The sequence below is a fragment of the Euleptes europaea genome, chromosome 1 (assembly GCF_029931775.1).
Source record: "Euleptes europaea isolate rEulEur1 chromosome 1, rEulEur1.hap1, whole genome shotgun sequence".
Taxonomy (NCBI): Eukaryota; Metazoa; Chordata; class Lepidosauria; order Squamata; family Sphaerodactylidae; genus Euleptes; species Euleptes europaea.
The window spans coordinates 158,043,250-158,104,792 of record NC_079312.1 but is presented as its reverse complement, the minus strand read 5'-3'; the positions used below and the strand labels follow the sequence as shown (position 1 = coordinate 158,104,792).

Below are 61,543 nucleotides of genomic sequence, written 5' to 3'. Positions count from 1 at the left end.
TGTATGAGCTTCATTTCACATTGTGCCCTCTGATATTTCATCCCAGATATGTATCCTTTCAAATTCAAATGTAGCACACACCCATACATATGCAAACCTATGCACATTTGTGTGAATATTTGTGAGTTGGAAAAATCCCAGGAGCATCAACAGAGAAATTTTGGGTTTGGCCCAGGGAATTTGAAACAAGCATTCAGCCCTGAGCAAGGCTGATGCCTCAAATAAGATTCTGGCTCAGAGGAATTTGTTTCTTCCAACCATTCCTGCACATATAACATCCATATTGGTGGCAGCATGTACACCTCTACTAGAGTTACCAAACACTGCTTGGGAACTACACCTTAGCATTAGCTTGGCTTGATCTAGTAGTCCTGAAGTATGCATAGATCTGCAGATATGTGTACACAGAACATGTACCTCATTGTATATCTGAGTTCATGTGCAAAATAGCCATGCACATAGAAGAGAAGAGTATAGATATACATAGGTACAGATATGTGGAATGAAACACCTTTCTTTTCTCATTAGCAGATGAAGGTTGTTGCTAGGCAGACCTGCAATGGGATCCCATCTGTCCCCTACCCTACCCACCCGTATGTTAGGACTCTGGACACTGGTGTAATGGAATGCAAAGGCTTGGATCCAGCGATGCAGAGGCATAAATAGACTTTGTGCAGCTCTTTTTGCGCAAGATCTTATGCAAGGCCTAGCACTTTCCCCCCTATATATTGTAGTGCCCAGAAATTGGTCACACAAGGTCCTGTGCAAGCAGAAACGCAAGTGGGGATACAATAAGTGTGGCTCAGCACAAGGAGCTGCTGTAGTCTTTTTCAAGAGCTGTAGGGCAGATGGAAATTTTGTACTGGCTTCAACCCATGGAGTATCAGTGAGTGAGTTAAGTTGAGGGATTCAGATGTATATATGTGAGTGTGTGTTGGGTGTACTTTGAAGAGAACCTGTGGCTGTGTTCACGTTGCATGGTGGAAATGAAATCTTTAATCGATACGGCTGAAGTCTCAAGTGCATGGTGTTTGAGATGGTATCTGAAGTTGTATCGGCACATTCTGAAGAGCCTGTAGTGTTTTAATAGTGTGCTCGGAGTCTGATTCAAGGGTTTTTGGGATGTTGGGCATATTAATGAGCTCCTAAGGGTGGTGCAATGTTAGGATGTAGCTGTGTTCTACTGGAAAAAACCTATTATAACCAGACTCAGTATATTTTTGGATGGTATATTATTTCGGGGAGAATATGGCTGATATGGACATGGCAGCAGTGGGACTTGAATGGGGTAAATCTGGTTATGATGATACATATTCTACGGGTCTTACAGTTGTGTGAATTGGGGTTAGCTATGGTGGTCTGTTGCAATGCACTTGAATCCTATCAGCTATCCAATCCTCAGCCTTGTCTGACTCTAAAATGGCAGCTCTGAAATGGAGGGGAGGGGGACTGGCCTTGCTGGTAGATGTATGTGTATCAATGTTTGCATTACAAAGGTCTATAACATGTCATGGAACAGAGATACTTACACACAAAGGCTTAGTGGCCCCCATAAATTGCGGTCCTCTTCTGTCCCAGCTGAAAGTCTCTATAATATTGATATCTATATATATTCATGCAATTGAACACTGGATCATCTTATGGGAAGCAGCCTCAATAATACTTGGCTCAGTGTACAAAGGCAGGAGGAACCTGGGGTTGAAAGCCCCTATTTGTACATCAAGGGTTATTTCGCTATAGTGGTGTTTGGAAATTGATTCAGAAGGACAGTTCTCTCCCACTGCTGAAATGGAGCGGGCTCACACTGTGGAACCCAACCCCACACACAATTTTTATTTGAATTCTGTCCCACCGCTGATATTCAGCACCTGAGTCCAGAGTGTTTTCCGAACGTAATTATGGCCTCGGGGGGGGGGGGGGTAGTGCAACCTTCTAACGGGGGACCGGGAGTATGGAAACTGAAGCCTGCTATTTCTACTTTCACCCCACTCCCCCAACGGACCTCCCAACTGGCTTTTTTATTGGATAAATAACAGCCTATGAAGTAACGGCTCCTGCCACAGGCAACCAATCAGTTGGTCTGAGGAATATATACAAGAGGCATCCTTTATTCCTGTGGAAGGGAGCTAATGCAATTGTTCTCTTTCTAAGTCTTTGCTCCTTAGAATTATTTAGGGAGCGGATGATATAGAATCAGAACCCCACAACCATTCAGCAGTGGATTTGGACCCCACGCTGCATTAATAAATCTTTCCTTCAAAGTAAGGATATTACTCCAAACCTAGATTTTGCCTCTCTAGGGGACATGGCTGCTGCTGAACAGGGCCCCACCCAGGATGATACTCTGCTATCCTGTATCTACCCGCCCCCCCACAATTCCCCATGCACCCTAAATCTTTTGCCCACCCTCTAGACAGCATATTGACCCAAGGGGGGAGGGCAGAGTCTCCCCTCTCCAAAGTCTCTGTTCCAATACTCTGTTGATTGGAACTAAGAGAAGGGATACCCCCACCCCTGGGGTCCAGGGAGATGGTAAAGCCAAGAAGAATATTGAGCTGACCCAGAGGGGGAAGGGTTTGGGTAGGCAAAAAGGGTGGGGAAGAAGGAGCCAGGAGGGCTCAATCTGGGTAGATGATGAATCCGGAGAAGGTGCTGTATTTGTTGGTATTGCCCCCGTGGACTTTCCCGCCATCCAGCTTGATGAAGACTTCGTCACCCACGTCCAGGTGTAGGATCACACTGTTGCTGGCGTAATCGTAGTTCTGGTCGGCGTCTTGTGCGATGGCACTGGCACGGACCTGGGAGAAACAAGCTGATGTTAGCAGGTCCTGAGAGGGGACAGGAAGGGACCCTCGTCAGCCTGAAGTAGGCCTTTAAGCTGTTGATGGGCAGGGCTCCGTTTGAGAAGAAATCAAAGGTGCAATCCTCCAAAACGGCCTCCAGAGTTTTGCAACCTGAATCAACAGTAGAACTCTCAAACCGCATGTATTTGCATACTTCAGCTAGCTGAGGGCAAAGTAAAAGATCTATGCGTGGCCCTGAAGCCTCACACTGTTGATTATTATCCAGGCATCCTATATATCAAACAGACAGTGCCTTTTAAGAGAACTGAATGTGGTTTGATAGAGGCTTCATTTCCTCTGGTGTGGGCACACATTAATTTTGTTCTGTTGTCGCCTCGATCGGAACTGGGGCATCCGTGATTGGATCTTCCCAGCAGTCTTTTTTTAAAAGGGCAATTTTAGCCAGTTATGCATTGCAGGAGCCTTAGTCAGATTGGGGCTTCTATGCAGAAGGGTTTAACCCTGCCACCCCTGCACAGTTTTGCTAAACAGAACACATCATCACCCTTGCATGCAGTTTGTAGCCCTTTTAAGGGCAAAAGACAGGTACCCTGTCGTCCCCCACCCCCCGTAAAGAGCTAATAACTGAGTGTGGGGGTGGTGGTTTTGATTAGTGTAACCATGTGACAGAAGAAGGGCTAAATGTTACCTCCACTAGCTGCTTTCCTAATCCAAGTTGGGGCCTTGTATGACTATAGTCACCTAATAAAAAGCCACTTGGAAAATACTGATGTCCCAACTTTTTTCTTTTTGGTTCTCTGGATCAAACAAGTTTTTTGAAACAGTACAAAAACTTGCCAGCTGAAGGTGAAATTGGGATGATAGCACATATATACGATCAGTGACCCCTTGTTCAAGCTGGCTGCATTTGGCTGGGGGAGGGGGGAAAGTTGACAACCTTGAGTTTATTCTGGCTCCTCCCGGGTTCACCTTCTTGCCCATTTGAGCATCCCCAGCTTGTGGCTGGGAGAGAAAAGGGAAAAGAGGCAGAGGCACACTTTCTTTGACTTTCAAATAAACGACACTTCTGTAACATGCATCAGAACCATGCTTGAAGTCTCTGGGGGCTTGATGTGGTGCCAGAGGTTGCCCATGGGCATTAATAATGGCTTGCGTATATTCTGGGTTTAAGAGTTAAAATTAAACATTTGTTTATACTATGCAAAGCTAAATTATGCAATATCAATATATTGGCGTGTTTTTTTTTAAATAAATTAGGCTCATGGGAAGGAGTCTCTAGTGAATCTCTCTTGACCAGTGGAAATGTGATTCAGCCACCTGTCTGACACCAGGCATTAACTAAGCTTTTTCTCATCTATATATCTTCTAGCCATAAGGACTAGAAACATTTTTTGTAAATAGAAGTTCTACAGAAAACTTAATTTGTGCCCAAAATCACATTTTGTAATTTTTAAAAATAATATAAAGGATTGACTCTCCCCATATATCCTTGCGTGTCCTCAGGCTGCCTGCCACCAGCTGGCATTTCCCCCACTTAAGGTAGCAAGCCTGGCATCAGTTAGAGCCCCTGCCTTTTTCATTGTAGCTCCCATTCTGTGGAATGGGCTCCATGAGAAAGTGAGGGGGGCATTTTCAGGACGTTCCACAAGGCCCCCTCATTTGCTAGGGGTTTTAATGGGATATAGACTGCAGGTATATTTTGGGGTAATGAGGACTTCTTTAGACTTTATTTTTTAATTAAAAAAAACTAATTTGTGCTTCACCTTAAGCCTGCATGGTATAGTGGTTAAGAGTGGCGGACTCTAATCTGGAGAACTGGGTTCAGTTCCCCACTCCTCCACATGAAGCCTGCTGAGTGACCTCGGGCTAGTCACAGTTCTCTCAGAACTCTCTCAGCCTCACCTAGCTTACAAGGTGTTTGTTGGGAGAGGAAGGTTTGAGACTCCTTAATGGTAGAGAAAAGCAGGATATAAAAACTAACTTTTCCAACTCATTTTCTTTTTCCCCAAAGGAAACACAAAGCAGCTTGCATTATTATCTCCTCCAACATTTTATCCTACCCTGTGGGGTAGTTTAGGCTGAGAGTGTGCAACTGGTCTGTGGTCACCACAGTGGGGATTTGAACCTAGCTTTCCCAAATTGTATTCTGACACTAACCACTGACACAAAAGAATTTTATTAAATAAATTTTGCTGTGAGTTCATAGCATATACACAGCTCTGGGTTTTGAGGGAAGAGCACACCTGTTGAACTGTTTCAGCCTCGTTTCAAAACACAGTGCGTGCTGCGTCTGTCTTCAAAAAGGGTGTAACTCCATTTAGGATGGCACTGAAATTCTTTCTTGCAGTTCCTGCCCCAAAAGATTTCATGCTGCAATAATGCTTTGCACTGATTAACTCTTTTAGAAGAAGCAGCAGAAGTAATGAAGCCTTCATCTGGCAGATACTTTTGTGAGCTGAATGCATTCGCTCGCATGAGCCAGCCCGCTGGACTCTAAAAGTCATTCTGATTTATAAATAAAGAATGAAGAGAGATTAAAATGGCCAGGACTGTTTGTCTTGGTGAGAATGCAATTAAAAGCACTCTTGATCAAAGTCTATAGAAATTTCACCAAGAAGAGAACAACGAATGCATGTGAAAAGTGATTAAAAACCATGCTAACCTTCCTCAATTGTTTCTTCTGTCTTATCCTCCACAGCAACCCTTGAATGCATCAGGCATCCTGTGTTATTCTAAAACGCATGTTGCCTAAGTCAATGCGCTCTATGAAATAGTTGTGTCCGTATTACTGCTCGCATGTTCTGTCCCAGAGCAGGGCTGTGGTCACATGTGCCTGTGGGATTGGCAGCTCCCGATGTGGGCATGGTATTTCCTATCCTGGTGCTACAGACCTCCCGACAGCCATCTGGATGCTGGAATGAGGTCATGGAGGCTGTGGAGAAGGGTGAGTGATTGTTGGAAAGGTAGGGAACCCTTTACTTCTCCCCTGTCGTAAAGCCCACAGCTAAGGGAGATGTAGCCTCCTGTTCCTGCAGATCCTCTAGCAACCTGCCAACCACAAACCGCACCAGGCAATGGCCTTGCCTGCTTTCCGCTAACATGGGGAGGGTGCCACATCAGGAAACAGTGCTCAGAAGAGTGACAGGGGGCATGTCAAAGACCTACATGTGGCTCCTGAGACACTGGTTTAGAGTGTTGTCCCAGCTCTGCCAGACTCCCTCTTTGAGACTGGTGTAGTAGACGTTATTCGCAGTCATAGACCATCAAGTCTCCGAACAAATCAAAGTTAAATACATACATACTTAATTAGGGAATAATAATATCATAGAAATAATAAAAACGTAGCAGAAATTAAAACTGTGGTAAAAAGATAAAATCCTCCAAAATACACATAGCTTTAAGACTGGCAAAGTCACTTGATTTTTCCGAACTCTCTGTTACATTGGTTCTTGTAGGTTATCCGGGCTGTGTGACCGTGGTCTTGGTATTTTCAGTGTCAAGAGACACTGTCCTTCAGTGTTACTCCTCTGAAGATGCCTGCCACAGCTGCTGGCGAAACGTCAGGAAAGAAAATACTAAGACCACGGTCACACAGCCCGGATAACCTACTAGAACCAATGAACTCTGACCATGAAAGCCTTCGACAATATCTATGTTACATTATTTTCATGTTCTCCCCCAGTCAATTCCATGGTGGGAACTCAGGCCTGGACTATGCAATTTTTTTTAATGATCCAGATTGGAGTCCCTCCAACCTGATTTGCTTTCCCCACAGCCAGCCAGCAGCTGCAGAGAACTTATTTCCCCATGCAGGGCTTGATTTGGATGATGACCATGGCATGGGGGGTGGGGGTGGCTTTTGCCTTCCCTTGCCTGTGCCATTTTCCCAAGCTGAAATGGCCCCTTGTGGGGCTGCACGAGCTGTTTTCAATTTAACAGCCGTACAAGTAACATGAGGATTATGTGGAGGAGGAGTGGGAAATTTCTGGGCTCCTTGGAGAAAGGGGAGAAAAAGATACATTAGATAGGAAGGTCAGAAAGGAGTCTCTGCCCTTCTGAGTGCTTCTGTAACTCAGGACAGAGTTGTGAACTTCAGTCTGCAGTTCAGTTGGTCCCAGGCTGTGTGAGTTGCTGCTGCTGTGCTGGTAGAAGATGGGAAACTGGAAGGTTGAGGAAAAGCATAGCAAAGGGAGAAGAAAATGATGTGACACTGAGAAGAACCTACAGGGGGGATGGGAGAATAACATAGTGATAAAAGGGCTGGAGGTGCTACAAAGAAAGAGTGGAGGCTGCTTGCAGGGGGAGTGAATTATTGGGGGGAATCTATGGTGGCCATGTATAGATAATCAAGCTGTAGTTAACTTGCTTCCCTTGAAGATCTCCAAATCCTTTACTGCACATATCCAAGATGGCATGCCTCCTGCAAAATGATACGTCTCTTCTTCTGGGTTGCAAATCTCCGACCACTAATTGGCTTACAGATGAGGTAAAAGAGCAACTCCTGGTTTCTCACAAAATACACGGAATGATTGTACAGAATGATCTGGGTTTGGATGCCTGGCTTTCCCCCCTCCCCAGCAGAAGCTCTCAAATTAAATCCAATGGGTAGCTTGGGAAATGCTGTGCAGGATCAGCAATTACTCTCCTCCTTTGTTGTTTCATGATTTGAAATGTAATTAAATTAAACAGAATTAACACAACTCACATCAATTACATTTGCCTTATTAATTACTTCATTAACGGGGGCTTATGCCGCTTAGCCCTTTTTTTTAACACCTGTAACACAGCTAAATTCAGTTTGCCAATTTGCTATTATTCAAGTGTGCAACACAAAAAAGGTACATGCAGAAATATGTGTGCAGATACACATATCTGTCTAAACATATTTGTATGCAGCCTAAAGTATGCTGGCCTGTACAAACCAAGAGGAAGATTTTGTTCATATGCATATCTGCCTCCTGTTTCCAGCCCAACACCTTTCTGTGTGCTGGTTCCATTTGTACGCTTATCTTCAAAATGTACACCTGTTGTGTAAATATCCCCAAAGTATACATATATATTTGTGCTTGTTTTAAGAAATGTATGAAGAAATGTATGTACCAGTACTGGTATCAACCTGTCCAAACGCATTTTCAGTATCCTGGGTTGAGGATGCTGTGAATGTGTTTTTCTTTTAACCTTTCTATGGACTTTTCTCATCCAAAAATAGGATAACCTTGAGCTGATTTGGAAATGAAATGGACTAGACAGACGCTGAAATAGATTTGTCGTTTTTGAAGGGCAGAAAGTGGAATCCATGGGACACATGAATTGTTTGCGAGAGATGTTTCAGGTGGCTCTGGAAAGGGAGTGAGGTGGGTTGGTTCTGTATCTATATATCACTATATAGATTTATAACGCTCCCCCTACCTCTCATATCTGTATCTTTCCCTCTTACTACTGCTCGGAAATGTTGTTGATTTGCTACCAAATGCAAACATTTGCATCTGTGATCAAGGACAGGATTGATTGATTGAAGTCAAGGCAATTGAAGTCGCAGAGAAAAAAAGAGACAGCTTTTATAACCATTGATTTAAATCAATTGTCCTGTTCCGTAATCCATATATTTCCAGATAGAGGATGCAAAGTTATTGGTTGCTGTAACAGCTAAAACTTGTTGAGCCTTTATGCTGCCTAAGAGCCTAATGAAAACTGTTGGACATAAAGTCCACATGCATTTTGGGACTGCAGAATTAGGTAGGTAACTGTGAAATGTATGGCTGAAAATATGTCTGTTTTGGTTTTCTCTTTATACCTGTAAAATCACTTATTAAATGTCCAGTTTTTGCAGAAGCAAAGGATGAATTTTTTAAAAATGACATGAAAAGTAAGAGTCAAGCCACGAAAGAATGTTTAACTCATTCTGAGAAAAGCTGAACCCTCTCCCATTGAAGTCAGTGCAGTTTAAAGTTACTTAACTTATTCAGTGCAGTCCTAAACAAAGGAGCAATCCTAAGTAGGTCTACACAAAAGTAAGTCCCATTTTATTCAATGGAGCTTACTTCCAGGAAAGATCTCTTAGGATGGTGCTGAGTGTGATACCCTTCAGTGGATTTAGAAGGCTGTAATTACCTTCTAAAGGTCATTACATGCACAGGGAACCTTTACCTTTTTTTAACACTGTTTAGCCCTGACCTAGATAGCCCAGCCTAGCCTGATCTCGTCAGATCTCAGAAGCCAAGCAGGGTCAACCTGACAAGTATTTGGATGGGGGAGACCTCCAAATTGTGTGACCTGAAGGCAGGCAATGGCAAACCACTTCTGAACATCTCTTGCCTTGAAAACCTCACCAGGAGTTGTCATAAGTCAGACGTGACTTGACAGAAAAAAACAGCACTGTTTAGGATTGCACTGCATGTTGGATTCTGCACTAAATGTCTATGCTATTTGGTCAACAAGTTATAAATATTAATACTTTGACAGAATAACACATTATCATAGTTCTAGATTTTGAGCATCAAAAGTTTATTAATTTAAAACATTTTTATGCCTCCTTTCCACCCATTTCTGGTCCCCAAGGTGACAAATATGAAAACATTTGAACATTAAAATATAACATTTATTCCCTCCCCCCCCCCCCCCGTTATTTTTTCTCAGTGTGTTTGATAGAGGATCTTGCATTCAGGTTTAAATAACGGTATGCTTGGTTTCATTAGTGTTTAATCAGCTTTTTTATAAAGAGGCATTCAAAACAATGTGAAAAAAAATTAAAGATCAGATTTAAACAATATCCAGTTGAAGTAACCAATTTTTATTCACCCTGATGCAGGAAAAAACAAGGGTTTTCTCCCTCAGATACCAGGCATGATAGTGTTCTAATCACCTTACCTGTCTATTCCTACCACCGACTCCCAAAACTGGTGTCTCCGATATACCACTGACTCCTTTGGAAAATGGAGTCATGGTCATTTAGAAAACAAATAAACTTCTTTTTCTTCAAGGGAACTATTGAAGTGACCATGATGCAGGCTGTCTTTGTATTTACTGTTAGCCAAGGTAGGTCAGCCATTTCCATTCATCCCAAGGTGCTATTAGGCTGGGCAGAGGGCATGTGGCACCCTAGAGTGTCAGATACAGAAGGGATCCTAAAACTTAATTTTGTCTGCAAATTGTGTGCTGTAGTGTGACTCAAGCACAGGAGAGCTGCTCTGTGGAAAGTTGTAGCTGGCTCAGTCAGGCTACTGAACCAAGACACAAGAAGTGAAGGAAGACAACCCCTGTCTTCCAGCCAAGCCACTGCTTCCACCCACCTCAGTTTTCCCTCTTCCTATATGTGTGTTTCTTTAGAGGTAAGGCTGAAGCTCATTAGTGGAGCCTATGCTTTGTATGCAGAAGGTCCCAGGTTCAATTCCCATATGAACCCACCCAAGCACTACGGTAACCTTTGGAGCCTCTGCCTTCTGAGATTAGGCAGGGGCGACCTAGGAGGAAGGGCCTTCTCAGTCATGGCACCAACACTCTGGAACTCTCTCCCTGGGTAGACTCATCTGTCCCCTTCTGTTGCCAGCTTTCACCAGCAGGTGAAGACTTTTTGGTGTTTCAGTGATTCCTCCTTCCTGACCAGTGTTTTAATTGCTATTTTTGTGTTTTAGCTCTGTTTTTAATTGTTCTAACGATATGTGTGTATTTTTATTTTTGTTTTACTTTAAGAGTTTTAAAATGTGATTTTATTATATATGTTCTAATTGGTTGGGCGCCTTGGTGGCTCTTGTGAGGGCAGAAAGGCAGGACATAAATTTTGTAAAAGAAAACCTCCTGATCTGGTAGTAGGTGATATGGAAGACCTAAGATCCTACATAGCTGCTGCTGGTCAGAATAGACAACACTGACGAATGATAGCAGATGCTATCATTGCTGTTTTCAGAGGTCATGTTGTGGCACATTCAGGGTGCTTCTGTTCCCTATTTGTACGGGTTCCAGTCTACGTGAAGTAGCAGGATCATCGCAGCTACTGTTGTCAAAAGCAATGGCAACTCTTTCCCTCTGCAGTATAAAGTATTACTTCTTTGAGGTAATTATGGATGGTTTTTCCTAGTTAGATGCTGCCATTACAACTTGGATAAATGTCTGTAAATGTTCATGCAGCTTGATTCTGTGTGTGTTTGCCTGAACGTAACATAGGATTGCAGATTGTTTGGGGTTAACCTTCCTGCTGTGCGACAGATGCCTGGGCTCGCTTTGGGCAAGCCACTGAATCCTACCCTGCTCCTGAGTGTAACAGTTCTCAGGGAGAGCTGTGTGTCAGGTACCCTTCCTCACAGTGTGTGTGTGTGCTGAGGCCAGATGGCCTATGATACAGGGTATTCTGAGGCTATAGTGACAATGTCCAGGTAATAAATTCCTTCGATAGACAGATCAAAAGAGGCCTGCAACAGACCTCTCCAGACAAATCTCTGACAACAGAGTGAGCTCTTACATGGATCAAGCTGTCAACAGGGAAATGAAATACTGCCTGTATCAGCAAAGAGGGGGATAAACTTGCCAAGTGGGGCTTATTCTGGAGCCATAAACATAGGGCAACTACCTAGGGCGATGGACAGGATTTAATGGGGAATTTGCTCCATCCCACAGTTGCTGGTTCAAATTCTGCTTGGGGAATTTGCTGTCTGCTCTGTTGTCTTTGTGAAATTGACTAACTCCCCCCCCCCCCATATTTATTTTTCCTGACTATTTAGTGAGCTGAAATAAAAATATAGCATAAAAGCACTGGCACTTCTCTCTGGAGCCCTGAAAGCCCAACGCTGCCCTGATGATGCTTGAACTTTCCAAATTAAAAATGGATGGAAAGGTATTGATTTTGAGGAGTGGTGATTGGATTTTTTTAAAATCTTCAATACAAAGCAGGCAACAGTAATGTACATAATTTTTAGTTGGGTTGTATGTGTTTGATTAATATGGGCATAAAAGACAACTAATTTAGCACTCTGGTTCTTATCATGACCACTGGAGTTCACATACTAGGATGTACTGCTGGCACAAAAATTTGTTGTTTCACATTGAGCAGTGATGCCAGGAAATGCACTTCACGTGCACTCCTATAATATGGGCATATAACACAGACATGTTGAACAATAAAGCATGTGCTTTCCTCCCAGGGAGATTTGTGACATTCATGTTCCAGTTTAGCAAAATACATTATCTGATGATGGGACTGGTGTGTACCATTTGGGACTAGAGAGAGAGATGTTTGAATTTATTCGCTACTGGTTTATCTAATTTCAGATGGAAGTTTTCTTCATTCCTGAATGATGAGAGCCAAGCTACATGATACATTTGGCCATAAAACAGCCCCCCCAAAAGGAAAAAAAGATGCAAGGTGACTGATGACAGCTTTATTGTCATGTAAAGCCCCTACGCGTTTTGCTGTATAAGCTGCATCAGGTGGATCAGAGTTCTCTTTGCTGATCAAACTCATATAACAAAATGTGTAGGGGTTTTACATGTCAATAAAGCTGCCACCAGTCACCTTGCATCTTTTTTCGTTTTTTGGTTTGCTGGCACGTGCTTTGTGCAGCCCTATTTTTCTTATTTGGCCATGATTCAGGTTGGCATTCCCCTGTTCCAATTTGATGCATCTTCAAGGAACTTATTCCTCAAGTGCCATAGGGCTGGATTTGGATCAGGATTGTGGCATTAAGAGAGGATGGGCTCCAGCCGTCCCCTTCATGCTGCTTTCTTGGACCAAAATGGCTCTGGCGGTGGCATTATTTGCCCAGTTGTGGGGTCACACGCGCACTGAATGCTGCAACAGGACAAAAAGTACAGTTTGGTAGGAGCTGCAACTGAAGAGGAATTGTTGGATTAAATAGGCTAGGGCCTACCCTAAAGCCTATGAACCAAAGATTTAGTATTGCTCTTTATACCGCATAATAGCAGGCATAGCTTGAACTCTATGTTAGAACTCTTAGTATGAGTAAACAACAGCTGGAATCATTTGGAGGAAGAAGGCTCTTCCTCTTGTGGACTAGCTAGCCAAAGAGGGTCAGAGTGATATTCTGTCCTTGGCCAGTAAAATGACCATTCCATGGTTTGGCTCAGAGGAAGGGAAAGGGATGTTTGTTATCAGTATTCTGTGACCATGCTGCAATCATATATGCTAATTAGGAGGGGCTTGTTTATTCCCTATTGCATCCTCTTATAAAAACCATTGATACTTGCGATATTTTGGAGAGAGCGTTCTTTTGTCCTGTAGCCTAGGCACCGCCTCTCCCGTTTGTGCAAACTGTTTCTCTTTTCAATAAAGTATCATTTTTCAGATATTCTCTGCTTCATATTTGAGTTCAGCCTAGGGTTGCCAACTGCCAGGTATCTCCAGCTGATAGAGATCAGATCACCTGGAGAAAAATGGCCGCTTTGGCAATTGAATTCTATGGCATTGAAGTCCCTCCCCTCCCCAAACCGTGCCCTCCTCAGGCTCCACCCCGAAAATCTCCCACCTGTGGCAAAGAAGGACCTGGCAACCCTAGTTCAGCCCATAGTCTGAACCTGTTTGGGTTGGGATTTAGATTTCCCCAACACAACCAGCATCACCTCATCTGCCTTTGCAGACAGTTTAGGCCTTAACACCATAGCCTGACATATCTCCCCACACACACACACACACATCCAACCTGCTGAAGAGTTCTGTAGAACTCAAAGGCTTGCACACTGAAATTTAGTTGGTCCTAATAAAAGGCTTGAATTGACTATCATTTGCATGGGGGGATTTATTTTGCTTTCAGCAATTGATGTGGCTGCAAATCAGATCTGTGAGCTCTCTGTTCTCACTAAGACCGAGCTTCGCTAACAGTGTTCATTGTTCCATATCATGTAGATAATCTCAAATACAAGATGCTGTAATAATAGTGTTCTTTGTACTGCAGCATGCATACACATCTGTGCAACACTGAAATTCCCTCCAACCTCTCAGTTTCCCACTAGGGGGCACTCTGAAAGAGTTTGAATAAATAAACGAAGGGCAGTTGCTGTGTTAATTATCTCTGTGGAGCCAATGGGGAAATTGAACTGACATGTGGTGAAAGGAGAATAGATCTATTCTGTATGGAGGAAGAAATTAGGAATAGGTTTCGCATCTTTAGCAATTCTGCTCCCTAAGATTATTGCCTAGGATTATATTAGTTTAACTAAGGATTATATTAGTTTATAGGATTATATTAGTTTAACTAAGAGACTTCTGTTGGGTTGGTTCTCCCCTTCCCCTCACGCCCCCCTCCAGCCATTCTCCATTCAGAAGCATGGCTCTCCTTTCCTTACAACCATCAACCAGTGAGCATCAACCCTGTGAAAAGAATTAAATTGTATTGAGAATGGTGGTATAAAGGACTTTGTAGGGTGCAGCTGACCACTAGGAAATGCAGTGCTGGAAGCAGTATCAGGCTGCATAAAAATACTTTCCTTTCTTAGTTAGTTCTTAGTATGGTGCTTTGTTTGGAATTGGGTTCAGGGTCTGGGAAGATGGAACACCAGGGTTGGCTTTGTGTGGAGAGAGAACAGAGAGGTGGTCAGTACAGGATGCTGCCTAATGCCTGATTAGGGGGAGGGAGGGGAGAGGAGCATGCAAGAGATGGGGGGGCAGAGGAGCAGCAGAAGCTAAGTAAACAACAGTTTAGGATCTCAAATTATGAGGGGGCCCTAAATAAAAAAAAAGTTAATTTATTAATTAAATTTTGATTTGTTTATACCCTGCCTTTCTCCCCAGCGCAGACCCAAACCAGCTGACATCCTTCTTCTTTCTTCCATTTTATCCTCACAGCAACCCTGTGAGGTGGTTAGGCTGAGAGTGTGTGATTGGCCCAAAGTCCCTCAACAAGCTTCCATGGAGAAGAGGGGATTTAAACTTGAGGCTCCCAGACCCTAGTCTGACACTAATCACTACACCACACTAGCTGTATGCTATGGGGCCTCTTAAACATAATTGAGAGCTTGAGCATGCCTTAATCTGTGTCCCCGCTTTGAAGCAGTGCTGAGGCAGGTTATGGGACATCACTTTTCTAAATTGGGGGAATGGAAGCATTTGAAGGTTTCTTTTTTCCCTGAGATGGCAAGATCTGTCTCTGGGCTGCACCACTGTAGACTCAACTAGGCTAGGGGGACTCACAAAATCCAGTGTTTTCCCATTCATAAAAGTTCCCTGCACACAGAAGATTACCAGAGAGAAGCTCCAACACTTCTCTCTGACTTGCTAGTAGCCTTGTTTACATGTAACAGTGAAGGCATGTACATATGTTTGTGTGAAAGAGCCACCATGTGTCCACTTTACAAATGAAACGGGGGACCAATATCTGGATAAATGTGGGGTTTGTACCACACATTCAGCTGTACATGCATTCACTGTAAAATGAGAATTACTCAATACACATACAAAAAACAATCTAGTGTACACTGTACACAGTTTGTACATGTGTTCACTGTAACTTGCGAACAGGGCTAGTGTTGTATGGAGGAATAATCATGGAGGCCCATAAATAGGGTTGCCAACTGCCAGGTAGTAGCAGGAGATCTCCTGCTAATTCAACTGATCTCCAGCTGATAGAGATCAGATCACCTGGAGAAAAATGGCTGCTTTGGCCATTGGACTCTATGGCATTTAAGTCACTCCCCTCCCCAAAACCCTGCCCTCCTCAGGCTCCGCCCCAAAAACATCCCGCCGGTGGCGAAGAGGGACCTGGCAACCCTACCCATAAACCCCACACGTAGTCTGAGACTCTACAACCCAGACACAGACCTAGCAGAGTGGACTAGGCCTCAATGAATGGATACTGCTAAGGAGGAGGGATCTGTAAAGGTGGGCCATCAAATTGCTAGATCCTTCTTTCTTTTTATGGGAATTGGCCCCTTCGCACATGAAAAATCATTGCTTAGGGACAAACTAGATGTTTGCTTTTTAAAAATTCACACAGTCACACCAAAGCTGTGGGGAATGGCTTTTAAAAAATAAAGGAGAGCCCAAAGGGCCTTGGAAAGCCACCACAGAGGGGGAAGAATACCTGCCTTCCCTCTATGCCATTTTTCCACTTGCGAGGGGAAGCAGAGTCCTCCCACCCCAAGGGCCATTCCCTGCAGCTGTAGTGTAGCTGTAGACCCAATTTGGGTCTGAGGTGCTCTTGATTTCCTTCTTTTACACCTTATCAAGTGCCAAAACGCCTCCCCACACAGCTGTTTTGGCACTTGGGGGGGGACCAAGAATGCCATCCTGTGGCCGCTAACACAATTTAAAAGCAGCTCTAGTTCTATAAAAATCACTGTGAGGCCCCAATCCAGCAGCCCAAAAATCTCTTGCCCCCCCCCTCCACCATGCCTTTTCAAGTGCTGAAACAGCATGACTTGCGTTTCTTATCAGCTGTGCTTTTCCTAGGAAGGGTGTGCAAGCTTGAAGTATCTGAAGATGTTTTACTCTTTGATGGTGATCCTGATGGTCTCTAGTAGGGCTGTTGATTTGGTTCGGCCCGAACTGAAAATCAGCCGAATTTCCCCTGATTCGGTGGTTTTTAGTTCGGGACGAACCGAACTCAAAACTGGCGGGCAACCGGGGAGCCGAATTCAGCAAGTTCGGGAGTTCGCGAATAAATCCGGCAAATTCGGGGCCGTCAGTAAGTACTGGAGGAATCAGCTGATGTGCGGCCCGGCCAGGGAGAGAGAGAGGGAAATCCTCGTGTGTGTGTGTGTGGGGGGGTGCACATTCGCTCCCTTCTGTGGCTGCAGGGGGCGTATTTTTTGGGGTACAGACACAAAACTTTCAGCAGAGATTTAGACAAGCCTTCTTAAGAGACCACCCAAGTTTTGTAAACATTGGGTCAGGGGGTCCCGAGATATGGGCTCCCCCCTTTTTTCTTTTCATGGCTGCAGGGGGCGCATTTTTTGGGGTACAGACCCCAAACTTTCAGTGGAGCTTCAGATGAAGCTTCTTAAGATACCCCCCAAGTTTTGTAAACATTGGGTCAGGGGGTCTCGAGATATGGGCTCCCCCTTTTCCCTCCCCCCTTTTCCCATTTACGTGGCTGCAGGGGGCGCTTTTTTGGGGATACAGCCCCCAAACTTTCAGAATAGCTTCAGACAATCCTTCTTAAGATGCCACCCAAGTTTTGTAAAGATGGGTTCAGTGGGGGCAGAAATATCGGCTCCCCCTTTTCTCTTTCCGTGGCTGCAGGGGGCGCATTTTTGGGGGTGCAGATTCCAAACTTTGAGCGGAGCTTCAGACAAGCCTTTTTAAGAGACCACCCAAGTTTTGTAAACATTGGGTCAGGGGGTCCAGAGATATGGGCTTTCCCCTTTCCCCTTTTCCCTATTGGGATGAATGGATCACCCCAGCCTGGTATGCATCTCCAGAGCAAAACGTCCGTGCCTAAATGGAATCATCTTGGATTACCCAGTCCTCCTCCCACCCCTCCTGATGGAACAGAAGACAGCCACAGTAAGACCCCTTTGGGGGCTTTATCATTTTTCTCCTGTGTGTCTGTGTGTGTGTGTGTGGGAAAGCAGAGTCTGTGTGTGTGGGGAGGGAGCCGTTTCTGTGGGTGGGTGGGGAAGCCAAAGGGGGCTTTTGCCGGTTCTGCCTGGGGTGTGTGTTCTCCCTCGAGTCTCTCTCTCCCTGGTTTGAGGGGGGGTTTCAGTTGTGTGTCTGTTTTCCCTCATTCATAAGAGCGGTTAGGTCTATTTGGATGCTTGCTCAAAACTGGTTTTCAAATGGTGACTTAAAGAATGCATTTGCCTGGTCCCCGGTCCGATGCAAAAGGGGAAATTCCACCCCTCCTGCTCATTATGCATAGCTAGCTGCCTCTGTCTCTTTCCATGGTTTGCAAACTCCCAGGTGTCAGGTTTGCAAAGGTGCTGCTTACAAGGTTGTGTTGCTGTGCAGTTGTGTTGTTTTGCATTACTGTTGCAATGCTTTGCAAACTTAGCTGTTTGTCGGGGCTGGGAGCTTTGTGCATAGGCGGCAAGCTCTGCTCAGACATGCTCATTAAGGGTGGGGTGGACCCCTTTCGGGCCCATATCTCAGCCCCCCCTGACCCAATCTTTACAAAACTTGGGGGATCTTTCAAGAAACGTCCTTTGAAGCTCTGCTGAAAGTTTGGGACCTCTAACCCCAAAAATGCCCGACCCAAAGCCGCAGAAAAGCACGATTGTGTTTTTAATGGCTTTATTCGGCCGAATTTTTTCCCCGAACTTTGAATTCCCGCCGAATTGAACGGACCCGAAGTGGGGGAGTTCAGACTTCGGCATATCCCGAATCTAAACGGGCCGAATTCGGCCGAATCCGAACTATACCGAATTTTTTTTAATTCAACAGCCCTAGTCTCTAGCAGCTCTTTGATCCAAAGTGAAGGCCCACTGACTTTTTACCAAGGGTTGACTCATTGGGGGTGGGATATAAACACCCTGGGGAATTACTATCAGCCCACATCTGCACCCAGTCAGAACTCTGGGGGGCGGTGAGGCTGACCCTGTTTAGTGTTTCTGCCTTGTCTTGCCCTAGTTGATCTAGCTATGGAGAGTGAGTGTGGTGTAATGGATCATCTAACTAAGAATAGGGTGAGCAGGGTTCAAACCCCTAATTCACGAAAGTCACTGGGCCAGCCAGACTCTCTTAGCCTAACCTGCTTCACAGGGGTGAGGATAAATTGTGGAAGGAGGAACCAGGTATGCCTCTCTTCTGTTCCTTTCAGGAAGGGTAAGATTTAAAAAGTACGAATGTAGTAAAATATGTAAAGGGATATTCTTCCTGTGACGCTTTTATGAATGATGGAGAACAGAGAAGGAATTGTAAGAGGTTAGGGTGTGTGTGTGTGTGAGAGAGAGAGAGTGTGGTGTAGTGGTTAGAGGAGGAGAAGGAGAAGAAGAGGAAGAGTTGGTTTTTATATGCCGACTTTCTCTACAACTTAAGGGAGACTCAAACCGGCTTATGGTCACCTTCCCTTCCCCACAACAGACACCCTGTGAGGTAGGTGAGGCTGAGAGAGTGTGACTAGCCCAAGGTCACCCAGCTGGCTTTGTGTGTAGGAGTGGGGAAACAAATCCAGTTCACCAGATTAGCCTCGTGGAGGATCAGGAAATCAAACTTGGTTCTCCAGATCAGACTCCACTGCTCCAAACCATCACTCTTAACCACTACACCATGCTGGCTCAGTGATGGACTAGGATTTGGGAGACACAGGTTTAAATTCCCTCTCTGCCGTGGAAGCTTTCTGGGTGGCCCTGGCCTGTCACACACTCTCAGCCTAAAACCCACTTCACAGGGTTGTTGCTGTGAGGATAAAATGAAGGCGAAGAGTAATGTAAAGCTGCTTTGGGTCTCCGTTGGGGTGAAAGGTGGGGTGTAAATAAAGTAAAGAAATATAAATAATTGTGTTTATGCATTACATGGCGGGAGCATTTCAAAACAGTACAGGCAGAGGAGAAGAAGGGAGAATGGCATAAATGTCAATTTGTAGAAGGAAAAGGAGGAAGATGGCAGAGCAGGAGAATAACTTGATATCCCTCTTTAATAGCAAAGGACTGGGCCCTCTGCAGGGGGGTAGATATGCCCAATAGGGCCAGTCACAGCTACTATTTATTATTACTACTGTTGTTTGTTTCTCGCCCTTTCCATTTAGGGTTCTGGAGGAATCCTGAGTCTTGTGCTACAATCTTTTAACAAACCCCTACAACTGGGGGTGGGGGTAGGGTTGCCAAGTTCCTCTTTGCCACCAGTGGGAGGTTTTGGGGTGGGGCCTGAGGAGGGCGGAGTTTGAGGAGGGGAGGGACTTCAATGCCATAGAGTCCAATTACCGAAGCGGCCATTTTCTCCAGGTGAACTGATCTCTATTGGCTGGAGATCAGTTGTAATAGCAGGAGATCTCCAGCTTGTACCTGGAGGTTACCCAAATGGAAAAAACACCCAATGCTATAATGAGAATAGCTCAAACAAAATAACAGCACGTGGCTCAATAATCTTATCAAACACAACGTGTATTGTGTAAGAATAACAACATCCAAGAACATGAGACAACAACCTATCTATCCAATACTATGCGTGCAGACACAAAAATCGGTGCTGAACAATAACAAACACAATGCAATACATACATATATACAGATGTAGGTCACCACCAAACGAGCTACTGCGCAAGTCCAACAATATTTTTTATATATAAAGAAGAAGCCTTTTGCAAAATCGGCTTGTTTAATATCCTGTCCATGGACTTGGCTTTGCACAGAGCAGGCAGCAGACCTCCTCTGTCCTGTTTACTTTACTGAAACTTGTGACGACCCAAGTCCCTTAAACGGACTAGTAAGGCCGCTAAGCTGGATGAGCTGACAGGATCACAGCCTGAGCTGGCAGGGCCACATGCAACGAGGGTGTTTATGACAGAGTATTGGAGAGCAGCGCAGTGCCCGGGAATGCATATGTGTTTTAAAAATGACTCTGGAGAGAAGTCGGAAGGAATGGCTGTCTGTTGATGAACTGACCATAATTCCTCTAGCGTTTTTTCCCCTCATGCTCTGAGTGAAGGATGTGGACTTTGGAGTGCTCCAGGGGGCAGATTTCAATTAGAATTTGACATTTTGGGGAAACTGAGATTGAGCGGGTGGGAAAATTAAAATATACAAAGCACAGAAGCAGGTTTGGGTATCCGTTTCCTCATGGACAATGTGCTAAGTACGCAAGACACAAGGCGGGCAGCCAGGATGCTTGAATTCCATCATTGAAATGGGACCAGTGAGTAAGTAGGGTACATGGAGAACGGGAGTCCTGTACTCTTTTTTTGTCAAGTTTAAAGTTGAAATAGTTGAAAAGTTGAAAAGAGTAGGAGGGGACTTGAAGCCTTGTGGGTGGATCTGTTGGAGGAGGTTAGAGCGAGATGATTTGGAACCAGCGAAGCTTTACTCCAGTTCTGGGAAGAGAGAGAAGCGGGTAGCTTAAAGCTGGCTGTTGAGGAATAAGGAGGGGCTGCTGACAGCCTGGAGTCTGCAAGGCCATATTCCCAGTGCTGGCGTAGTGTTGCTACACAGGCTTTGGTGTTTCTCTCTGCTGCTCTTTTGGCACCTCCATTTCCTCAGCTATGTTTTTTTGGCCCATGAAGCAAAGTTCAGGCCCTCTGGGAAGATGCCCTCACAGTAGCGCTGAGAAATGTGCCATTATTAAGACTGGTTTTTAAAGCATAGGGGCCCACATTCTTTTAAAGAATCTTTCTGGGTTTTATTGTGTCCACATTTTTGCCTTCTGTCATGTGCGCATGTAGACACAACCAAATATTACTGCTGATGTTCCAGAAGAGTGAACTGGGGAGCTTTCACAGTTCAGTAAGATGATCTCTGCTACAGAAATGGTACAGCAGCAATGAATATTTGTAATATATATATATATATATATATATATATATATATATATATATATATATATATATTAGTGCTAGTATGATGCCAGTTTGTAATAGTGCCAGTGGAGTTCCTTTACTTTTAATGGTACATGAACACCTTTGGCCAGGCAAACTGTTTCCCACTGTAGTTGTCATAACGGCAGTGCTTGTGAGTTATTTGTGATTCCTAGAAAAAGAATCTGTAGACAAAATACTTTAATGTTTGATCACATCTCACCACAGACTTGTGAAGAATGGCTCCTGTGAGTTATAGCCTGGATATCAGTGTTGCGGGTTGAGTGCTGGATTTGACCAAATTTTCACTGGGTGACCAAAAGTCACCTAAAGTCACCCAGTGGTAATTTGAGGCCAGCACTTCTTGGTGATATCCGGCACTGAAGATGCTACACCAGCACCCTAGTTTTAACACTAGTGGTATCCTACCATGACATTAATTCCTGTTAATTCATGTGATTGAGCAACCTGAGACAGTGGATAGAGCCATGGGCTCGGGTGTCGAAGACCCGGATTTGATGGAATCCCTCCTTTCAGTGATGGCTGGCCAAATGATTACCTCACAGGGCTGTTGTGAAAATTAAATGTGGTGCATCCCATGTACACCATCCTGAACACTTTGAATAAAAGTGGAAATAGGCATGATAAATACTGATGGAATTTCCAGCTGCCCTTCTGTGCCTCGAAGAACTGTATGCCAAAATGAAACGTCAGCAGATAAAAGATGTTCCTGGAACAGAGATGCTATGGTGGGATGGCTTCACCTGGTGAATTTCTTACTGTCACACAATCCCAACGGCACAGACACTCAGCAAGTAAAGAGGCACCACACCCTAGTTATATTTCCTGGGTTTTGTTGTTGTTTTTAAATCAGTACCTTTGAGGCATTTGTAGGGGCGTTAGAGGTTATTTTAGGGGCATATTGAAAAATCTACTCCCGAGTCTGCCATGCTTGTGCAATTTCATCTCCCCCCTTTTTAAGGGAAATAAAAGAGAGTTCCTAGCAGTTAAATGAGGCCTGAATGACAGCTGACTCCGTTCTGTTTACTCACACTACTGACACAGCTGTGCGAGCCACTGACATCCTTGACCCTGACAGGGGACCTTCTCTGAAGGCCAGGGGAGGGCTAATTCTCCATGGCCTGTTTAATCCCCATCTCCCCTCTGCTGACGTTGCCAATTAATTCTGTCATTGTAGACACCTATCTTCTGCTGGGGGGAGGGACAGGGGGGGTTGGATCCCAGCAAACTCTGCTCCAGCAGACATGCATTTCAGTCCTGGTCCAGCTACATAGAAGCTGGCCTCTCATCCGGGAGGGAAAGCTGTTTTGTTCTCTTAACCCTGATCAATGAAACCCTGCCTTGGAGTTGGATAGAATTCTAGATTTGGGAAATTCCCATTCATTAGCTGCAGCCAAAACAGCAAAAGTGTCTTGTAGCCCCTTAAAGCCTAACGCATTCATTGTGAACCACAGCCTGCTTGGTCAGATTTGGAAAGCACACCTAGGGGCTTAATTTGAACTGGGCTTTGCCCTGCAATCTGTCCTCTGAACCACCACAGCAAGGAAGAGAGTGTATTGAAGCATGTGCAGAGGAGCAGAACCAGATCCCATCTAACTGGGATTAGGAATAAAACCTTGGGAGAGGATACAAATTCCCAGAAAACCTGAATCCTAGAAGGGCCTCCTTGGTTGTTCCATCAATGACTATTTTAGGGTTCTTTAAACCACACCCAGCACCATTTATTAACGGATAAATCTCGCATTCAAAGCATTCTAGAGGGGGATATAGAATTTGAAGTGAGGCTTAGCAAGAAAAAAAAACCCACTACACACAACAAAGCCCAGGGATAGAGGCCAAGAATATGTCCCTGTGGTGTGGGATTTGGGACTGACAAAGTGATGGATATTGAGAGTGACTGGCCAAGAAAGGCAAGAGCTGGTTTGATCTACTTGGGAACGCTCCAGGGTTTACTACGGGGAGAGAGAGAGGTGCCACCGTACTTCTCCCAATCAAACAGTGCTAAAGAAAAAACACACAACTGTTTGAACCCTTCCCAAATGTGTGTGTGTTGTGTGTGTTGTTTTTAACCCCAAAGTGATGCAAATTGCATAGCATCTCCGAATTCCAGCCAGAAGCTTTCTGTGCATAATTTCTGTGCTTTCTATGCATCATGGTCCACTGCCGTGGATATCAAAGAAGCATCGCTAGGAAGGGTCTAAGAAGGGGGAAATGGGCCAAGTGAGATTAATGGGCGACTAAAAACAAGTGTTGCTACTCTTTAGGGTATAAGTCCTAACAAGAAATGTGCTAAAACTCCAGCCTGAGCAAAAGCTATCCCCTCTGGCTTTTGAAACGGTGATCTCTTATTTCTAGAGGTAGGAGTCTGGCTGTTAATATTTGGTAGTGGAGTGGGGAGAGAGAGAAGAGCACTCTGTATATGCCCCAAGGCACTTTTCCATCCTTTTTTTATATTGCAGGACTGAGCCCTGGCATTCAAAAACAGGTTATGGGGCTAAACTCCTGTGACCTCTTACTCAGCTTATACTTTAGTTAACTATAGGCTAGAAGGCAAAGAACTGAATAAAGTCAGGGACCCAGAAAAAATGGTTCTGCCGCTGTTTTTCTCTGCTTGGCTTGATTTCTGTGAAAGTGTGCTAGACGGTCATTTCTCAAATCTGGGGTATTTTGGTTTTTTGGGGTTTTTTTTGTATATTTTCAAATTATACCAGATTGTTGACCCCCCAAGAAATCTGAGGTTCCTCCCCCTTGCTGTTCCTGGATTTATGGCAGCAGTGGCAAATTAAACGAGAGTTATCCCCCCTTTTAATTCCCTGCTAAAATAAACGACATAAATTTAAAGGAAGGAAGGAGGGAAAGGTCTCTATTGCACAAGGAATAAAGGTAAAGACATGGGTATTGCTTGCCCCTGATCTCAATTGACAGGAGGCATTTTGGTATTAAAACTAAAATAAAAAAGCCCCTCTCTGACAAATTGACTGCAAACGGGTCTCAGGGGAAAAGTTGACTGAACCAATATTACCATGTGCCGTGTCAGTTTCTATCCTTCCTGCTATTTATTATTTAATAAACAGGCAATTGTTCCTGTTCACCAAGCACAAATTGTGAAGGTGTCAAAATCTATTTTAAAGTCTCTCTTGGAAAAAAGAAAAGATTAACCCTTCCAGTGCAACTTTCGTCACTACTCCCCTTGAAATCTAAGCTCGCCATTTAAGGAAGGGACGGTCTTTATTCTTAGCTGGAAGGGGGGACATTCATGAAGCATAAATCATGCCAAGCATTACTTAGGTGCCTGGATGCTTTACTGTATCACTCAGATGGTGTGTGTGTGGTGGGGAGAGACGCACTGTCGACTTGATGCAAGTCTGCAAACGTATCAAGCTATGCCAGTTTTATAACATGGAGGCAGAACTCAGAATTTATCTTAGGCAGCGCATTTCGATATCCAAATATTGCTAGTAATTAATTGATTTTGGGGGGAGAGGGAGACAGGACTGTGGTATTAATGCTGAAATTATTGAAGGGTTGTGGGGAATTGACTCTGTTCCAATTTTTTTTAAGTGTCTGAGATCAATGAACACAATGAAGGGTGATTAGGATTCTGAACTCCCCTTAATATTTGTGTGGCAATGAGGGGGTGGAGAAGCTTTATACCACTTCTTAACCCTTCTTCCAGAACCACAGTAGATTCTTCTGGTCAGTTTTCTACGGAAACTAATCAAAACGTTATTTTAATTAGAAGGTATAAAGCAATGGAAACAACTGAAATATGAACACCAGGCTTTCTGTTGTAAAAGTGCTCAGAGGCAACAGGGCCAAATCAGGTATGGAACCACCACATTCCACTGGGTGCCATTCTGCATTGCGCTTTGCCATTGGCGCTACTTCATGTGTTAAGGATTAAGAGGTTACCCCACATGTTTGAAAGAGGTGCACTTGTCTGACTGAGTCCATGTGGTTTAACTAACTCTGTTACATCTTCAAACACATGGTGTACACTCTTAATCCATAAAGTGTGAAACTGTGTCCTCATTCTAATATGAAAGAAATGTGAGTTCAACAAATTTAATATTTGCAAGATGACCTTGTGAGGCATAGGGCATTAGAAAGAAATCCTTTTTGAGTTTAGTGGATCGGCAGTTTTCTTCAGCAGGATTATCTTTGGCTCGTAAAATACCGTTTGACATAAAATACTCTCTCTCTCTGTATAATATATAAATATACCATTTTAATTTCGGCATCTCCCAGAGCATTTTTTGGAACTCTCAGCTAGCACATGTATATGTTTATTGATTTGAGGAAAAGAGACGACAGATGCCTTCTCTGGAGATGTTGCTTTCATTAGTTCGGGTGGCTTGTTGAGAGATAACAGGGATGCATTTTAAATTTCAGATCAATGACTTATTTATCTTTAACAAATGGGAAGAGGTAAAGATGAGAATCTAAACTATTCCATTTAACACCATATATTTGATAACTCAGTGCCCTAGGTGAAGAGTAAATAATAAAAAAAAGACTTCAAAAATGTTATACAAAAGTTTTCATTAGAGGAATATCTTACTTCCTGCCTCTGGGATCCATGAAAGCTCATTCAATATAATAGGTGATCATTTTGTATGGGTTTAAAAAAAAACAATAAAAAGAGGTGAGCTTATTGAAAACTTTTCACCCACCTGCAGCTTCAGAGTGGTTGCTAATAAAAATGTAAAAATAGGGCAGGGGTCATAGAAGCTTATTGGAAATTGGCGAAAGACAAAATGTTTTTTGATGGACAGATGCTTAGTTATGTGTGTGTGAAGTCATGTACCATGCAACAAAATATTGAGTGGCTGGTCTGCACTTGGCATTTAATACCTAACTCTTCTTTTGGACTTGTAATCCTGACATGTATCTTAACTGCAGTCTCTTTATTTTTATGTTTTGACCTGTTGATATTTGCACATAAACATTGATCATATGAATAAAAGGCAGTAATTAAACCATTACAAAGTTTTTGTGAGAGGTATGCATGTACATATAAATTGTGGAGATTGTCATCAGTGCTACTTTACAACTATATATTATGTAGGTATAGATGTTTACATGCACTACTTTTAAATTTATATGTTTATGTATACATTTATGACTGCAAATGAAATTAAATATGGAGTGTAAGATATAACATAGGTTAAAACATCTCATCCTGCAACATCCTGCTTTAATTCAACATTGGCATAATGCATAAAAGAGATAGATGGATGGATAGATTTTAATGCATAGAAAATACAGGTGTCCTTATAACAATCATTTAACATAAGTAGATGTGCATATTCATTCAGTAAAATAGTGATAGAATGCTACTCTTATTTGGAATGCCTATTGGACAATCATTAAAATGTATTTATATGTGTACATATATCTAGCATTTAGGCAAACAAATATTTTATATTTTGTACTTTTATAAGATACAGAAATGTACAGAGGTAATTTATATAAATGATTAAATATACATGTTCGTTGCAGTTAATTATAAATGTATAGTTTGTGTAGCATGCACTTTATAACTATAAGCTAATGTATGGGTGCCCAAATTATTATTTAATATTATTTAAAATAGAAACGAAAATTATTTTACATCTTTGACTCTTAGCCAAGGCTCATAAGACCTGCTCACACTGTTTTCAAGAATTAAATAAGCTCTGCTCCCTCTTCCATTATTGCAAATCCTCTTAAACTTTAGAATCTTCAGCAGACTTGTGTGTTTGTATATGTGTAATTGCTAGGTGTGATGTTTGTGTAAAGTTTTGATTGTTTGCATACAGGGAAAGAAGAAGAGTGTGTGTTTGGTTTAATAGTTGAAGTTTCACACTAGATTTTTAAAAGGAATGTTTTAAAAGGAATGTCCTCTCTATCCAGATAGATTAAACATATGCATACATGAAATACATGTATGTTGTGATTTTTCTTTACGTCTTCATTGATCTTCCTTAAGGAATTATGAATTACCAAATACATTTTTCTCCTTAAATTGCCTATTGCTTTATATTTAATATGATAAAAATTAATAGGGGAGAAGGAGCGGCCAGGTTAGATCCCAACACAGTTACTGATTTAAGGCGATTTTTAAACTTGACCGACAGCCATACAGGGCTGCAAATCCATAGGGATTTTTTAAGGGCAGAGGGAATGGTAAATGAATCTCAGTGGAATACAATGCTTGATATGCATTTTTCATTTATCAAGCCTTATCTTTATTTTTTTCTTCTCAAAGAGAACCCTTAAAATTAGAATGAACAACCTTTTATAAAGACAGGAATATTTTCAGCCTTACTTGGTTCCTCTGATAAATAACCTGGGGAGATCTTTGTAATAGTGATATAAATGTATAATTTTGGATTAATTGAAAGCCTCCTCGGAAGGCAGTAAGAGTACATTATTTTCAGGAATGAATGTAATTTCTAATTAATTTAAAAATATCCAAAAGTTAGAGAAATTATAATTATAATTCCTTTCCCCCCTTCAGCTTTCCCCTGAGAAAAAATCCTCTGCTTTTTCTGGCAAATTAATAACATACAGTGCAATCCTAAACAGGTCTATTCAAAATCCTACTCAGGTCTATTCAGTGGGATTTACTCCTAGGAAAAAGATTGCACTGGAAGTCCCCAGAGCTGAGATGAACTGTTCTCCAACAGCTGATTGAGAAGTTTCTGTGACTGAAGTAAATTTGAGCTTTTGCTAAATTTTAAGGAAATGTCAGTTCTGTGTCTACATGGGCAGAGGGTTAGAAGGGTTTTAAAGGTGAGTGGGTGGAGCCATTGAGGTCAGTTGGGAGGAGTCAAGACATTAACAGGGGAGGGGCTAAAGAGGGTGGGTGTGGTTAGTAGCTGGAGTGGGTCAAAGCTTTGAGCAGGTAAAATGGGGAGAAGGTAAGTGAAAGTAGATTGCAGGTGAAGTGGAGTACAGAGGGGCTATAGGTGGAGTGGGAAGGGTATGTAGATGGAATGGGTGGAGCGGCCATTGTGTTTCCCAGTGAAATAGGAGGACACAATAAGCTTTGTTTGTATGGTGGGATGGAGGACTCAGTTCATGGTTTCCTGGCAGAGGGGGAGGGGATTCCAGTTGTTGTGGCAAAAGGACAGAGGAGCAGAGGGTGACTCTGGGAGGGAAAGGGTGCAGGCTTATAGAGTAGGGGGTGTCTCCTTACCTGCCCATTCTTCATCAGGTCTGCCCACATGCTGCTGCCATCGCCCCCACGCATGAGCACGTGATAGGTGAAGAAGTAGATGCCAGGTAGAGGGCAGGTAAACTTGCCACTCAGTGGTTCGTAGTAGTTTCCCACATTGGTCACCACATCATCAAAGCGCAGGATCTCATAACCTTCGTGTGGCTTCCGCAGTCCTGCATAAAAGGCGATCTTGGGGAAAGATGGCATGTAACCCCCAGGCCCTGGACCAGGTGGCCCTGGAGGACCTGGCCTCCCCGGTTCTCCAGGTGAGCCTGGGGGACCAGGTGGCCCCGGAGGGCCTGGAGGGCCACGGATTCCAGACTTGCCCTTCCTTCCTTGGTCTCCTTTTCCTCCAGACACATAAGGAGGTGGTGAGATGATGGCCAACTCCTGGCTTGCCTCCGCCGAAGCTGCCCCGTGGGTTTGCGGTGTGTAAGGGTCACAGACCATACGGCAGCTGCCCAGCATCTCGTAGTGGGAGGTGGTTTTGGAGCTGTGCACCAGCAAGGGAATGGCCACCAGGAGAACCAAGACCATTGCCACCCCAATGGCGGCCCCGATGACCCTCTTTTTGTGGCTCAGCCTGGAGGCGGCCAGGGTTAAGAAGTCGTCTTCGCTTTTGGAGGTAATGGTGGAAGGCTTTCGGGAGTCAACAGCCACCCGGATGGAGGTCCCACCTTTGGTGCCCTTTGAATGATGCTCCACTGCGATGCCCTGTTCTTTCAAAGCACTTGTTGACTTGGATGGCAAACTCTGACTGAAGTTGCTCAGCTCTGCACCTTCCGTTGTCTTCCCAGAGTGACTTCTTTCCTCCTCGAGGTACTTGCTGCCTTTACAGTAGACACTTTTGGCTTGCTCACACTTCACGGAGAACAGCAGTGGCGGCAGCGCAGCAGCAGCAGCTGATGTGTTAGGGGTGGAGATGATCAGAAAGAAAGTGTGTGTGCATGCATGTGTGTGTGTGTATTTCCCTTCCTTTCTCTTCTCCACTTGAGAACTCAGCTGGTGACGGCGTAGCAGCTCCAGGCTCCTTGTGCCAGATCATATGGCCATCAATGGGAAACCGGAGGGGGGGGGGAGAGAGAGATTTCCCAACAACCAATTCATCCACCACCCCTCCCTAGCACATGCAAAACCCTTTCCACAAACTCAAGAGAAGATCAGACTGAGCTGCCCAAGATGCAAAAAGTAGCTTTAAGCCAACCAGAGCGACCTCTGGTGCTTCACGAAGGAGGCGAGGCTCAGCCACTGAGATGCATCTGCCTGGAGCCTGGAAGTGTCTCATCCCATCCATAGCAGCAGCTTGAGTTCCTGTGTGCATTTGCATGAGCCAGGGACGGATTGTCAGGAATGTGGGGGGCTGGAGGCCTCCGTCCTCAGGTGCAGCTGGCAGGGATCCACGTGGACAGACATCACTGCCACATTTCTGTAAGGGGGAGAAAAAAAGGAGTCTCGGAGAGAGGTGCACCCCTTCCTTTCGCCGTGTGTGGGCACTTGCATCGCTTTGGAATAACAGATGTATTCTGTGCTCCCCCCCTCCACTTCTCACACCCTTTCCATCTCTTAGGCTGTGCTCACTCTGCCTGCATCCCAGCTGTCCCCCAGCCTTGCTGGTATCTAGAGTAATGTTTAAGGATGTGTTTTATATGCTGGGGTTGTATCGTTTCCCCCACGCAATTAAGTGCTTTACCTTTGAGCCTCCTTTGCCTCTCTCGGCGAAGATTGATTAACAGCTGACAGATCCAGCAGGAATCTCCTAGAGGGACTGCAAGCCATCACATTCATTAATTAATCAATTATTCCCCCTCTCCCCAAACTCCCATCTCTCTCACACATACACTTACATGCTGTACAGAGAAAGGTGCCGTATGCTCTAATGACTCAGTCTTTTGAGAGCAGGATTGGGGGAGCATATCTGGGGGTTAGAATTTGGATACCACAGAAGAGGGTGGAGGCAGCTGGCAAATACATAGAGAAAGAGAGCATGTTTGTATTTGTATGTAAAATGTGTGTGGGTAGGATTAAGACGTGTGGGGAAGAAGGAAGGTGTGAGTAATTCAGGTGTGCACATGTAAAAGGGAAGGATGGAATATTGTAAGGCATGTATGTGAAAACATGATTATGGGTTTGCATATATGGAGGGAAGGTGACATGGTATAGCCCCATCTCAGATCTTAGAAGCTATGCAGGGTCGGTACTTGGAAGGGAGACCACCAAGGGAGACTCTGCAGAGGCAGGCAATGGCAAACCGCCTCTGCTTCTTGCCTGCCTTGAAAGCCTTTTGCTGGGGTCACCATAAGTCTGCTGTGACTTGATGGCACTTTACACACACGTTTCTCTAAAGCATGTGTGATATACAAATGTGAAGGAAGTACACAGGTTTACACAAGAAGTAAACACAAAACAAACGCATGAGAGAGCTGTAACAACTATACAGGTGTGCATGCATCTATGTATAGAAAACAAAATTGTTTTCTGTTCAAGCCAAGGAATTGCTCAGTTCACTGGAAGAGATATGGGACCAGGCTTCTCCAGCAAGGAGATACGTTATTAAGGAGCTGAGTTGCTGAAAAAGCCAAATCCATTTCACCTTTCAGCACGGAGCTGTAATGAGCACTTATATCATTATACTGTTATGCAGATATTATGCAGAGCTTTCTCTCTTTCTAGGTATTAACACTGCATGCACATCTCCTTGTCCGTCCATCCATTCATATTTGTAACCATATGCTCTCCGATAAAGTGCATTACTTTTGTTAGACATTTATGCAGGTAGCAGTACACTAATTGAATAGGAAAACACATTTTTATGTACCAGATCTGTGCATTCCAAGGCTGTCATAAACCTATAGATGTATGTGACTAATGTTTCCTGTGTCTGTCTTAGAAAGAACTTTATTTGCATAAATTTCTGACCATACTGATAAATATATAGTATATGAATACATAATTTTACATGGATGTAATCAAGGATATATTTGAATCTCTGCAAAAGAAATTGGGTGAGTCTGACCTGTAGATGTACTGATTTCTTAAATAACCAAACACACTTGTACTGAGAGGCAGAGTACAAATATCCCTCTGAATAAGGGGGTGAGGGTGGGGAGTGAGGCTGCAGTCATAAGAACACTTACCTGGAAGTAAACCCAATTAAATACAATGGATCTTACATCTGAGTAAACATGCATAGGATTGTACTGTAAGTATTGAAGATTATATTCCATTCTGTTCTGATTTTGCCAGTTGCTATAGGCTGCTGCGATGTATGGATCTGGCATCCTTTGTGGTTGTATCAGTGTGTCTGTTATCAATGAGAATTTCATAGCATTATTTTATAGAACCTGATTCACTTTGGCATTCAGCCTACAATGCATTTTCCACAAAAAAAAAACAAAAAACCTTGCCTCCTATTTAAATTTGATCTGGATGAGTCTTAGGTAGTTTAAAGAGAATGAGAGTCCGGAGATACTGGCTTGACGCACCTGTGGAATTTTAAAAACAATAACAGCTCTTCAAATGGGATGCAAAGATCTCTCTTGACTTTGAGTGTCTGAATGACAACATTGCTGCTAAGCAGACCTGCAGTTCAATTCTAAGCAGAATCCTTCTAAGTCTACTGAGGTCAGTGGGGGGGGGGGGTTTACCACACTTGTATTCCCAGCGATGTATTAAGAGTTTGAAAACGTTATAAAAAATACTGTTCGCACTTTGTTTGGCTCCTTTAGCTGTGAAGACGTCTTCCAACCATTTATAAGCCGGGGTATCCAAAACCCCTTTTAAAGTGATGTTTTTTATAACATTTTCAAACTCTTAATACGTTGCTGGGAATACAAAGTGCGGTAACCCCCTGGGTTTAGAAGGGTGTAACTCTGTTTAGGGTTGCCCTGTGAATTACCCATACTGCTTATGTCAGAGCCCCTCATTTGCCATGCAGGTTGATAGAGTCAGTTCTAAAATATGCACTGTGTGTCTAAAGGGATGTATGTACCAACTTTCCAAAAAATACCATGTGCACTACATAGTGAGGCTGAGCCACACAGTATGTGTATTAACAGGTGCCCTTGTGTCTATTGATTTCTAGTTTTGTGTCTTGGAGGTAGGATTGATACTATCCCTGTGCAGAAAAAGACTTCAGATCCATAGCAGTCAGCAGCAAATGTGAAGTATTAAAAGTTACCCCACTTGGACTGGAACTTGCATTTAAGCCAGTTTCAGTGCTTCTGTGGTATTCATTAGCTTTCACCGGTACATGTGTTAGCCAAATTGCTCTTTAACCTGGGGAATTAGCAAGCAAGATGGCAAACTACAATATTTATAAAGCGAGAGCAGCCTTTGTATACCAGAGCCGGTAACTGTGACCTTTAAATAAAGACAGAAGCAAAGGATTCCGAATTAAGAGAGTTTATGTTGTTTTCTTTCAAATTAGTGATGCATACACACATACAGAGAAATCTAAGAAATTCAAAGAGAGTAGTACAAGCACAGATGCCAACGTGGCAGGGATCGTTGATGGGGTGATATTTACCGTTATTGAAGAGGTGTTGTCCAAGTTCACGTAGACTAAGATAGAAGAAATTAAGAGCAAAGGCGGGGGCAAGGGGTTCCCGTAGACTTGACCAGCAAGGCGGGAGGGAGCGTGGTCAGGCTGCGCAAAACCAAACCAACAGAGTAACGGCAAAGATGCCAGGAAAGACCTAAGGTAACATAATGGACTGGGGGCATCCCAGATATACTGTTTTTCTGGGGGTGGGGAGAGGGGGTTTACCCCTCCTAGGTTCCCAGGTGACAAAAGGTGACAAAAGGATTAATCTGTGGCTACTGGGGTGGGGATGGTGAGAATTTGGAAATCTATTCTGATTCCAATGGCTTTTGCAACCCGGGAGGAACTGGGAGATCTCTGCTGAAGTGATTAACGTTCTGCAACAATAGGTGCGATCTCTGCAAACGTCTGGGGATCGCTGCTGCATAGCTGGAAGAACGACTCCTCGCTGATATCAGGATCGCTGCTGATTGTCCATTAAGCTGCTGATGTTGCAATGGGAAAGGGGGTATTGGCACTGATTACGTGACTGTCTGCTTTCCACGACATGGCTGCTGCTGGAACAGAGTTTGCACAGGAACATGGAGTCTCTCAGGTTCACTGGAGGTTGCCCTTGCTTCTGCTTCCTAGCTGCTGGCTGCATGGAGCTCGCAGGAGTGGCTGTGTCAGTTTCAATGGAGCGCGCAGCAGCCGTCCAGTAGTGTGTGGAGCGAGCGCGCAGCTGGAACAGTAGTCATGTGCCTGCATATCGGGTTGCCAGGTCAAGTCCCGGAGTTTAGGCGGCCCATATGCTTTCACATGTGTACATATCTGTGCTTTTGTGAGCAATATGGACTTGGATCCTGTGTATGAATTCCACGCACACAAGGAAGCCTCCACTGCTAAGCGTGCTTCCTCTTTGCTAGCACTTCTGTTTATGCAATATCAATGGTCTTCCATGAGCTCTTGTGCAATGGCATGCGCCAGTATAAGAGGAAGCATGGTCTGCAGCCAAAGCTACCTAGTGTGCACAGAATTTGTTGACGGGGTCCAAGCCATGGATATTAATCTGTGGGTCTCTGTTCTCTCTGTGTCTCTGTAGAGTGTTTTGCTCTGTTGTAGTTTATTTGTGTTTGCATTCTTGGGAATATTGGGGCTAACTTTTAAACATTGAGTTGGTCTCGTGTGTGTGACAAAACGGAGTCATCTTAGAAGTTTCCTTTCCCCCGTTTTCATCCAGAAGGCAAAAACTTAGAGAGCACAATACATCTCAATAGCAACATGTTTCTTCCTCTAGCATCTGTCATTTACTCTCCTGTATTCTTCTTAACTGAAAAGCTGGACTGCCTGATTTATGGCTGCTCTTAAATTTTTTAGTGAATTTTAGAATCTCTGCTGAATAAATTTATGCAGAATTTAACTTTTGCCCTTGGAGTTCCCAGGAGCCCAAATATCCTTCAAAAGGGATTAAAATCTGCATTTTCTCAGCAATTAAAAAAAAAGACAACTGAAAAATACAAGACTTTGTTCTGGTTCGCTAACCGTCTTCTCAAAACTATTGTGCAGACCTTAGCAGGCTGTTTTTGGGGGGAGTGGGGGCGGGGAGAGAGATTTTTCTTTTTATTTGCATAGGCAATGTCCAGTTGCTTTGAATGTTTTCTGAAACTTTCCTCTCACATTTATTTCTTAACTTATACATGTGTTTTCTAGGGCCCCTCTCTATGGATGCTCTTATTTCTGTCTGTGCACCTTTGCATGTTCCAGTATGTGTGAATGGTATTTTTAGCCCATTCATGTTGCTTTTTTGATGTGAATATTAGCTTGTCAGTGCTGGATTTCTGTATATCCATTTGTGTGTGTGTAATACTGAGTGCCATATTTTGGTGCACATTTTATTTTTTCCTTATGTTTTATGTGTTTATCCAAGTGCAAAAATCTTCCTAAGAAGTTACTCTTTCGCTACATGTATAGATAATTTCTTTCTTTCTTACTTGTGTTTTAGTATATATCTGTTTCACACCTTTTAGGGAAAGGGATATGTAGGTGGGTTTGTTGGTGTGCTGCACAAAAATGGTTTCTGTGCATATTGCTGTTATGCATTTCTCTATGCCAGGGGTCCTCAAACTTTTTAAACGGGGCCAGTTCACTGTCCCTCAAACACTGTTGGGGGCCGCCCGCCCCCCGCCCAAATGGGAAGGCAGCCAGGCGCCCAGGCAAAGAAAAGTTAACTTGCAGCAGGAGAATGTGCCGCCCCTCCCCCAGGTGCCTCTCCATGGCCGACACTCCCCCCTTCGCTGGGCTGAGAGACCCCCCTGCCGCCGCCGCGCGCCCTCCTTTCCCGCCTCCTGGAGCGGGAGGCGGGCTGGGCTGGCCCCCTGCTTGGCAAAGAGCGCCTGAGGGGAAGGGGGAAGGGTGCGGGAGGAGGCCGGCAGGAGACGGGGGTCTCAGCCCTCCCCTCCCCGGAGGCGCCGCTACCCAAGCCCCCCGCACGGGGGCCCCGGCACTCACTCGTCCGCTCGCCTTGCCCAGCTTGCAGCCGGCATGGCTGCTTCAGGGCTGCAGCGGCTGCTGCGGCAGGAGGAGCAGTGGCGGCAAGGGGCACATTGAAGTCCGAGGCGGCGCCTCCCGTCCCCCAAGCGCGCGGGCCTGGGGAAAGGAAGGCTGCAGCGGCTCTTCAGGGCAGCCGTGGTGGGGAAGGCGCAGAGGCGGCGGCGGTGGCTCCTGGGTCGGCGCAGGTGTCGCCTCTCCGCTGCTGCCACCGACGCTTTATATGGTGAACGGCCGCCTTAGTTTGGGGAAGGGACGGGCGCGGCGGCGGCTCCGGAGGGAAGAGGGGGCCGGGTTCAGGACCCTGACGGGCCGGATCCGGCCCACGGGCCGTAGTTTGAGGACCCCTGCTTTATACTGTGAATGCATGTTACGGACGTGTCTCTTTGTGCTGTTGGATGTCTCGGCTCGTGTGTGTTACTCTTTGTGCCTGAGACTTTGTTGCATTTAAGCGGCACATAGCTTTTGTATGCCTTCTTCTGGATGTATTGTTTTTGCTCTGATGGGTGTCAAGGTATCTGACTGTTGGCACACTGATGCTCCTCTGTGGATGTGTGCTTGTGTGTTGCTTGCCCCAGTTTGTCTGCAGCTGTACCACCTGGCTTCCAGACAAGAACCCCGGCTCTCCTACATTGGCAATGGTATGAGTAATTTACCCATACCGTTTTAAAATTTGCAGGCCTGGACAGAGTCCTTTCAAAGGGCAATAATCAATCAAGCCAGGATATTAGATGGATTTATGGGTGCTTTATGCATCGGGATCAATGCAATTCTTTAAAAAAAAAAAAAACACCAGCCGGCAATGTTTGTGCAGCAAATTACACTTCCCCCGCCCCTCCTCCTCCACACAACAACTGAGTAGAATATATTCTAGGGGATTGTCACAGGATCGATTCTCTGATCTTCAGCTCCACCTTGGCTAAAGAAGATTGCTCTTCCCCTCCCTCCTGGGCTGCTGTGCTTGAAGAACAGTGAAGGGAGGAGCTGGCTGTTTGACCAGCCTGTTAGAATGGGGGCCTTTGGGGCCCAGGGGCTGCATCCTGAGAACATTCTGCAGGCTGATCCTAATGAACAGCAACAGCGAATTAATTAGAGGGAAGGAAGTGAGGGAGGGAAAGGCCTCTGGACCCCCCAGTTAATTAGCAGGGAGAGCCTGGGGATCGTTGGGATGTAGCAGGCATCCAGAGCCCCCGGAAGGAAAGGCCATGGTGAGCTCAGCAGCCTGCAGGGATCCTTTTGTTTGACCAAAGATCGAGGGAGGATGGTAGACTTTCCTGAGAGATTGCTACAAAAAGAGGCCAAAGTGGGTTACTGTCTCCAGCTTCTCTCACAGAGTCCAGGACTCAGTGGTTGTCACTGCAAGTGACAGGGATATCCTCACTCCCATTTTAGAGTGGGATACTGCTACTCAAAGAAACACAGGCCCAAATGCAGCACCAGCAGAGCAGAGATTAGTGGGCCGATTCGGGCAAGTGGTTTGGAATGCTGAGAAGATCCATGCAGGGTTTGGCATGCTACAAGTCGTGGAATTGTTTTACTGACTCAAAAGATTTACCGCATCAATGCTCAACTGTGGCTTACAGGGGCCCAGTAACTGCAAGCTGAGCATAAAGTCAAGTCTTTGCATAGCTTCTTGCTTTGCCAGGGTGCCGATCTCTCCCTAGATTTGCCCATTTCCTTAATACTCTGATTTAGTGATGGCAGATGCCTCTCAGGGAATTCCCAGGTTCTGTTCTTTATTATCACAGTCCACGACCAGTAGGTATATAAAGGAAACAGTAATTACACCAAAATTATATACAAATGATCTTGATAAACACAGGATAGTCCTAATAGATACCAGCTAAAACTACACATATCTGTCAGCAATTTAACAGTTTGACATTCTCCTGGGGGAATTCCCAGATTGCCGTCATTTTCCTTGAATGAACTACACAATTGTCATTTATCTGTTGCCCAAATAAACAATCCCATAGGCTGGAGTTTTCCAGCAGTCAGGCTGCTAACTGCAGAAATTATCCCTCCAGCTAGGTGTAAATCTTGCAGGTGTGATTGGTGGTGTCTGGGGGATCTTGCAGGTGTGATTGGTGGTGCCTGGGGGCATTTCTGCCAGGCATGCTGCAAGTTCCTCTCTACCCTACCTACATCTGTTTGAGCAGGCCACCAATTTTTAATTGTTTTTCCACTTTTTGCCTGAAGCTGTGAGCTTACGCTCTTCATTGTTAAAGTACATTCATCTTTAAAAGAAAAATCTCTCTCCCCGCCCCCCCAGTGCACATCTAGCCCCTGGCCACAAAGCTAGGCCTTCTCCTGACCATGATAAAGAGATGGGAATATCATTTCATGTGCAATGCTTGGAAAGAGAAACATTAGCCTAGGAAAAGATTTTCTGGATATGCCCTGAAAATCTGGTCATTATTGTGAGTTTTGATCCAGGAAGAAATTGTCTGATATAGGAAGGGGATGCATTTCATGTTGTATTAATTGGACTGAAGGTCTCGGATAAAAAGAATCATATTGGGGCTGGGAAAGATCACTGCCTAAGCCCTAGGAGAGCCACTGGCCATTAGAGTAGACAGTGTAGGGCTAGAAGAACCAAGGATATGACTTTGTTTAATGCAGTTTCATGTGTTCAGTAATTCCTACTCCACACATCACTGTTTGCATGCTCAGTGGAATCTTCTCTTTAGGCATGTGAACAACAGTTGTATCATTGGTAGGTAGCAACCCTACCAGTGAAAGCTGGACCACACAGTATTAGGCATGGAGCACAACACTGACTCTTAGGATGGCACTTTATTTTTTCTCCTTCGGAGTGAACTAAGAGGTCTAATTTATTTATCTATTTAGAAAATGTCTATGCTGCTTTGCACAAAACGCTCATGACAACGCATAAGAACTTGTATGGGGAAACACCACTTGGTGGGAATTAAAGTTAGTCCCCAGTGACTCTAGGCAGTCACAAGCAAGCCTTCTGGTATCTGTACAGCACCACCCCTTCATCGCCATAACATTGTTCTGGAGAGACAGACAGATGGGCACTTTATATAGAACTACTGGAGTTTCCAGCCTAATCACTAGTAACAAATACCTGTTGTGGAAAGGGGAAATCCTTCATCAGTTCCACCATCATTTGTCAGGCACTTTTTGGTAGATAAGGTCAAAGCAGTAGTTTGTAGCCTGTGGGTTCGGTTCTCTTTGCAGAACCCCACCTGAGGGGTTGATTGTCCTTATAAAACAGCCACTTGGGTTACTTTGTGGAAACATCTGCTGCTATTGTGCGTACATGTAGCAAAGGCATCATGCCTGTTATCTGTCTTTGCATGATCAGAGGAAGTAGAGAGGTTGGTTTCCTCTTACCACAGGCAGGTTCATAGACACACCTCCCCTGGCGACAGGTCTCCCTTGCCACCTTGACAGTTGGTCATCCAAAAATGCTGGCAGATTACAGCCCTCTCCTACTGATGAGGTCTTAATCCTGCCTCCTCGTCTTCCCATGTAACTCATGTCACATAATAGAGCTCAATAGGCTTTACAGGTGGGTCTGGCATGTGGAAATGTGGAAGACCACTGAGTTAGGGCCAAACCAGATGTGACAGCGTCCTTGTGGCCACTAAAAGGCTGCTGCCATTTTGAAATCATTTAAAAATGCCACGAGGGCACGATCCCAATTGGACTTGCAGTGCAGCACTCTTGTTTCACCCCCCACATGCTTTTTCAAGATTAAACTGCCATGGGGGTGCACCTCTTTCACCTCTTGATAACGCACAGGGGGCAGGGAACAAGAGCGCCTCAGCCTGCTGCACTGTGCCCCAATCAAAATTGGACCCTTGTGGCATTTTTAAATGGCTCTAAAACAGTGGTTCCCTGATCCAGATAGCCCAGGCTAGCCCAGATCTCGTCAGAACTCAGACAATGGGCTTGGGGTGTAGCTCCGTTTAGGATTACAATGTAAATCAGCAGTTACTGAGTCAAACAGTTAGGAAGGAAGGCATATACAAGAGACAAACCCACACAAAGCTCCTATGATGGGTGTCAAACTCATTTGTTATGAGCCCGGATATAACATAAATGTCACTTGGCCGGGCCGGGCCTTGCCAGCCCAGATTGGGACTGGGGAGGGTGGCTGCCTCGGCTGGCAAGCCCACAGCAGGCTCAGCAGCCCAGATCGAGACCGGGGGTGGTGGTGGCTTCCTTGGCTGGCTCGCTGGCCAGATAAGAACTCTCCAGGGGGCAGATCTGGCCTCCGGGCCGTATGTTTGACACCCCTGCCCTTTGTGGTGCTTTGTAAGCTCTAGCCCTGCGGCAAACCCATAAACGGATTTCAGCAGACGGCAAATCCACGAAAGCAGTTTTATTGGTTAGAATCGACAGGTTTCAGAAGCCATATTCAAAAGGACACTAGTAAGGGTCAAAGGCAAGGCACATAGCATATATGGGACAGCAAAAGGAGATAACCGGTTACCCAGGCAACCCCCCCCAACAGGCAGGAAGGAGCACTCGGCGATTCCCACAGTATGGGAATCTATGGAGACTAAACACGGGGCTTAGACTGGCCTTGGACAGAATAGCACAACAGCACCTGGAAGCAGCACAACAACACTACTACATACCATCCTCATGGCCTGCTCCTGACATTCTGCCCCCCTAAAGACCCCCCTTCACCCTCCCAACGTGGGTTTGTGAGGGTAGGGGGCATGGAATTCTTGTACCAAGCGGGGGGCGGAGACATCACAGGCGCGCACCCATTCATCCTGGGCGGGACTAAAATGTTTCCAGCGGACCAGGTATTGAAGGGTACCGTAGTGAATGTGAGAATCCAGTATTTTAGCTACTTCAAAATGTTCCTCCCCCCCACACACACAATTCAGGCACTTCGGGTTGTGGCTCAGGATGCCATTTTTGGGAAGGAATGTACGGTTTTAAAAGACTGACATGGAACACAGGATGAATTCTCTGTAGAGACTTGGGCAAGGAGAGTTCTACAGTCACTGGATTAATAATCCGGGAAATGGGGAATGGACCCACGTACTTGGCACTGAGTTTATCGCACAGGCAGGTGGATCGTAGGTTCTTGGTGGATAGATAGACAAGATCCCCCACCTTGCATTCCTTACCGGGGGAGTGATGTTTGTCAGTCTGAGCCTTGTATTTTCGTTTGGCTCGCTCCAGATTTTTAACCAGCCATGGCCAGGTTGTTTGAATGGAACGCACTCATCCGGCCACGTCAGCTCCCCCCTCCTCAGAAACATCAACATGACCAGCGGGGCCAAACTCTTCACCATGGACAACCTGGAAAGGGCTGAACCCTGTGGATTGGTGAACCGCATTATTATAAGCATATTCAGCAAAAGGCAACAGGTCTACCCAATCATCTTGATGGTAATTAACATAACAGCGTAAATAGCATTCCAACACCGCATTCACCCATTCAGTTTGACCATCTGTTTGGGGATGGAAGGCACTAGACAGTCCTTGTTCTACTCCGACAAATTTGAGAAAAGCTTTCCAAAATTTGGCCACGAAATTTGAACCCCTTTCCATCACTATCTTGCGCGGAAAGGAATGGAGACGGAAGACATGTGACACAAAGAGACGGGCCAATTTCGGGGCGGAAGGGATACCTGCGCAGGGTACAAGATACACCTGTTTCGAAAACAGATCAGTAATGACCCAAAGAATTGTCTTTCCCCCACTAGGGAGTAGGTCCGTCATGAAGTCCATTGCAATCACTTCCCATGGTTTTGAGGGAGTCTCTAACGGTTGCAAAAGTCTCGGCGGTTTGCCCTGAGATTGTTTGGCTGCTGCACATATGGGGCAGCTGCGGATGAAGGTGTCCACATCTGACCGCATGCCCGCCCACCAAAACTGTCTCCATAGCAAATGCAATGTCTTGAGAAATCCGAAATGTCCTGCAGTCTTGGCGCCATGAACCAAACCCAAAACCTCCCCCCGCAACACTTCCAGAACATACAATTTAGAATCTTTGTACCAAAATCCTCTGCGTTTAATTAGAGTAGCTGGAAGGGCCTGCGAGGAAAGTTCCGCTTGATAACTGTGAAGAAGAGTCTCCTTAAAGGAATGAGTCAGTCTTTCCACACCCTCCGGTGTTGTGCCGGCAGGCAGCTGGACCGGGACGGAGACGACACAGGTGCAGGGAGTGACTGAATGGTTTGCTCAGGTCCCCGCACCTCGAGAACAGTGGCTGTCAGTCGCTCAGGGGGAGGAGGAAGTGAGGCGGGTGGCGCTGCCGGCTCATCTGGGCATGGGGCTTCCCCTCCCACCGAAAGTGGCGGCAGTGGGGATCGGGTCTGAGAACGGGGCAATAGACCTCGTTGGGCAGGGGTGAAGAGTGACTCTGTGGACCGATCAACCTTGGTGGGATATTGGGGAAGTCTGGATAAAGCGTCAGCCAGAAGGTTTTGCTTCCCTGGTACATATTTTAGGACGAATCGAAATTGGGCAAAGAAGTCCGCCCAGCGCACGTGCTTCACGGACAGCTTGCGAGCCCCTGTTAGGGCCTCTAGGTTTTTGTGATCGGACCACACTTCAAAAGGCACTTTGGAACCCTCTAAAAACTGCTTCCACACTGTCAGGGCATGCTTTACCGTGGCGGCTTCCTTTTCCCAAACAGCCCAATTGAGTTTGGATTGAGTAAACTTTTTAGAAAAATAAGCGCACAGATGCCAGTGCCCATCCTCCCCCTGCTGCAGGAGCGCACCCCCCATCTCTATGTCGGAAGCGTCTACGTGCACTACAAATCGCTGATTGCAGTCTGGGTGCTGCAGAACAGGTTCGGATGTAAAAAGCTGCTTAAGACTATCGAAGGCAGCTTGACACTGGGGGGTCCACTCCACCCGGGCGTTGGGTAAGGTGGATGTATTCCCCTTTCCCTTAGTTTTAAGGAGGTTTGTGATGGGTAGCGCGATCTGAGCAAAATGTGGGAGGAACACCCTGTAAAAATTCACGAACCCGAGAAATCTTTGTTTTGTTTTTTTTATAAATTTTTAATTGTTTTTTCATACATTCGATACAATCAATTAACATTACCTTTCAATCTTTTCTAATTCTCAATTAAGACTAACATATATATAACAATTATCTTCCCCTGCTTTGACTTCCCCTCTTCCTTCTTCTATCTCTAACTTATCTTCGTAATCCTCTTAGCAATTATTTTCTAATTCTTTATAAAAAAATTTTTGTAAAACCTTCTACAGTTATTAAAAAAGAAAGAAAAATATAAACAAGAAAATTAACCTAGTCTAAGTTGTAACCTTTAACATTTTGCACATTAAGTTCATTTTTGCAATAAACAATCCACGCCTCCCACTCCTTAACAGATTCATCATTATCTTTTTGATTTATTAACTCAGTCAATTTTGCCATTTCTGCTAGTTCAAACATTTTATGAATCCAATCAGTTCTGTCCGGTATTTCAGACATTTTCCATTTAGCTGCGTATACCATTCTCGCTGTGGTGGCATAGAGTAAAAATGTCCGTTGTGTTATAATGTGGTCCGGTATAATGCTTAACAACATCATCTCTGAAGTTTTAGGGATGTTTTGTTGTAGAATTAACCTTAGCTCATTGTATATCATATCCCAAAAGTTTTTAGCTTTATCACAAAGCCACCAAACATGATGAAATGAGCCAACTTTGTCCTGACATTTCCAGCAGTTTGGTGACATTGTACTGTACATTGCAGACAATTTTTTCGGTGTCAAGTACCATCTGTAAATCATTTTGTAGATATTTTCCCTTATCGATTGGGAAAGAATCTATTTCATGTCTCTTGACCAAAGTCTTTCCCAACTTTTCAAGGAAATAGAGTGACCAACTGTTTGTGCCCAGGTAATCATTGTTGGCTTGATTCTTTCTTGTTCTGTATACAGCAACAATAGAAACTTATACATCCTAGAAATTAGATGATCAGTATTATCCAAAAGTGTCTGTTGTAGAATTGATTTTTCTTTAAGAAATCCCTTTTTCATATCTTGGATGTATACAGATTGTACTTGATAATATTGAAGCCATGTTAGGTGGTCTTTAACCTCATCAAAATCCTTCAGGGCACATTTATTCTCTTCCCATTTTAAAAGATCTTGGTATATTATAAGTTGTGATGGTCTTAACGGTCGCAAAGTTAACATTTCTTGAGAAGATATCCATAGTGGTGTCTTTGTCTCCAACAGATGTTTATATCTCAACCAGGTTTTTATCAATGATGATCTGATAATATGGTGTTGGAAAGCCACATGTATTTTAGTTTTGTCATACCACAAATACCCATGCCACCCAAATCTATTGTCAAAGCCTTCCAAGTCCAGTAAACATGCATTTTTCAGTGTTATCCAATCTTTTAACCATACCATAGCTGAAGCTTCCGCATAAAGTTTAAAATTAGGAAGAGCAAAGCCACCTCTCTCTTTTGCATCTACCAAATATTTATATGCAATTCTTGGTTTTTTCCCTTGCCAAATAAAGTTCAACAGGTCTTTCCTCCATACATCAAAATATTTTGTTTGCGTGAGTATTGGTAAGTTCTGAAACAAAAACAACATCCTTGCCAAAATGTTCATTTGTTACAGCAATATGACCCAATAAAGAAATATTTTTATTCGACCACAATATCATATCTTTTTTAACTACTTTCCAAAGTTTAGAATAGTTATTAACCAATAAATCCTTGGTTTTATTTGTAATCCAAACTCCCAAGTATAGTACCTTACTCATTTTCATCCAGTTAGAAATCTCCAAAAAATCCTTCTGTTGTTCCTTAGAAAGATTCTTAAATAATATCTGAGTCTTATCTTGGTTTATCTTGAATCCAGAAATTTCACCATATTGTTTCAACAAAAGCAACAAATCTTTTATGGAACGATTTGGGTCATCCAAAATAAATAACAGGTCATCCGCAAAGGCTCTTAGTTTATACTCATGTTTGTTTACTTTCAAACCACGAATAGCCTCCATATCACGTATTTTACTGCAGAGAGTTTCCAAAGTCAAAATAAACAATAAAGGCGACAAAGGACAACCTTGTTCCTTTTTGTATCTCACAGTTAGCTGACATCGATTCATTTACTAGTATTTTAGCTTTTTGCACCTTGTAGATAGCATCTATCCCTGTTCGGAATTTATTTCCAAAATTCATCTTTTCCAAGATCTTTTTCATAAACTCCCAGGAAACCATATCAAAACCTTTCTCCGCATCCAAGAAAATGAAAGCCATTTTACGTTGTGTATTTTGTTCGTAATATTCTATTGCATCAAATAGTATTCTCAGGTTGTCCTTTATCTGCCTTCCAGGCACAAAACCCGCTTGATCTTCATATATCAAGGTTGTTATGATCTGCTTTAACCGGTTTGACAGTATTGAGGCATATATTTTATAATCCACATTCACTAGTGATATAGGCCTATAATTTGTAACTCTCTCTGTGTCCTTTCCAGCCTTAGGAATGAGTGATATAAATGCATGTGACCATGTCTCTGGGGCTTGACCTGTCTGCAATATAGAATTACATATCCTCAAAAAGGAGTCTTTAAGTCTTCTTTAAACAATTTAAAAAACATTGCTGTAATACCATCTGGGCCAGGTGTTTTATCAATCTTTTGCCTAGATATAGCTTCTTCTAGTTCCGTAGTTGTAATTGAAGCATCAATCATGTCTCGCTGCTCTGAGGTTAACCTGTTAATATTTACTATACTCAAAAAGGTTTCCATTTTCTTCTCCGGGATCAAATCCTTTTGGTACAATTTTGTATAAAATGATTCAAATTCTTTCTGTATAGCAGTAGTTGTAAAAACCGGCCCTTTCACCGTCTGTAGTTTATTTATTATTTGTTTTTGTCTAGAGTCCCTCAGTTGACTAGCAAGAAATTTTCCTGGTCGATTTGCTTGCTCACGAACCCGAGAAATCTTTGGACCTGTTTACGGGTAGAGGGTGGTTCCCAGCCGAGCACCGCTTGCACTTTTTCAGGATCCATAGTCAGTCCCAGGTGCGAGATAATATAACCTAGGAAAGTCAATTGCTTTTTATGGAACTCACATTTAGACACTTTAGCATACAGGTGATTGTCTCTGAGACGTTGCAACACCTCTCGAACCAAGGCAACATGCTCATCCACGGTTTTAGAGTAAATGAGAATATTATCTAAATAGACCACCACTCCTTTGAACAGTAGATCATGGAGGATCTCATTAACGAGTTGCATGAAGACCCCCGGGGCCCCTTTTAATCCAAAAGGCATCACCATAAATTCAAACATCCCAAAGCAACTGGAAAAGGCTGTCAAAGATTCATCCCCCTCCCGGATTCTGACTCTGTAATAAGCCTCAACTAAGTCCAATTTGGTGAAAATGTGTCCCTCCTTCAGTTGTCCCAAGAGATCAGAAATGAGGGGGATGGGATAAGCATTCGTTTGAGTAACAGCATTGAGTTTTCGAAAGTTAATACACAAACTCAAATCTCCTGTTTTCTTACGCACGAAGAAAGCCGGTGCCGAATAGGGCGTGGTTGGAGGGTCGGATGAAACCGCGAGCCAAGTTCTTGTCTAAGAATTCGCAAAGCACCATCCGTTCCGTAGGACTCATTGGGTAGATCTTACTCTTTGGCAGTTTTCCATTCCCCACCACTTCAATAGCACAGTCCGTCTGGTGGTGGTGGGGTAACACATAACACTTCTGCACATTAAACACGTCTGAAAAGTCCTGATATTCGGGTGGCACTTGGGTCGGACTGGAGGTGTCCGAGGCCAGGGCAGGAGTTGGTTTGATTAAGTTTTAACAGCCACTTCATATTGGTGTAACTCACACTAGGGCTGTTGGAAAAAAAATTCGGTAAAATTCAGATTCAGCAAAATTCGGCCTGTTTTGATTCGGGCCGTGTTGAAGTCCAAACTCCCCCGCTTCGGATCCCTGAAATTCAGGTGAGATCCGGAGTTCAGGAGAAAATTCGCCCCCCCCAAGCCTTCAGGGGGCTTCCCTGAAGGCGCGCGGGGGGCCCTTTAAACAGATCTGCGCCTCTCAGCTGGGAGGCGCAGATCTGTTTAAAGGGCCCCTGAAGGCACGCGGGGGGGGGGGCTTGGAATAGATCTGTGCCTCCCAGCTGGGAGGCGCAGATCTGTTCCACCTGAAGGCATGCGGGGGGCCCTTTAAATAGATCTTCCCTGCCAGGAGGAGCAGATCTATTTAAAGGGGCCCCCGCACGCCTTCAGGGGAGTCCCCTGAAGGCGTGGGGGGGGGGAGCTTGGAATAGATCTGCGCCTCCTGGCCGGGAGGCACAGATCTATTTAAAGGCCCCCCCCGCTCGCCTTCATGGAAACCCCGTGAAGGCGCGGGGGGAACCCCGAATCTGCCGAATTTATTCACCAAACCCCCGAAGTTGGCGAATTCGGCTCCCCCGTTTCCCGCCTTTTTTGAGTTCGGTTCCTCCCGAACCGAAAAATAGCCGAATCGGGGGAAATTCAGCTGTTTTTTGGTTCGGGACGAACCGAATCAACAGCCCTAACTCACACAGCGGGTTATTGAATGTTAAAGTCTCAGCTTCTACCGCAGACCCAGTCCGTTTTTTGGCTGTTCGAGGGGAGACTCCAAGTTAAGGGCTGGGGAGTTCCAGTGGTCACCCTCCTCTGAAGAAGCGGAGCTGCCCCCCCCCATAGGAGTAGTAACTGTAATCCTGGATCCCGACGGGTCTGCTGGCGAAAGGTCCGTTGTCACTTCTCCGGCGTGCAGAGCTGGGGGCGCTTTTCGTCTTGGAGCAATGCTCCGCTCGGCTGCTGTGCCTCTCTCCCGAGCGCGTCCTCTCCCGCGAGGAGTCCCCTCTGGCTGGGGAGTGGGACTCGGCAGTCCCGGACGTGACGGACAAGTGGCAGCGAAGTGACCCATGGCACCACAAATGAGGCAGGCTCCCCTTTGAAACCGCAACACTTGGTCTTGCGGAGGTAGAGCCGGCCTCCGTGGGGCCTGAGGAGCGGCAGGTTTGGGAGGGTTTCTCTGGCTTCCCCCCTCCCTGGCCTGCCATCGGGCAAGGGAAATAAACTGGCAGCGGCTTTTCACTTCCTCCACCAGTAAAATCCACTCTTCCAAGGTGGCTGGGTCTCGCTGCATGTATGCCCAGTTTAGAATCTCAGGATGCAATGCTGCTCTGAAGTAATGCACCCGGGTAGCTTCAGTCCAATCCACTATTTTATTAGCTAGTCTTTGGAACTCATCCGCAAACTCTCGGACTGAGGAGGATCCTTGACGGAGTTGTAGGAGGACCGCTTTGGCCTTCTCCCCTTGAAATGGATCCTCAAAACGTCTTCTCAACGCTCGAATGAATTCATTAAGCGACCGTATGGAGCGGGCCCGGGTATCAAACTGGAGGACCATCCATTCTGCAGCCTTTCCAGTCAAAAGTGAGGAAACGAATCTTACCCCCCCCCCAACAGGCAGGAAGGAGCACTCGGTGATTCCCACAGTATGGGAATCTATGAAGACTAAACATGGGGCTTAGACTGGCCTTGGACAGAATAGCACAACAGCACCTGGAAGCAGCACAACAACACTACCACATACCATCCTCATGGCCTGCTCCTGACATGCTTCTTGATGGTCCTCAGACATCCCAAGTACTCAGCAGGAGGACAAGGTAAAAATGAAGGAAGAGAGCAAATAAGTACATCCTTTCCAAACAATGAGAAGTGTGTGTGTGTGCTTTTAACGCTGGACCACAAGTGTGGGGGAAACAGAAATATTAGGAAGATGCATCTATTTGAAAAAATATTATGTTGCTTTCTTCACCCACTGATTGCTGCTTTACTTCATTTTAAATTATATCATACTAATGCTAAAACTCTTGAATGCTAATGGCTGATGGGCAGTGAAGCATTAACAGAGCCATTAGCCAAATATCTTGATTTTTATCTGAGAAAATTTTCTAGCAGAACCAAATCCTTTATAAAAGACACCCGGGAATTTATTACCTTCATAGAAAAAACATCAACTCCTGATGAGTTTATATTGGCAACAGTGGATGTATCTGCTCTATATACGAATGTCCCATTGGACATTACACGTAATATAATTGAGCAGTTACTTATCCAGGAAGAAATATCCAATCCACCGGCACAATTCATGCTTGACCTTTTGGATCTGGTGCTAGAAAAGAACTATTTTAGGTTCCTTGATCAAATTTACTTACAGGTACGTGGAATAGCCATGGGGTCTGCCGTTGCACCGACGCTGGCTAACAATTTTATGATACATTTTGAAAATTTATTTATCATAATAATCCCTTTTTACCAAACATGCTGGGATATGTCAGATATATAGATGATTTGTTTTTTTATTTTTGATAAGGAATGCAATTTCGAACTGTTTATAGAGCGGCTTAATGTGCGCATGCCCAACATTCAGTTTTCGGGAAGCTGCAGCACAGACCAAATTCCCTTCCTGGACACAATGGTGTTCAAAAACAATGATAGAAAATTAGCAGTCCGTTTATATAAAAAAGAAGTGGATATAAACTCCCTATTACACTATCAATCACTCCATCCATACCATTTACGGCGCAACCTGCCGTATGGTCAATTTTTAAGAATTGAACGAAACTGCACTAATGATAGGGACTTTGCCAAGGCAGTGAATGAATTAAGCACAGCATTACGTAGGCGGGGATACCCAGAAGATATCATACTACAAACAAGAGAGAGGGCAGTACAGAAGGAAAGACAGACACTATTTGAAACCTAACATAGGAATGACAACAATAGGATTAATATATCACTACAATATACACATTTAACTGGTCAAATTAAAAGAATAATAAAAAACATTGGCATATTATACAGACAATAAATGGATGCACCGAAATACCCAGGATTGGATATCACTAAGAGACTCCTTAATGCACACTGATACTTATAGGAGAGAAATGGATAATGGGCCAGCTGACCATTTCAGATGTCATAACTGTTCAGTGTGCAATCTGGTTCTTGAAGTAAAAGAATTTCAACAAATACAAACCAATATTAAATTTAAAATCAGAACATTTTCTAATTGCAATACCCGCAGAGTGGTTTATGGGATCCTTTGTTCTTGCCAGCTTCTTTATATTGGATCCACAAGACATTGTATTAGAACTAGACTTATAGAACATAAATCCAGAATCAGGTCACAATACAGAAGCTCCAATGGTTTCACATTTCATGAAAATGAAACATTCAGAACTGGACATGCTTTTTTTGTTATTTGGAAACTGAAACCAAGAAAATTTCAGCAGATAGATGTCACTAGAATCCTTACTCAAAAGGAAGCTTTCTTTATACATCTTTTTAACACCACTGAGCCTCATGGCTTGAATGCAGCACAAGATTTGTCATGCTTCAAGAAAGTACTATCATGTATGTAATTAGGTTAATACATGTCAGCGGTTTACAATTGTGAGCAGAGTATTACTGAGGGCAAGCTATAATGCAATTTTATACTGATATCCTAGCCAGGAACAAAGAAAGCTGTAAGCAGTAGCTACTAAAAAATGTACTGGGCAAGTGAGTATATATATAATACTTTTAATTGTTGTTTAAGAATAAATTGTATTTTAACTTGTAGTAGTTATAGAGAATTATTACTATTGTATTATTATAACATAGGAACAATACGCCTGTGAATGGAAACAAGAATATTGAAAACAACTGAAGAAGTGTTTTATACACGAAACAGCTTTGAGCGCCTCTAGAGGAAATGGTCTTTCTTGTTGTGTGTTTGCACATGGACTCTCCAGATGAGACTACACCATATCATTCTTACTACTACTAAGGACATTAAAAATAGGCGACCAGCCATTATTGGATACTCTACTTTTATGTGTGTGTTCTAATGTATGTTTTAACATGTTAAGTTTCATCGATATAGTTGTATCTCACTTATAGGATTCACGGGTGTGTTAGAATCAATGTGTTTGTTAATAAAATGTTGTATTACTTCAAGAGTAGCCACTCCATGTAAGTTCAGTACTGATTGTTTAGGATATAGATAGGTATTTTTTTTCTCTTATTGTTGGTAAAATGGGTGCATGTGGTACAGTACAGCATTTGCACAACAAGCTCACCATAAGCTGACAACATGGATCTACTCATCATGTCAGTTTGGTTGTGAGAATTGACCTTGAGCCTCTGGGTGGCAGTGGGGTGTCACACTCCACCTTCCCCACACAATTGCTTCATTGCTTATGAAGTTTCCAAAAGTGGGTTGAGCTGTGAACTGGAAATGCACAACCACAGCCACAAATCAGTTCAGGGGCACCCTGTGACCTTCTAGATATGCATCTGTGAATTGGCTCTTGAAGAGTTCTAAATATGCTGGTTTAGATTTTAGTTATTGTTACCACCACCAGGTGCAGTAGTGGCACAAACTCCACGACAGGGAGCTTTGTGTTAAAACAAATTGGGCCTGAATTCTGCCATGCAAGTGAACAAAACAAATACTTCTTTACTGGAGAGGCAGTGGTAACAGTGCCTGTGTATGACCGAGAGCCTTTTTCTGTCTTTCCCACTTCCCTTTGCCACACAATGTCCCCTGTGTTAGTCCCTATTCAACTCGGAATTCTCATCACCATAGACAACGAGAATGCAAAGTTTTCAAGGCGGCTGTTCTTTAATTCATGACTGTGATTTGTAATTCATGATTTTATTATTTTGATATTTAAGCCAGTAGGGTTTTCAGACAAGTGGTATATTTTGCAAGGTTGCTCATTAGAGACTGAAATAGCAAACAGTGAATGTTATTGGAATCGGGGTTTTAGGTCTCTATTGCAAATGAGGCCCTAAAATGTTGAGCTCCTAGACAGGTGTACTTGTAATGATGCACCATATGGGCTTCATGTCAGTAAAACTTTGGCAGCATCCAAGCAGATGGGTCTCCTGTATCCTGCCAGTTGCAGTCTAATGACAAAATATTTCGACCCCAAATTAAGCATGTTGAATTGTGCCAGGGTAAGTTGGCTCATGGCAGCTGAAATGACGTTATGAAAGGATCTTCATGAGTCCAGACTCACTTCTACCAAACTCTTGGCTGCACAAAAATGCCACTATTCCACTTTTCTGATTTGTAGTCTATCTTTCTTGTTGACACTCAAGGTGCATTACATTTTTAAAAATGCAATAAAAACAATATAATATGTATAGTAAACAGTACAAAAAGCAACTTGATTACAAATACAAGAGTACAATGCAATAAAAACAGGGCAATGCATACCATAAACATTGTGATAAAATGCCTAAAATTTTCACAGACATTTAAACTACAGCCCTTTTAAACAATGCGCTCCTGAAGAGGGGGCTGTTGCCAATTTAAGCTGCTGCAGTGGTAGCATCCTGTTTCTGCTTCTGGCATTGTATTGATGACTCAGCCTTTATGGCAGGGGTCCCCAGCCTTTTTTGAGCCTGCAGGCACATTTGGAATTCTGACATGGCATGGTGGGCGGAGCAACAAAATGGCTGCCGCAGGAGGCGGAGCCAGCCACAAAACGATTGCCACAGCTTAACTTCAGTAGCACAGTGCAGATCTTTGTGCTGTGGTGGCAGCTGCTGCCAAAGCAACATGTAAAAAAATCTGCACAGCCAATCAAATCTCCAGTTGTCAATCAGAAGCCTTGCTGAGCAAAATCCTTATCTTCTTCCACGCTTTTCCTGAAAACACTTGGCTGGCACCAGAAAAGGTGGCGGTGGGTACCATGGCACCTACAGGTGGGGACCCCTGCATTAGGGCTTCTCCTAAAAGCACATTAGCGATTGCTTATGGCAGGAGGAGCTATACTGTGAAGCAGTCACTTCCAGCAAGAGATTTCAAATTCTGTTTACTCATATCCAACCAATATTTCTAGGTGTCACTTAAAAAAAACCCAGTGGTGGGGTTCCATTTTGACTTTCATTTTCAGTACAAAAATAGCTATACTCAGCCCTTTTATATATGCTTGGGCCATGAATGCTGAGTTTCTCATACACATACACACACGTTTCCTCCTTCATCGTTGTGTTTCCAGTTACATTGTGCTGCTGAAATGCTAGGCTGCTTTTTTTTGGTGATGCTGTAAGACGCATTATCATGCTTTGTGTGTCTGCCAGCTGCCTCTCTGCATGCTGGGAGCCCCTCATCGATGCAAAGTCAGCACAAAATTGAATGTGCAAAATCACCCTTAGCAAAGAAATCTTGTAGGATTCTTAAAGGTGAACAGTCAAAGCAGTTCTTTGTTAGAAGAAATGGATACAACCACAGCCAGGTGGCAAGGGAGATCTTCAAAATGTTCAAAGAATCAAAAGTTTGGATATTTGAAAGTAAGCCATTCTTGCCATTAAACTAAATAGGAAGTCTGTGGTTAATTAGGAAATTGCATGTTCAGATACTGTGACAGGTTCGTATCTGAAAATAGCCCTTTTCAGATATATCCAGATCCCAGCAGCTATGTCTATCAGGAGCACACAGTTCTTGCAGTGCTTCTGCTACGCATTAGCTAAGTGTTTTCTGAACAGGGAGATGTGCATATTTTGTATGTGTGTACAGCTTCAGGAGCTCTGTGCTACAGAGTGGTAAGCTGCAATATTGCAGTCCAAGCTCGGCTCATGACCCGAGTTCGATCCTGACAGAAGCTGGTTTCAGGTAGCCAGCTCAAGGTTGACTCAGCCTTCCATCCTTCCAAGGTTGGTAAAATGAGTACCCAGCTTGCTGGAGGTAAAGGGTAGACAACTGGGGAAGGAAGGCATTGGCAAACCACCCTGTAAACATAGACTGCCTAGTAAACGTCATGATGTGACATGACCAGGTGCTTACACAGGGGACTACCTTTACCTTTTTACCTTTTCAGCTTCAGTTATGTGTGAACCAGATCACTGAAAAAGCCAGAGGTCAGTGCATGGATACCAAAGTTGTGTATGCATACTCATGTTCCCACTGTTCAGATAATACAATAACTGCAAATACGTGGAGGATCTTAATGGGATCCGTTAATGTAACATTGGAAAAAAGCTCATGAAAAGCCCCAATAAGGTGAGCTTTAGTATGACCATGTAGAACGGGAACATCGCTACCCGCATCTCACAATAGGGCTGGCAAGTGGCAACTCAAATGTTGGCAATAATTCTCACAAGGGACAGGATTCTAAAGGTGGCAAGGAGAAGGTTGTGCTACACGGGAAGGGAAGGAAGATACATTTCTACATAAAAATTGAAGCAGGAGATGGGAGGGGAAGAGGTCAGATCAGAAAAGAAAAACGATATGAAGAGAATGAGCAGGGAAAATGAAATGGGGCATATTTAAAGCAGATGAACAGAGAAGAGAAAAATGAGTTTGGGAAAGATGGGGAAAGAGAATATCGTCATGGTGTGGTTCATGAGCTGCTTCCTGATCTGAGGATGTTCCCTTAGGGTATATTCAGAGAGCGGCGGGCTTTTTAATCGGGGCTCGAAGGATTAGGGAAGCTGGTGGGTTTATGCTTTAAAAAACTTTGTTCATAATTGGGCGGGGAGAGCAGGTTCTGCGTCTTCCTGATCTCCAGGGCTGCTTCCGAAACCTGGCTTCAGTGGAACGAGGGCTTTATCGTGATGCCAGCTGGGTCGTTCCTCTGCTTGTTTCTTGTGAACCTGAAGCTGATCACTGGCTGCGTTCAGTGCTTGAATTTCTGATAGTTCATTGGGGTAAACTGGAAATATTCCACTGCATGCTTATGGTATCAAGGTTAGGTTCTCACTTTGATCCTTCTAGAAGTTAAGAGCTGCTTTCCAAGCAGTGCTGGATCTACATTTTGGGGTGGGTGGGGCAAGAGGACAAAATGATGCCCCCATATTATATATTATATATATATTTTTCTTTATATATACTTATATAATCAACATTTATAATACACATATAATCAACAACTCTTTTAAATGATAGACTAAATTGTGTTTACTTCTATGAATTGTTAATGATAATTACGTTTTTACATTATCTTATCCAACTATTAACTATGAATTCCTCCTAGAATTCCTTTTGTCGTCAAAAGCCAAGGGAATTCATAGCCAGACATGTATGTTGGATGCTAGGAAGACTGACTTTAATGAACTCCGAGCCATGATAAGAGTCATTCCATGGCAAGAATGCTGGAAAGAGGAGGAGCTAGTGAGGGGTGGGCTCTCCTAAAACAAGAGCTCTTGCAAGCTCAAGCTGTCAGTATTCCAGTAAAATGGAAATGTGGTAGAGAATTCACTATGAAAAGGATATGCATTGAATTGGGGGTGCAAACACCATGAAGTTATCATGGGTGGTTAATCCCCTCCTTAGGAGCCCCGTGGCGCAGAGTGGTAAGCTGCAGTACTGCAGTCAAAAGCTCTGTTCATGACCTGAGTTTGATTCCAATGGAAGTCAGTTTCAGGTAGCCGGCTCAAGGTTGACTCAGCTTTCCATCCTTCCTAGGTCAGTAAAATGAGTACCCAGCTTGCTGGGGGTAAAGTGTAGATGACTGGGGAAGGCAATGGCAAACCATCCCGTAAACATAGTGTGCCTAGTAAACATAGTCTGCCTAGTGAACGTCGGAATGTGATGTCACCCTGTGGGTCAGTAATGACCCGGTGCTTGCACAAGGGACTACCTTTACCTTTTAACCCTCTCCTTGCTCTGCATCTCAGGACTTTGCTGGCCCACAGAGAGCTCTTGCCCTCTGCATCCCTGTTGCTTTTGAACTAATACAGCCAATGAAGCTGATGGGCAGTAGATTCAGGGTGGACAAAAGGAAATACTTCTTTACACGGCAAGTGACTAAAATGTGGAATTTGCTGGCAGAGGATGTGGTGATGGCCACAGGCATAGACCGCTTTAAAAGGAGATTGGATAGATTCATGAAGAAGAGGTCTATCAGTGGCTACCAGCCATGTTTGGAGGCAGGCCATGTTTGGAGGCTCCATGTTTGGAGGCAGTCAGCCTCTGAAGCCCAGTGCCAGGAGGCAACATCAGAGGAAGGCCTCAGCCTGTATGCCCTGATGTTGGACCCCCAAAGGACATGTTTGGCCGCTGTGTGAGACAGGATGCTGGACTTGATGGACCATTGGTTTGGTCCAGCAGGGCCCTTCTTGTGTTCTTATTTCTTATGTCAATGAAAATGACATGTTGAATCAGCTTTTCCCTATTTCTTAATTGTCTTCCAGAATAGTGTAGTGGCAGAATACAGGATTTGAATCTGGAAGGCCCCGGATCAAATCCTTACTCTGCCAGGGAAGCTTGTTCGGTGTCAGATAGGCTCTCTGCCGGCCCCGGATAAGAAACAAGATCGTTCCCCCCACAGACAAAATGGAGTTTTTTGTGCACTCCATTCCTCCCCGTTTGCACCCGGTCTCCTGCCCAAGATCTGCACCTCAATGGAGACTTACCCGAGTAATCGCTGATCTGATACCGGGTCCCGCAAGACAATGCCGGGAGTCCTGGAAGATCAGCCAGTTAACGCACGCGTTTATTTCCTGTATGTGTTGTCTTAAGTCTTTACCGGTAGTTAACTTCTGTATTGTTTCTTTGTTTCTAAAACCTAATCAACCCCATTGTATTTACCCTATATATGTACAGATATTTCCCCATGTCTGTATTCTAGCCTTAAGTTTCTATGATCTGCTGAACTCGCTGACTTTCTGAAATAAAACTTTTAACTCGCTGCACCGTCTGGAGAGAAGTCTTTATTACCAGGAACGCAACGTGTTGCTGAGACCTGACGTTCGGTGACCTTGAGCCAGTCACATATTCTCAGCCTAACCTACATCACAGGATAAATGGAGAAGGGAGGAATGAAGGATGCCACCCTGAGCTCCTTGAAGGAAGGGCAGCATTTTAAAAGTACTATATTGATAAAGAATTACAAGGTGTTTCACCTCTAGGCTGGTGATTAAATCAAACAACTCCAGTTTTAGCACAAAGTTCATAGAAAAACAATTCTACTCCTACAGCTTAGATATTGGTTAGACAGTATGATGAACCAGGAATAGTGTGGAGAAAATATATCCCATCCTGCAAAAGTGTTCATGTCTCATCATTCTGTATGAGGGCTGAAAGAAAAAATTCTTCTACAGATCTGGCTAAACAACCAACCCTTTTCTCGTTCTCACACACGAATGCCCAAAATTTCCGCTTTGTGGCTGGGGTGCCCAAGGAAGATATTAAGGTGCATGAATAAACCACACCTAATCTTACCCCTATCCCCCCCCCTTCCTCACTCAGACTCCATGGCAAATCTGTGATATAACTCTAGTAGGTGAGATCTCCAGACAAGTTTACTTCTGAAATACCCTCTCACTGGAAAAGACAATAATGCTAGGAAAAGTAAAAGGCAGCAGGCAAAGAGGAATACCCTACATGAGATGGATTGACTCCATTAAGGAAGCCATAGCCCTCATTTTGCATGACCTGAGCAAGGCTGTTAACAACAGGACATTTTGGAGGTAATTATTTCTTTAGGTAACTTTTGCATAAACTACTAGGGTTGAATTGGAATCAGTGTTTGCCAGGGCTCAACCCCAGAAACCTATGGGGTTACCGCATTATGTATTCCCAGCGATGTATTAAGAGATTGAAAATGTTATAAAAAAGATCGCTTTAAAAGGGCTTTTGGATGCCACGGCTAAAAAATGGTTGGAAGACGTCTTCACAGCTAAAGGGGCCAAACAAAGTGCGAACAGTATTTTTTATAACAGTTTCAAACTCTTAATACATTGGTGGGAATACATAGAAAGTGCGAATAGTATTTTTTATAACATTTTCAAACTCTTAATACATCGCTGGGAATACATAATGCAGTAACACTATTAGTTCAAGGCTAGGGCTTAGTGGTCCTGGCCCTGTGTAGAATGCAGCTGCCTTTGAGTTGCCACAACCAACTATTTCCATTTATGCATGGGAGGTTCTGCCTTGGATTCGCCTCTTTCTAGATGCACATTTTCCCCATCTTAATTCTCAGAACTCAACAATAAGCCCCCATGCAGAGTTTTGAGAATTGGGATGGGGAAAATGCACATCCAGAGAGCGGCAAATCCAAGGCTAAACCTCCTGTGCATAAATGGCCTATGTTACGTACATCATGGGCTGTGGCTCAGTGGTTGAACCCATGGTTGGCATGCAGAGTAGGGTTACCAGGTCCTTCTTCGTAATCAGCGGGAGATTTTTGGGGCGGAGCTTGAGGAGGGCGGGGTTTGGGAGGGGAGGGACTTAAATGCCATACAGTTCAATTGCCAAAGCGGCCATTTTCTCCAGGTGAACTGATCTCTATCTGCTGGAGATCAGTTGTAATAGCAGGAGATCTTCCACTATTACCTGGAGGTTGGCAACCCTAATGCAGAGGCCTCAAGTTCAATCTCTGGCACCTCTAGTTAAAGAATCTCAGTTAGCAGGTGCTCAGAAAGAACTGCCTATTATAGCACTATAGAACCGCTGCCAGGCACAATAGTCAGTACAGAGCTAGATAGGCCAATTATTTGATGTGAGCAAGGGCCATACCTTCATATTTGAAGGAGGGGACAAAGGTTTCTAAATCAGTGGGCCTGGCTTCGAGGCAGGCTTGGGCTGTGACATCTAGAAATTCACACACTGTATTATTTCACAGCCCCCACATCTACTGTAGCTGTGGACTGTTCTGTGCTCCCATGGGAAAAGAGAAAAATCCTAGTAGGGAAGGGGCAGTGAAATTCCATTTACCTGCTGTGGATGCATAGACAAACATGTCTCGAACTTTGTCAGTGCAAAGATTTAATTCCTTCCAAACTCACCCCGTGGGTTCTGTGTGGGCAGAAAACGTTGCATGTTGCTACAAAAGCAGGTGGGGGGGGGGCTGGAGTGGCGAACGCCTTTCTCAGCCACCAACGTCTGCCACCCCACAGCCTGCGCTAAAATCAATCCCTCGGCCCTGACAAGAAAGGACAGGCGAAACCCAGCTGGGGTCACTGCAAACCCTGTGCAGGAGCAAAACTAAAACGTCTTCAAAGAGCTCTCCAAAGAAAGAGAAAAACCAGAGCTTCAAGGAAGCCATTTTCTCAGCTAAGGCCTCCTTGTACTTTGTTGGGAAACTGACTCGGACAAGGCCCTCTGTGAAGGGGGGGGGCACGCTCTTATCGTGAAACTATTCGGGTCTGTGTACTGCACAAGTTACGATTTCGGGGGGGGATCAGAAGTTAGGTTTTGAGAGGGTTGAGGCTTAGAGGTCAGAAGCTGTGAAGGAGAAAGAAGGGATAGTTTAACTGGAGGACTGTGAATTAAAGATCTGGGAGGTATCAGATCCTTGGTTAAATTCCCTAGCCCAGGTTACTGAAGTGTTACAGAATATGCCAGCAGCCTTTGCTTAGACTAGAGGGTAATTTAGTTGCAGCGGAGTGTTATGTTGATATGTTGTAAACCTGAGAGAGGGTTTTCCTGAGGGATGTGCTGTGTAAAACTAACAGCTAACTGTTGGAGTACATAGCCTTTGCGGTGTCGCTTAACGTCAGATCCAGAGGGGGGTCTTACCAGTGAGTTACATAGGTAGAGAGGACAGGGCGGAAGGGTCATCTGATAACTATCCCTCCCTCTCTTCCTGTGCATTGATGTTTAGACTGATATTCTTAGGGGACTTTCAATTTCCCTCTGATCAGTCTCTTCTTTTCTCTCCTTGCCTTAGGATCCAAGCTAGATCCGCACGCTCTCTGCGTGCTGGCCTTCCCCCACACACAATGGGCAGGGAGAAGGCAGATACCTTTTTATACCTAGAAACCTAGAAAGTTAGATTAGCTTAGTGGACTTGTTTGTCCTTTCCTATCACCAATAAATGAGTTTTAGTTTTGATTAGAACAAACGCCTCTGCCGTTCTTTCGTTCCTGTGAGGAATTCCGCTGTAGCTTAGCCTTGAGCACTCTGCTAACTGAACAGGAAATATCAGAACCAAGATATTTCCAACACTAACAACTCCTGTTTAAGTGTTAATATTTACTTCAGCTGCATGTTTGTTTCTTCCCGAAGAAACATTGTTCTTGTTCACTTTTAAAAGCCTGTCAGGTTTGCTGGAGTTTCCTTGAATCCAGATTTGGGTGGGTTTATGTCCAGGCCCAGATTCTGTCCCCTTGAACGGTTTTTTATTTCCTGCTGAATAGTGAGGCAGGCAGGAAAGGGTATGGGACTGAGGACAGAATTCTGTGGGGGAGTGGATAGTCCTGGGGAAATTCGACCCACGTCCTTATTGTGAAACCATTAGGGTCACACCGTTGACTTGGGACATCAGTTCTCAGCATAGCTTGACCAAACCAGATTAGTCTCAAATGCAGTCCAGATACAGGAGATAGGCTGGCTGCAGTGAACATATTTCTCCAACATTGAAAAATCACTAGTTTTCCAGATTATTTAGTTTAAAGTGCTGGTTTTACCTGTAAAACCTTTAATGTTCTATGGCAAGGGTACTTACAAGATTGACTTCTCCCACATGCACCTAGATCTCCTGGTTCAAAGTCTGATATTCTGATAACTTCCCTGCAATCTGTACTTCCTGGATTTACCAGAAGAAGAAGAAAAGCTGCCAGAAAGGCTTGTATCTGTATATGTTCTCCCCCTCCCTTAAAAAACAAAATGCAAGACAGCTTTCTTCCAAAACACTTTGATCTGCATTCCTATCTGCTGCTTTTCAAGCAGGGAAGCTTGTCGCTTGAATGGTAGCTGTGTATCTTCAAGCACACCATCATGTTGTCAGTTTCTTGAACCTTTTCCAACTTGGCTTTTATCTCACAATATGGCAGGGTGCTTGTGCAGGTGGCCTCTGCTGATGATCTTTGCCTGGAGATCAATAGAGGAAATTGTACCTTATTGAACCTATTAGATCTCCCCGTGACCTTTGATACTATTGGTCACACACTGCTGGTGTTTATAACTGCAAGGACAGTATTGGTGGGTGGTTCTGCTCATTCCTGGCAGGGAAATTCTACAGGGATGTAAGGAGGAGTGATCCCTCAGGAATCCCTTTTCTTTTCCATGTTGCTTAGCATGCATTTGAGGCTGCTAGGGGAGAATGTGTTAGATGCTCTCGCCAGTATACTTAACAACTTCAAGCTGTCTCCCTCTCTGTTTTATCTCTTTTCATCTGCAGTTTGGCTGTAATGGGGAATTCGGTATACTTTTGTGAATCAACTGCCTTCCGGTAGACATTGGTGCAAACAGGGCACAGAGTCCAATGCCTCCACCTGTTGTCCCCCTGCCCCAACTAGCATACAGAGAGTTACTGCCTCTGAACATGGAGATCCATTCAGTCATCATGGCTGATATCCTCCATGACAGGCCTGACCCACATGGGTTAGGCAGAGAAGTCAGGGACAGCCAGGCCATCTAGCTGGGTTTGATTCCCCACTCCTCCACATGAGCTGGCGGAGGCTAATCTGGTGAACTGGATTTATTTCCCCACTCCTACTTAAAAAGCCAGCTGGGTGACCTTGGGCAAGTTACAGTTCTATTAAGAGCTCTCTCAGCCCCACCCACCTCACAGGGTGTCTGTTGTGAGGAGGGGAAGGAAAGGTGATTGTAAGCCGGTTTGAGTCTCCCTTAAGTGGTAGAGAAAGTTGGCATATAAAAACCAACTCGTCTTCGTCTTCCAGAAGAGGTACAACTTTAAACTGCAGCTGACTTTTGATGGTCAGGGATAGGTGATAGATAAGTATTATTTACTCACTCCAAACCCATTTGGTGTGAAGCAGGCTATACATTTTAAAAGCCAGTTTTTGACCACCCATCACACTTAGGATGAGGCTACGCTGTTGAAGAAATGAGGCTGTGCAAATAGGTGTGGACTTGATTCTCAATGGCTAACAGCCACCAAAGGCAGACTCAAATAAGGCTCATGGCATAGATAACCTTAGAGTCATAGAGCTATAAATTACGCATTGCTCAACCTAACTCTGAGAGGAAGTGTCGAAGTTGCTTGGGAGCCTGTCCTCTTTCTAACAATCTTGATCCCTCTCTTTTGATTGTTACATATATATTTATTTTTATACAGCAGGGATAACTCCTCTTTGATTTCAGCTTTGCCTTTGCCGGAATGAACCTTCTACTTACAAAACT

General features: G+C 44.2%; 1 protein-coding gene across 1 annotated transcript; it reads right to left on the bottom strand.

Annotated features, from left to right (window-relative positions):
- Window positions 1–2,518: 2,518 nt before the first annotated feature.
- C1QL4 (complement C1q like 4) lies at window positions 2,519–29,095 on the bottom strand. The gene is made up of 2 exons (XM_056864802.1): window positions 28,398–29,095; window positions 2,519–2,798 (listed from the first exon to the last, which is right to left on the bottom strand). The coding sequence occupies exons 1-2, from the start codon at window positions 28,953–28,955 to the stop codon at window positions 2,619–2,621; spliced, it is 738 nt and encodes a 245-aa protein (XP_056720780.1). The 5' UTR covers window positions 28,956–29,095; the 3' UTR covers window positions 2,519–2,618.
- Window positions 29,096–61,543: the final 32,448 nt, after the last annotated feature.

What these genes read in the sequence shown, in the direction of transcription:
- C1QL4 (XM_056864802.1), bottom strand. Translation starts at nt 28,955, where the DNA reads ATGGTCTTGGTTCTCCTGGTGGCCATTCCCTTGCTGGTGCACAGCTCC. An exon ending in ACCTGATGAAGAATGGGCAG is followed by an intron (nt 2,799 to 28,397) that starts GTAAGGAGACAC and finishes TGTTTCTCCCAG; the next exon opens with GTCCGTGCCAGTGCCATCGC.